At 43.8% G+C, this 72,089-nt stretch overlaps 1 protein-coding gene across 4 annotated transcripts; it reads right to left on the bottom strand.

Annotated features, from left to right (window-relative positions):
- Positions 1-34,325: 34,325 nt before the first annotated feature.
- On the bottom strand, positions 34,326-71,588 carry aar2 (AAR2 splicing factor). 4 transcript variants are annotated; one of them, XR_009119798.1, is made up of 6 exons: positions 71,392-71,588; positions 70,535-71,324; positions 70,212-70,441; positions 69,223-69,396; positions 34,558-34,680; positions 34,326-34,482 (listed from the first exon to the last, which is right to left on the bottom strand). XR_009119798.1 is itself a non-coding variant. In XM_058051823.1 (5 exons), exons 2-4 carry the CDS (start codon positions 71,298-71,300, stop codon positions 69,229-69,231), a joined length of 1,164 nt encoding a protein of 387 aa, XP_057907806.1. In that variant the 5' UTR covers positions 71,301-71,324; positions 71,392-71,588; the 3' UTR covers positions 53,003-53,471; positions 69,223-69,228. The 4 variants fall into 4 exon arrangements, 3 of the variants coding, with proteins under 3 accessions (XP_057907806.1, XP_057907807.1, XP_057907805.1); XM_058051823.1 differs by lacking the exons at positions 34,326-34,482; positions 34,558-34,680 and adding an exon at positions 53,003-53,471; XM_058051824.1 differs by lacking the exons at positions 34,326-34,482; positions 34,558-34,680 and adding an exon at positions 56,279-56,444.
- Between the last annotated feature and the right edge of the window lie 501 nt (positions 71,589-72,089).

The raw sequence follows: 72,089 nt of genomic DNA, 5'->3' as shown, positions 1-72,089 counted from the left end.
TCTTGTGGGATTACATTTTGTTTCTTCAAATTCTTGCTGCTGCATCTGTCCAGATGTTAATGGTAATGCTTTCATTTATTTTGAGCATGCATACAATCACTGTAAAGAACAGTCATAATGAATAACAATAAATATTAGGGCTGTCAAAGTTAACGTGTTAGTGACAAGTTAACGGAAGTTTCCTTTAACAGTGGTAATTTTTTGGACACATGGTGAACGTGTGCGCCTCCTGTTTGACCCTCGGCCCCCACCGTAGTTTGAATGAAGCACAGGAACTCTGTAGCCACAAGCTGGAACAAATATTACCATGAACGTCTTTTCCGGTCGACAGGAAGCAACATTTTGGGGGAAGATAGGGATGAGAAGAGTAAAAGCTATGTCTTAAGCTATGTGTAGATCGCAATCCTCTAAGCCCCGTTGATCCTATAAGCAATATATATTTTAAATAGATTTTAGCCTTTACTGATTCACAATCTAATCTTCTGGACAAGATGGCCGCCAATATGAGCATAAGGTGCTATAGAAGCAACCTTTCTAAATTGTTCTTGATGGATTCCCCACTTCAGCATGGTGGATCATGTGGTTAGCAGTCCACCTCATAGCCAAGCGTTTCTGGGTTGGAGTCTCAGCTCAGATCTCTGTCGAGTTTGCGTGTACTTCCCATTTTTTAGTGTTTCTTCACACAGTCCATAAACTTGCATGTTGGGCTAATTGGAGACTCAAAATTGTCAATAGGTGAGGTTGAGACTGTAAATGGTTTGTCAGGCCCATAAAAGGTTGGCATCGTCTGAAACTAATGGATGAAGACAGCCTAAGTTGATGTTGTTTTCGTGCAGCCTGTGTAAAGAGTAGGCTGTTGTTGTCAGGTACGTGCCACTGTTTACTGTGTCTGCTGCTTTTCAAACAGGAGCGTATGCAGGCAACCCCTCGCCTGGTCCTTGGCCTCAGCCACAGCTTTGCTATAATGTGACAACTGGTGCTGCTCAATGTGTGATGGAAATAATCAATCCACTTGTGAACATTTTTTGTTTTTCTCCAAGGACATCCAAACAAATCAATGCTATCAACTCCTTGGCCAAAATTAGGGGATGTAAGTCTTTTCACGGGTTACTCTTACTGATATCTTTGCAAAATACAAGGTCGAGGTGATATAATCAATGAATGGATTACGTGATACAGACACGCACGCACCAGTGGTATGCAGTCAGATCCAGCAAGGCCTTCTCTGCTGACCGAAACGTTATCAGAAGTAGTGACCTATGTTTACAGTTTAAATTCTACTATTGGTTCTATGAAATCGTATTCATTTATTCCCAACGGCCCATTGTTTTCATTTTACGGTCTTGTCTCTTGGTTGCACTGCTTCCAGTAGTGTGTGGGTGTTTTGTTATGTATTGCTACGTATATCAATGTAATCTGGGCCTTCAGAATCAAGAGTGCTGGCTTATGTATTCCACCCACGGCCACCTCCAGGCACGCCCACCCCCCTGTGGTTGGTCACACTTCCAAGTGCTCACAAGGACTTCTGGAGAGCTGCCAAACCCAGCTTTATGGGTGTTGATAACGGTATAAGAGTTAACAAAAAACGTAATTTCTGTTTTTAAAAAGTCAATTTGTAACATACAGCCATGTGTGTAGAGACTGGACAGTCCGAAGTTCCTCAAGAAAAGAGGTCTTTTCAAGATGTTTCTGAATGCTTACTAGCTTTGGCATTTTACTACTAGGGTTTAAAAAGCTTGGTTAGACCCACTGATTCTGGTGGGTGATGGCTAATAGCAACTGCAGGAAAGGCGGTGTTTGCCTCGTTAGGAATGGTAAAACAATTGGCTTTCCCTTACCCCAGAAGAAACACTTCTTGGGAGACATTGCTAACACGGTAAACAGAGAAGCAGAGTTTGGAGGGGGCCTACAGTGCATGCCCATATAAGGAAGCCCAGCACTCTGTGATGTCACAGAGAGTCAATGTTAGAAAAACCTCTCTGAAACCGAGCGTTCAGAGCCATCCCAACCTACTTTCAGGGCTAACTTCCAAATGTGCAAACATCATTAGCTGATATTTTGGCATCGTTTAACATGAGAATACAACATTCTAACAATATTTATAGGTCAGAAAAGTGGGAAAGCAAAAGAGGTCCTAAACTTGCATGTCACTAAATTCTGTGAGAGGCATCGTTTTTTTAAATAAAGTTTCAGGCACCTCTTAAGCACAGACACTGCTTCAAAAGCACAGATTTGGAACTGGTTAATACCAAACCCTGACATATAGCTGACAATAATTGCTGACAATAATTGATGATGGATCACACATCAGCCATGCTAAGAGACAGAGGCTGGCATTCCAGATCCAGATTCACGTTGTGTAAGAAACATAAATAAACCGTTTGGAAAAGTGGCCTTCCTCATTGTTTTCTGGAAACAGTAGAAATCGATAATGCTGCTTTGTTCAGCAAATGAATCAAGTTCAGTGGTACATGCATGTCTTCTGAATCAGGTGGATTAATCAACCATTAAACTTAAAACACTAAAGCAATTGTATCTAGGAAACTTCTGGCCTCTGACCTGAGCTGCAGCGTGAGAGAGAGGCGCTGTGAAGGAAGGAACTGGTTTCCTCACTGAGGTTGCCTGCAGCTCCTCATCTCTCAGCGACTGAACACGATTCTTCCATTGCTCCCTGCTATATTTCACACTGATTGCCAGTCAAAGGTTTTCTGTATGTTTAATGAACAATGGCCTTCTATGTTACACTTACTGACAGTTTGAATATGGTGTTTCCTGATAATATGTCATAGTACAGGACAACTGTAATTTGGCTTGGATATGCAGCTGCAGTGGTGGAGAGAGTTTTTATGTCTTGGTTCTTAAAATGGCAACACATAACACAACTTCCCCGGTAATTACAACCCTTGAGCAGAATTACATACAGTCCTTGCTTATGTCATGTGTAATATATATTCATAATTCATTCATTTTCTACCGCTTATCCTCACGAGGGTCGCAAGGGTTGCTGGAGGCTATCCCAGCTGTCTTCGGGCGAGAGACGGGGTACACCCTGGACTGGTGGCCAGCCAATCACAGGGCACATATAGACAAACAACCATTCACATTCATACCTATGGACAATTTGGAGTGGCCAATTAACCTAGCATGATTTCGGAATGGGGGAGGAAACCAGAGTACCAGGAGAACATGGGGAGAACTTGAAAACTCCACACAGAGATGGCCGAGGGTGGAATTGAACCCTGGTCTCCTAGCTGTGATGTTTGCGAGCTAACCACTCGACCACCGTGCAGCCCTATAGTCATAACAATAATTGAAAAGGAATAGTATTTTTGCATTGTGACTGTAGCATACTTTCTGATGAAATACATCTGTTTGGTCACATGTTCCCACACACGTGCATCTGTTTTTCTCTCTCTCTACGAGTGCGCCTGTGTTTCTACTTGGTGGTGTTGTAAGCATGCCCATCAGGGTGATGGGCAAACCTGCAGCATTGCGTCACTGGCAGAGAACACAGCTCTGCTGGCCAGTAAACTTGCCTTTAATTGGTCTGCAACTGAAAACACATTGCAGAGGAAACAAAGACTCATTGTGAGCGTGCTCATTGTAGCACACCTCGTGTGTTCTGCCTGCGCTGCACCAGCATTACAATAAAACACAAAGCAAGTAATTTCATTTAACTAAGCGTTTGCATGCAATCCCCCCATGCAGAGCCTCTTTACACGTGCGTACACACTTCAATAGGCCATTAACTACAACCGGGTTGAGATAACTGAGAAGTGACACTGCTGCTGCTTGCTGGTGGTTGAAAGTACAAAATTGCGCTTCTGTGTTTTCTTTTGTGCAGGATACGACTCGATCACATTTTAAGAAACCCTGTACAAACCCTGTAAACTTGTACAGGTGATACACTGTGTGTGTGTGGGTCAGTGGCGGGCAGTTCATTTGGACCGGGACCTTCCTTTTTTCAGCAGACAATGCAACAGCCATAACCATAAATGAATAAAAATATGTATTTAAAAATTGGCCGTGGTGAGTTTTACCGCTGTGCAATGCTCGCGATTTACACCAGGGGAACCCCAACACAATAACTGCAATACCAATTTTGCAACAGTAAAAATGAGCAGACAGATGGTTTGACAGAGGAGCGAGGGAAGCCACAAATGTTGAGTAACCATCTCTGAACAGAGGGGGAGGTCTGTGGCACCATTTTTCTCCCACATACGTATGTACAATGCTGTGGCTTGCTGTCCTTTCACCCCTTGCTTCATCCCGCCAACAAATAAACGAGCCCAGCCACAATGACCATGATTCCATCTGAAGGTGACGCCACTCAAACATCCACCAATGGCTGGAAGAGGTTTCATTCCATCTTAACAACGATCATTTGACACCAGAAAACCGTTTCTGTCTGGACATGTCTCTCTTTAGAGGATAAATACAATGACTCTCGCACCACTTTCTCAGACTAGAGCTATCCTATCTAGTCAAACTAGTGTTTGTCCCAACTGGTCATCGAGCGTGAACCGATCAAGAAAATGTCTTCTACTGTAAATTGATCCAGTAATAAAGTCATGACCAACTGACCAGCATGATCATTTCAATCAATAGCCTTTGCAAAAAGGTTACATTAAAAATAGATTTCCTGTTCTTTGTATAATTTTGTATGTCAGTATTTGGACGTGGGACTGCAGAAGGAAGCTCATAGCGCCCCAACATACTGGAACTAATGGTAGTACCATAAGGTGTGTGAACGGGCATAAGTGCCTCCATGTGTGAAGAAGCGGTCTTCACCCTTATTTTACTCTGCCTGGAACCTTTCCAGCAACAGTAAAAAGACGCATATGATGAAGGATTATTGTTATTTGGACTGACTTGAAAGGGGATTCCACAGTATTGGGCCTGCTTGGGGTCAACGGGTTTAAGGCTTTTTCACGTGGCTTCATGTGCATGATGGGAGAACACTTGGCAGTTGCATGAATTTTCTCTGAGGAGTTACTTCCGTTTCCCGATGTTGTTTCAGTTGAAGTTATCACACTCAGAAGGGAACAAATCAGCCAAAGGATCAGTCAGGGATTCTAGATAGCAGCTCATGTTGTCCTATCTTATCTGTAGCTGAAATTGCAACACACCATCCTTGTGTGCTTGTGTTTGTTTTCTTTCCTGCCACTGTGCTGCACACAATGGGAGTTGGCCAATCACTCAACTTACAACTGTGGCAACTTACATGTGTCCTTATTTGTGCAAATGTGTTATTCCCACTCGCTCTGGGAGGTCGTTGATGGTTCACGTGAGGTCAACAGTATAAGGCCATGATACAAAAAACATAATTGCCTAATAATTTTTTCAAGCGTCTTAAAAATCACCAATCTTCATGCCTCATATTTCATTGCTTGATTCACTATGACAGTAATCTTTCCATTTCTCTTCTGCCCATTTCTCTTTCATCATCCTACTGACATGAAAGAATGTAAGTGTGTAGAAACTTGGCATGCTTAACTCATACCACGTTATATCACTCATACCCATGTGTTAATGGCCATGGTCGCCACTTTTTGAAGAAAAAAAACTTGGCCATGGACTAAATGCCTCCTTTAACTTCTAAAGCATCACCGCGGCAGTGACCGGTGCCAACTGGTTTCTTCTCACTTTGTAAAGTGAAAAGCTCAGTCAACAACAATACAATGCCACCTAGGAAGCTAGGAAGCTAATTGCTTCCAGTCATTGTGGCGAAATAATTCATTGGCACATTTGACAGCTGGGATAGGCTCCAGCATACCTCCGCTACTTTAGTGAGGGTAAGTGGTATAGAAAATGGATGGATGGTGTATGTATTATGCTTTTGAACGCATATTGTTTTGAGAAGCCAAACTCTTAACTTAACTGTCCCCAGCAACTAGCTACTTTCCTCAGTATTGAAATCCGACCAGAACTCGGCTCAGGACACAGAGTGGGGAGTGAGTCACTGTTGATGGACTTCACTGCTTAAGGGGGTGTCATACACATTCATGTCAAAAAATGCTAACGATCCCTTTAAGTTATTTTTCTTTGTTTCAGGTCAATGGACAGCTTTGTGAGCAACGCTTTGACAGAGCAGCACCTGACATACCTTGTAGAAAGATTGAAAAGTAAGAAATTAGAGCTGTCATAGTTAACGTGTTAATGACGCGTTAACTGGAGTTTCCATTAATGGTGGTCATTTTTTTGACGTGCACTCTTCTTGTCTGACCCTCGGCCCCCCACCGTAATTTTGAGTGAAGCATGGCTGTAGCCACAAGCTGGAAGAAATCTCTCTGGGAAGACAGAGAAAGAAAAGAGTATTTAGATTGGTAAAGTTAGCATCAAAGCCCTGGCAGATGGCTCTTGTAGCAAGAGCAAAGACTTATCACGGATTCCATGGCCTGCCAGAGAATGGAGCAGTGCAGGTATTGTTTTTATTGTCATATACAGTGCTACCTTGGCATAAGAGTGGCCCAACTAACCAGTGCTTTTCACATTTTTACATCTCTCTGATGATTTTGGCATTGAACTGCCAGCTAAATTGGACTTCCAGCTGCTATTGATGGGCTGTCAATGTGATGACTGTAGCTGAAGTCCAGTGTTTTGCTAGTGTTAGCCATTTAGCATGGAACTACCACAATGATGCACATTAGCACATCAAATCTTACCTTCCCACATAGTATCAGCATTTGGGAACAAATAGGAGGTGGAAGAAAAAGGGGAAAAATACATCCAAATACATCCACACAGCCCTCTTTGCATTGGACAAGGTAGATGCTGCGTTCAATGACCATCAAAAAAGTAGGACAAATTACAGCTCACATTAAACATTCAAAAACTGTCGGATTTTGAAATAATAATTAAAGTATAAGTAATAAAATTGTATTTACTGTAATATAATTATGAATTTGTATATACATTTATGTGTTTTAAAAGAGAAATTATGTTACATTGTGTTTGCAATTTGGCTGAAATGTTTTATGATTATTCCCCTGTTTTCAGTATTTTCATTTGTTTGTTGCTTTTTACTCACTAACATTTAGAATTTAAAACCAGTATCATAAATGTTATTTTCAGCTGACACTGAAAAAACATGTTTGTGTCAGAGTGAGAGGTCTCACTCGCTCACCTTTGCTGAATGTTTGTGGGCGAGTTTAAGAGCTAATATGCTAATAATAAAGAAAAATAATCATACAAAAATATGCTTACTGATCGTATTGTTTTAAATAATGGCCAATAGTTCCCAAATTGATATCCCTTTTCATAAAATTTGATGTAATTATCGTTGTAGTTGCACATTGAATCGTTTACCAAAAAGAGATTTCCTCTACGTATTATAGCTAAAAACTATTTCTACCCGTGATTAAATGAGATTAATTCTAAGTTAACTGTGGAGGAGTGGAGCATCAGATGAAGCATGACTTATTGTGTCATTTGCGTGCATTATTGTGTTTCTTTTAACTGATACAGTGCTGGGCGTCTGTGTCAAGCATACTTTCTCAGAAGCCATTTGGAAAGCAGGTCAAACAGCAATAAAAAGGCCAGATTCAAGGCTGGCTATAATATGCTGAGCTCTAAGTCAATTTGTCTTCCATTTGAGCATGCTAAAACCACGATTGGTTGAGTTGTCACCCCATGAAAGACAAACATATGGACGAGTATAGGAGTAGTCATGTTCTGTTTTCTCTAGCAACATCCATGAGCAAGATACTGAACACGTAGCTACGAAGAATCTATTTATTTTTGACAAGCTGTCTATGACCCACCAGGTGAGTATCACTGGTTTAAGGCGGCATGTCCCAACCTTTTTTGTCTTGTTTACCCCCAGAGCCGTTTTGTCACATGATGAGTTTGACATCCATCACTCAGATCTCACTCATACTGTCGGTGTTGGTAATTCACCAAAAGTAGAATTGATTGCTGTGCTTCAGGTTATTCATCTTAACATGAAATGATTGAGAATATTTACTTAGCATTTTGGAAATCATTTCCAATAATTCCGAATAATTTAAATAGTTAGTTTCCATGTCCTCCCTGCAATTTGCTCACGTACCACTAAGGGTACATGTACCCCTGGTTGGAAATCCCTGGTTCAGGGTATGTGTATTATGTACAAGTCAGCCGAGGGCAGCAGTGGGCAAACTTTTTGACTCGTGGGCCGCGTTGAGTTAATGAAATTGTCTGGGGAACCAGAATATACACTTAACACACACACACACTATTTTACGCTTAGAATTCCAACAGTCCGCCTTGAATGATTTGTCTAATTTATTTGTGAAAGTGTCATACTATCAGCTGTATGTTCTCATGTCCATTTTTTCAGGAGCACTTTAACCGTCAGACCACATCAAACTACAAAATGCCATTTTATAGTTTTTGTTTTTTTGTTTTTACTGAATTAGACATCCGACTTGCAAGTCTCGTTGCCAGCTTGTATGTTAAAAGTTGAAATACTCTCAACTTTTTTTCAATTCAACGCTTGGTGGGCCGCATGTGGCCCCCGGGCCGTAGTTTGCCCACCCCTGGCCTAGGGCATGGTTTGCTAACCCCTTCCACGGAAAGTTTTCCGGAGCAGTGTTCACAAGTGAATGGTGAGTATTTTTGTTATTTTTCTCATGTTGGACAAATATCGATTCAGAACGTCCCCAGATGTTGTAGTGTATAGGCTTGGAATTGTTTAGTGATCATGTAATCGAAGGGTTAACTGGGTTTCCTGCTTTGGTCAAAATGGTTTTCATGCTAATTATGCAATGCCATGCATTGTTATATTGACACAGTGGTGGTAGTCAGAGGTGGGCCGGGTCGTTTAATTCTTCTCTGAAGGCCCGGGTGCCGAATGCTGTGCCTGCCACGAGTGGAAGCCCTTCAAAAAGCAGAGTGACATTATTCTCCCCATCACAGGACAACCCGCTACTACACCCACCTGTAATATCCCATACTTACTGGCTCACATGTGTTGCTACAGTCACTCTAAACTGCCTGGGGCCTGCTGTAGTAAAAAGGTTTCTATAAATAAGGCCAAACGTTTGTCTGCACCACCTACATCTTAGAGCGCTGTCTCTCTTTCTTTTGCTCTCTGCTGTGGCAACTGGCACGTGGTTATGTGTGGCTGCACTCAACAGCAACCTTTGTCATTATAAACTATTGCTGCATTACAAGCATTATTAAGAGGTTTTATTGGAATAGGAAAACAAAAAAGTTTAAAGACGCATTATTGCTTTCATGGTGAAGATTTTAACAAGCATTTCATGTCAAACTGTCGAAAGGGAGTCTTATCTGAAACTTCATATCAGCACTGATGGACAAAATAAAACCTACTACAATAGAACCTAACTCGAACCGGGACTTAGTTCTTCATCAGTTCTTCAGTAACTACTCTAAATAAATGTGCCTGAGTTTCATGGTTACTGCCGTACTCTACTGATAATTCCTCATTAGTTCTTCAGTAGTACAGACTAAGCCACTGCTGTTATCTGCTGGAGTACCTATGTTGTTATCTAATTTCCTCTAAAGTATGTAGGATGATTGCAAAACAATGATGAACTATTGTAAGCACATCAATCTCAATGATCTTATGTCAGATAGCAAAGAATCCTACGGTTTCTCATCGGAAGAATCCTTCTGAATTCCTTCAGGCAGGAAACAGAGGGTCAGTTTTCTCTTCGCTGATAGTGGAATGCCAGTCAGAAAGGCTTGCATGCTCTGCATGCAACACCAAGTTCTCCCGACATCAATGCGATCCAGACTTCCTTATATAGGCTGCAGATTTCCTGCACTCGGTAAACACAGGGCTAAGTGTCCGGAAGTCCTTTGGAGCGCCTTGGAATGGGACCAATCACAATGGGGTGGGTGTGCCCAGAGGCGGGCCGTGGCTGGAGTTTAATTTGGGTCAGAAGCAGACAGTTTGGGTCAGAAGCAGGAAGTCAATGGAAATACTACAGAAAGAGGTGCAGAATCTGGAAGATCTAGAAAGCTTTCTGTGCTGGTTATTACGTGTAGCTGCTCTGTAGGAGTTTTTCAATTCAAAAGTGTTGAAAATGTGTGCAATAGGTCTCCTTTAATGGATATAAATTAGACCAAACACAAAGCAGCTTCTGTTGCTACAATGAAACATACCCTTCTCTGTTCCCAACACACATCTGCAAAATCATTAACAGATGTCTTATGAGTTTCCTATCGCCGGCAGACCACAAGAGGCAGCTCAGTCTCACAGTATTATTCAATTCTCAGCAACCGTGTCGGACTCTATTCCGTCCTCCCTCAATTCTTACCCCTCCTCCACTCACATCCTGATGCTGCCAGGCCACAAGCGCATATACTCACAAAGAAAAATGCAAGATGTGCAGAACCAGCCTCACACATAGTCACCTCTGCTGTGAGAGTCATTATTTTCCCCCAATGCCATGATCATCACAATAACATAACCTTGTATTTGTGTCACATCTTTCTCATCTCCTCTCCTTTCCCTTGTCTTCCTGCTTTGCTTCTATGTCTCGTTTAGTTTAGTTTAGTTTAGTTAAGAGCCTCTCTCTGCAGCGCTCTTTAAATCTAAATCATGGAATTGATCGACTGGTCTCTCTGCACAATTGACAAGATCTTCTCGACGAGAAGCTCCGGTCCGGGGGAACCTCTCTGCCCTGACAGAACATGAATGGGTACATGATGGACATTTACCTATTTGGAACCATGACAACAGGTCTGGTGCTGTTTGGATTATGCACTGCCCTGGTGTATCGCAGAGTTTGTAAGATGGAAGCAGCGCTTCATCGTGCCCCAGCACCAAGGAAAACATCTTGGAGAAGCTTTCAGCTTTGCAAAGGCAGATTCATTCATTTTTTAACAGTCTCATATGACGCTCCTTGATTGGAAGTTCCATCCATCCATTTTCTATACTGCTTGTCCTCATGAGGGTCGTGGGCATGATGGAGCCCATCCCAGCAGTCTTCAGGCGAGAGGCGGGGTACACCCTGGATTAGTTTTCCCCTTCCCATCTCTTCTTCTTCCTTCATCGCCCAATCATCCTGTCCTGTCTACCCCTTGTCTCACTGTGTATGTGTGTGTATGTATGGGCGGATGGAAAGCAAATCTGAAGTCTCACTGATTATGATTATCTTATTAAGTGGCATACCTTTTGAGGAAAACAAACTGCAAAGGGACCCTACATATATGCCCACCCAGCCAGTGTCTCCATCCACAAAATAATTATCACCTCATAATTAGCGCTCCATGTTTCATGAGCGAAAAAACAGAGAGTGTAAAGTGTCTGCCAGGGCAAGCAGTTAAATTGATAGAAAACTACAACAGGGACACAACATGCTGCGGAATTTATTGTTGGTCTCATAAAGACAATGAAAAGCAGGACTTGTCTGTTATTACACTTGATTGATATTCCAGCACATGGTTGACTACTGCGGCTTGTGGTTGGCTCTTCATGGTGAGAAGCACTGTAGCGAGCTTAATTTGTGTGGTTACCAAGTAAAGTGATTGGGACATAACAAATAATGTTCAATGTAAAGTGATAACAGAAGTCAATGAGTACAATTCCAGGAGGCTCAGATCCTGTCCATTATGTGAACTAGGCTCATTTGGTGCCAAACCTCATGAACGTCCTAACCAGGACATGGTGTGGTTATACTTATACTGGCACTAGGTAAGTGTAGTGTGTGTGTGTGTTTTGGTGTTCAAACATTAACCACCAAACAGCTCTGCTCGCGGAATCACACATTTATCGTCCCTTTACATAGCAGCATAGTTACGTACATAGGTATACACTCTGGATTTGTAGGGGACACAAAGCATCGGAGTGAGAGAGAAAGCTGGTCATTACTGACAAAGTATACTGCATGGAGGTCTTTGCTTATTTGACCTGTGTTTTTTTGTCTTGTGTTTATTCTCAGCACATACATATGTTCAACATCCACCCACAGCCTGTTTGAGTCCCTCACCCAACACACAACAGTGGCAGGAGTCTGCTTGTCGCACAGACAAGTCTTTGCCATGCCAAACTTGGCAGAGTCCCTTTTTCCACACCTACTGCTTGTTTTGGATCTTTACAATGTTCTCTTAGTCCATAGGTTGGCGCCCAGGTGGGGTTTGCGTATTTTTAATGGTTTAATTTATTCCGAACATGCATTCAGGTTTTATAGTTTTTTATTGGTTTCATTGAGTAGCTTCTGACACGCACGAGCTACATAGCACGAAGCTAGTTATAGGGCCAAATTACTCCTACACAGAAAGTAACCTCATATTCAAATGAATGATATACTGACATCTAGATGGGCCACATGGTGGCCGAGTGGTTAGCACGTAGTCAGGTGATTGGGATATTTTTTCCATGGGGCCCAAAATTCCTGGTTCCCTGCCACTGGTTATATGATATGAAAATTGCAACCATAAAATCACCTTCACTCACACAAAAAAATATTTACCTTACTTTTTCTATGAACATAGTATATCAACTCATGCAACCTTCTGAGGATTAGCCATGTTTTAGGAGACTTTGATGTTTGAATGCAATTATTTTGGGGGGTTATTTGCTTTAGCGTTCTGACTGTCACGCACATGTGGGTGTGTCCAGTGTCCAGTGTTTTGGCTACATTAGCTTCCGTTTCACTGATGATCACACCGTGAGACTCGAAAATTCGCCATACTTTGTCAAGTGTTTTTCTTCAAATGCTGTATTAAATTGAAGCCTTTTAATGTGCTACCTCAGCAAGATATTTTCTGTTGCATGTTTTACATGGTGCAAAATGTATAGCACTCACACAAATGGCAGGTAAGTTCCACATGGCAGGAATGTGAGTGGGTTTTCTCACCCAAAGGCAGAATTGGCAGGCACTACACGAGGTAGGGTTGGTGAGGGTCGGTACACAGGAAGTCAGTCCAATAAGGCAAAGGTATCCAAGAACGGCAGGCAAAAGAAGGGGTCGATAAGCAGACGAGGGTCAGAAACCTGGCGAGGTATGAATGTACAATTAACTTGCAGCTAACAGGTGGAACCAGAGGAACTAAATAGGGACCGGGAAATCAGGTGATGAGGGACACCTGAGCACAATAAGGCAGGAGACGGGATCTCCAAGGTGAAGGTGGGGTAGGAGATGACAGGCATGACAAGGTTAGGTTAATTGACGACAGCTTGGATAGGCTCCAGCATACCCGCGACCCTAGTGAGGGTCTTTTATCCCAATGTTAGTATCCAGTGATCCTAATTTAGCAGTACAACCCTTTAATGTGGTGGAAGAAGTAGTGGGCAAGTGGGGAAGAAAGCAACCATGGCATACGCAACACATGAGTAGAATTGTTTCAGTGCCAGTGAAAATTGCTACCGTAAGTCCATGTTAAAATTGTTAAAAACCCTCACATTGGAACAGTGCGGATGGGAAAGAGGACAACCTCCCTGGCTGCTGAGCAGGTAACCACCAACTTGTTTGCACCCATGCTGGTGCCCAGTTTGCAGGGCAAAGTGTGTCCACGATGAGTTGCCTCAACTACCAGAAGGCATCATCATCCAACGAGGGCTTGTCACTGTTGGACAGGGAAGAGCAGCATACATCCCAGTGTCAATTGCCAACAGCAACAGGCAGGATGTCACTTTCAACCCTTGCACCAACTTGGGACATCTGGTGGAAATCAAAGCTGCTTACCCCATCACTGCAGAGCCTCTCGGTGGACAGACAGAGAAACGGCCACAAGTCGCTTCAAGAAATCCTATTCATCTCAATGAGGTAACGAGCAACACACAACACAGCCACAAGCCACCTCATTGGGGGGAGCCCCCCCCACATCAAATTACATTATCTCAGGAAAGACCAGCAGCAAATAGTGAGACAGCTATTAGGTGAGGAATGCCATGCTTTTGCTTATGATGAAAGACCTACATATATGTGCCAAAACCCCTGCATCAAGAGGTGAAAGACACAAGACCTGTTGAACCAGGGGTGGATATTCAAATCAAGGTAATCATATTTGCCTCCAATTGTGTGTGTCAGGAAAGGTCCACCTATTGCTGGCTGACCAGATTTTGCAGAGCTGTTCATCCTCCACTGTGATGGCTGACAAGAAGGCCTGGGGGCTGTGTTGAATCAGCGACAAGCGGGCAAGTTGAAGGTAATCACATATGTTTCACGCTCATTAACACCCCCCGGGGAAGAATTACTACATGCATTCTGGAAAGCTGGAATTTCTAGCTTTAAAGTGGTCAATCAGTGAACGCTTCAGGGATTATCTCTATTATGCCCCGCATTTTGTAGTCTATACAGACAATAACCCCCTCACTTACTACATATGTTGTCACTACAGCAAAGTTAAACCAAACCGGCCATCGCTAGGTCAGTAAACTGGCTGACTTTAATTTCACAATCAAATATCGACTAGGCAAGAAAAATGCAGATGCTGACGGCCTGTCCAGATTATCAGTCAACACATTTATAGGACAGTGCACAGCAGCAGCTCAGCAAGATGTCGTCAGGGCTGTTGTGTACAATGCAACATTTCAGAAGGCCAATACCATTCAGGTGACGACTGTAGTTTGCCAAAATGCACCCAGTTTACTACAAGATGCCAAAACACTCTCCGGAGAAAAATCTCTTTCTCATCTAAGGACATCAGAGAGAGTCAGGAGAATGATGATGTGATGGGACGTCTCAGACCAAGCCAGAAATCATTTGCCAAAAGGTTGCACCCTGACAGCAGAACCACCCACTGTCAAAATCTTGTTGCAAGAGAGGAACCAGAAAGCAAGTTGTATACCACATTGTATAGATTACACAACAGTTGCTGTGAGCCAAGTTGCAACCATTCCTGTTGTTATGTTTACATCATGGTGACATAATTTATAGGCAGAGAACATGAGGGGTGGGTGATGTCGGGCATCTAGGTGAAGCTCTGGGATGGGCGGGAGTGTGCTGTGGCCTCGTAAAGTGGACCCTGCCTTGTCTGGCGTTGTCTGGGCTACTGGGGGTGTGAGTCTGGGTCTCGGGTGCTTCAGCACACTTATGTGGCTTGCTGCTCTCTGGCTGGGCTGGGGCCTCGATAGCCGCAGATGGCGCTTGGGGCGCCCGGGCTTGGTGGGTGCTTCTTATGGGAGCATTCCGTGTGGCCTCGCAAGAATGAGGTAAAGTGATGGTTGGACATTGGGTGTCATGTTGACTACATGCTGGTGACATGTCGGTGGCACGAGGAAGAGGTCTGTTGGATAACAGAACAAACAATACATCCAAATGTAGGCCCGCCCAGGGATCACACATACTTGTGGGTCCAGACAAAATGGCGTCTTATTGGAGGGCAGCGGGGACTGCTGGGGTGCTGGGCACTCGGTGGGTGTACTCAGGGGCTAGGGGGGTCGGGGCCAGGTGGGTTGGCTGGCGGGGTTGGTGGTGTGCTTTGGCAATGTCCTGGGGTTTTGCTGGGGTGTCCGATGTTCCCACTCTTCTTTTGTTGTTTTGTCTTATGTAAGATTCTGTGATTATATGTGTGGAAAAAATCCCATATTGAATTGGTAACTGCTATGGCGTGGAGAAGGGGTAGGATTTAATAAGCTTTGCTTCTTCCTGCTCCTTTTCAGACATGTGTAGTAATGAGGTGTTGTGTGTGTGCATGTATGTATGTGTATATGTAGTATGTGTATATGTGAATATATGTGTGTATATATATATATATATATGTGTGTGTGTATGTATATGTATATATATATGTGTGTGTGTATGTATGTGTATATTATATATATACATATATATATATATATATATATATATATATATATATATTGTAAGTGTATTGTATTGTAAGTGTATATGTGAGAAAGAATAATGTAACATAGTCTGCATGTCTGAAATAAATTAAGAAGAAGAAGAAGAACTGATTGCACGTAACAATGATGGAATCCTCTTAAGGATTGGCCTCGTCATAATGGACCTAGGAGGACAAGGGGTGGAGTAAATTAAACAGACCACTTGGCATCGGAAGCAGGAAGTCCATGGAAACACTGCAGAAAGAGGTGCAGAATCTGTAAACCGTTCTATGCGGGTTATCGCGTATACCTGCTATATAGGAGTTCGCTATAAGAGTTCACAAGCAACGCAACACAATGCATTCATCTAAGGACCTCCAAGGACACATGCCACAAGTTGAATATGTTTGTCGCAAATTGATATCATCCAGACACTATAATCATGTTTACAACTAAACCTTTTGTACTGGATAAAGTGACAAATATTGCATATTACTCTTTCTACAGTGACACTGTATCATTACACTCGTTCAATATTTGCATTCACGAAACTAATCCTTACCTATAACAACGCATGTATGAATTGTTAACTGCAGTGCAACTGAGTCCCGGCTGAAATTGAGTAGCATTGTTGTTGTATCCTGAAGTATGTCATTCCAGACACACACTGTATTCAGAATGCAATGTTCAGAATGCTTGATGCTGCACAAAGGCGGCATCAAGCATTCTGCATTCATGGCTGGCATAAAATATTACTCCCCTCTCAATACGTTGCAGTATGCACCATGCAATCTTAAACTTGTTCCATAAAAGACACAGTGTTTATAACAGGACAGCAGGCACGACCGGGCATCGGTCACTGACGCTGTTTTTTTTCTTGTCTGCTTGTTTCGGGTGGTGGCTGGTCTAAAGTCAGTTGGAAAACTGCTTGTAATACTGAACGCGGTGCTTTTGAGAAAAATACAGTCAGCTGACACATTATTGTTAAGTTTATTAGAATGTTTGCAACTTCACACAGCTCATATATATGAAATAGTTATATATAAATAATTAAATAAATAATCTGATCAAAAGTTTAAGACCGCAAGCTATAAATGCCAAAAGCTGCTCTAAAATTCTAATTTTCTTTCAAGCATTCACACAGTCATGCCTTTCTGATGGCTAAAACTAAGAAGCTTTCTCTTCATGAGTGTTCAACAAGAACGGTGGAGCTACTCATTACTGAGTCTGACTGAGAATTTTTTTTGTTTGTTTTTTGTTCGGACAGTTTTTTGTAATTTAGAAAGCGTGAGCCAGTTTGTATCTTCCTTAACCATTCACAATGTCTTCTCCCCACTACAAGATAAAATTTGACAGAAGTGTACTCTCGTAGTAAAAGATCATTTGCTTCAAGTAAGGTCATGAATCCACAACTTGTTTTGGAAACTCTTGTATTGTTACTCTGAGCTCTGCATTCAGTCAGATTGACCATCTGTGCAAAGCCGTGCAAATCAAGCCCCACCAATGAATGTTCACATCTGCCAACCAGATACACTTCAAAGAAAACACAACAGAGGCAGGGTGACACATTAAATATCCAGAGCAATTATGTTTCTGCACACATAAACCTGAAGTGGGACATGTGAAAACTTAATCTTATGAAGGACCCTGTAGGGTTTCATTATTCTGATTTTGCATCATATGTTGGAACAAAACCTGACAATAAACAAGAGCTGCAATCAGCTACAAACAATCCCATTGTGCAATGCTTGGTTTAGTTAATTAGAAAAAGACATCACTGTCGGTAACGTCTTTAAAGACTTTAAAGTACACAGGTGTTTTTATTTCTCTGTTTCAAATAATGTGGGCTAGCTCAGTAAAAAACAGGTTACTTTGTCAGTCAGCCTCTCAGACAGTAAAAAGGTCAGTATTTTTTAGGGCACTTTGCATACATCAGCTGAAAAATCTTAGCAGATGACTAACAAATTCATAAACTCATCTCTCAAAGTCAGTCAACCTCTCAAGCTATTTTTGAGAAGTTAGCATGTGTCCATTAATATGGAAGGACAGCGAGGAAGTTGAGGACGGAAACAATAAGACATCAAAGAAATGACGGAAAGTCCTTGACACTGATGGACATCCTGTATTTTGGTGCCTGCTTTCCAGGAACGTGCCAGGAACTTTCCATAGCAGCAGTAATACTCATCAGCCCAAAGGGGACACAAAAAGATTTCATGTCAATTAAATAAAACACACCTCCACACCGGCTCAGACTTTCCGGTAAAACGCACCACTTCCTCTTACTGCCACTGCCTTCAAAATAAAACACTCCTAATCAAATGATATAATCACACATTCACCGTACTACACAGTACTTTTTAACCTGTTAAACTTTTTATGAACCAATTTTTAACCTTATTTATTCTACTTAAATAGTTTTAAACATTAACTTTAACACTTCTAACCGTGTCCTCAACAGACTTAATGAACAATTTATACAATGTGGGGAATGTATATCAAATAGCTAGCTCTAGCCTTTGCCAATCTTTATGGCAACATCTCTGTGTACTATTGTCAGAGGTTGGTCTCTAGCCTTGCCTAGCTCATCATCAACAAGTTTCACAATTGGTTTTATTGCTCTTTTAGGCCTAGCTGGTTGTGGAGTCACTCTTCTGTTAGGACTTCTAGGCTGTTGTCTGCCATCTTTGCTTGAAACAGACTCAGGCTCTGAACCCGTCTCAGGAGCACTATCCGGATCATCCTCTTCTTGAGGAGAGTTCTCTCCCTCAGAGAAACTGTCATTGGACAGAACTCCAGGTCCAGTTTGTTCTGGTCTGTTTGTATTTGTCGCATCCTTTCTCTGCATTATTTTCTCCAGATATGTTCTGTATGGCCGACGAGGGTAGTCATACTCGAGGTCAGAAGACTCTGTTGACATCTCACACTCCATTTGAACTGACTGGTTGGTTGTGCTTTTGTTATGCCTCTTGTGCATCTGTGCTTGAGGCTTCAGCCTGCTCCGCACATCGGTATTATCCAGTACTGGGATTTTTGCTTTCCTTTGCCACTCTGAGGTTTCACCTTATAAACAGGTAAGTTTGGCATCTTCTCAACTATGACATAGGGAACATCACACAAGCGGTTGCCAAGCTTATGCTTCCCTTTGAGTCCTACATTTTTCAGCAACACTGTCACCTGGCTCTAGGTTTTGAAACTCTAGTCTCTGGTCGTATGCCTTCTTGTTGCGCAGATGAGTTTTGGTGGAAGCTTCCGCAGCCATCTGGTAGGCCTTCTGCAGGTCTTTCTTTAGTCTTGTGACATAAGAGGAGTGCTGACTTTCTCCTTTTCCATCTGGGCGGGTCCCAAAACATACATGAGGAAGTATGGAAAGTATCCTGTAGAGTCACATTTGGTATTGTTGTACGCATGTACAAGATGTATAACATGCTGGCTCCATTGTCTCTTCTCTTGGTTGAAGGTGCCCAGCATGGACATTAAAGTTCGATTAAATCATTCAGGCTGAAGTCACCTTGTGGGTGATAAGGGGTAGTATGTGACTTTCGTATTGCCAGTATCTTCAGCAGTTCTTTGATGAGCCGCGACTCAAAGTCTCTCCCTTGATCGGAATGGATCCGTGTTGATCCATAATGGATGAAATACTTCTTCACTAATATCTTGGCAACCGTAAGGGCCTTTTGGTTCTTAGCTGGAAAAGCTTGTGCATACCTTGTAAAATGGTCGTTAACCACCAACATATTACTTATTCCTCTTGAATCAGGCTCCATCGAGAGAAAATCGATGCATACAAGGTCCATTGGCCCAGTGCTGACTATTTGGTGTAAGGGGGCAGCTCTTTGGCAAGGACTCTTCCCCAGAACGCACTCTCCGCAGTTTCTGACATGTTGGTCCACATGGTTAGCCATCTTGGGCCAAAAGAATCGGCTTCTATTCATATCCGTGGTCCTTTCTACTCCTAAATGACACAAGTCATCGTTCATAGCTTTCAGTACTACTGCCTTGGACCTGCTAACTCAGCAGGTAGCACAAGCTGGTGAGTTTTCTCTCCTGCATGACTTGTACTCACGCGGTGGAGTAGCCTGTTTTTCATGAGCAACTTTCCTCTTTCTCTTTTCATATGCAGCATCTCTGGATTTGACTTTATGTCGTCTGGCCAACGACCACACTTTAGGGCCTGGATCGTTGGTCCTATCAGGGGATATTGCCCTTGAGCCTTCATCAGTTCCAGCACACACATTTGTCCCAGGGTGTTAAGCTGCATGCGTGTGGGATATGCATACACATCTGGAATACAGTCAGGAGAAGCTCCAATTTGTTCTGCGTATCTAGGCGAGTCTCCAGCTACGCCCCGGACCCCAACTCACTGGCATATAGACTTAACTCCAGCCTGGGAGATGCTCTGCCACTCGGCCTCCTCTTCTTGTGGCTCCATTCTTGACAACAAATCAGCATCAATATTATTCCTGCCAGGTCGATAGATAATGTCAAAGTCATACACTGACAGATCCGACAGCCAACGATGTCCCGTAGCGTTAAGCTTCGCTGTGGTAAGGACATACGTTAAAGGATTGTTGTCCGTGCGTACTGTAAAACGGGCTCCATATAGATAGTCATGGATTTTTTCTACAACTGCCCACTTTAGAGAGAGGAACTCCAACTGATGAATGGGATAGTTCTTTTCTGAAAAGCTTAGTTTTCTGCTCGCGAATGCCACTGGCCTCAGTCCCTCTGCGTGTTCTTGATAAAGAACGCTGCCGAGTCCAGACAAGCTGGCATCCACATGCACCACATATGGTTTGCTGGAGTCGGCAAATGCCAGAACTGGGGAATTGGTGAGGCAATGTTTTATTTTCTCAAATGCCTCGATGCACTCTTGGTCCCACCAGGCTCCAAATGGGTCCTGCTCATCAAAGTAGACATCACTTGGTCCTTTTTTGGGTTTCCTCCCACGCTGGGTGGGGGCATATCATTTATTGAGGTCAGTCAGGGGACGGACGATAGACGAATAGTTTTGGATAAAATGCCGATAATACCCACAAAACCCCAAAAAAGATCGCAAGGTCTTAAGGTTGGTGGGTTTGGGCCACGTAGTGACAGCTTCAACCTTTGCAGGATCGGCTGTGACACCCTCTGCTGACACTATGTGCCCCACATACTTGACCTCTGTTTGGCAGAACTGGCATTTGTCCAGTGAGACTTTGAGTCCTACTTCCTTGATTCCTTGAGTCCAGAACTTTCAACAGTTTCTCCTCATGTTCCTCCAGGGTCTTTCCAAACACGATTAGGTCATCAAGATAGACGAGAACTTGGAGCAAGTTCATGTCTCCTACTGCTTTTTCCATCAGTCGATGGAAAGTCGCGGGTGCCCCGGTGATGCCCTGTGGCATCCGCTCGAACTGGTAGAACCCTAAAGGGCAGATGAAAGCAGTCTTCTCCTTATCTTCTTCACTCATGGCTATCTGATAACCGCTCCTTAGATCCAAGTCAGAAAACCATTGACTGCCTGAGAGGCAGTCCAAAGCCTCATTGATGTGTGGTGTATTGATCAGGAATAGTGCGGCTATTGAGTGTACGGTAGTCAATGCACATCCGTACCTCTCCATTCTTCTTCCTGACAATGAGTATTGGAGACACATATGGACTTTTGGACTCTTTGATGATGCCTGCGGCTAACAACTTCTGGATGTGGCACCGCACATCATCAATATCTGCAGGAGCAATGCGTGTGAAGCGTTCACGAAAAGGTTGTGGGTCTGACAGACGAATAGTGTGCTCCACCCATTTTGCGAGTCCCACATCCAGTTCATGCAGCAAGAAGACATCTGTTCTTTCACACAATTTCTGACGAAGTAGAACGGGTGACTCACCAAAGTTGATGAAGCTGGCATCAAACGCCTGAGAGTCTGACTGCTGTTTTGGAACTGTTGTAACAACATCTGCAATACACAGACCCAGGTTCCAACTGGTATAGTGGCATCTTTGGGTGTCTCATTCTGGACAAGTATCATGAACAGGTTCGTGTTCACTGCATTACTTGGTATCACTCCTGGCTGTAACAGCACACCTGCAGGAAGAGGGTTGATGGGAGAGGCTTCAACCATTAAGATTTCATTGGGAAGTGACTGCTTTAACGTGGCTTTGCAGATGACTTTACATCTGCTTCCTGCAGTGAGCAGCAGGGAACCAGGACCCTTCCACTTCACACGCCCTACTTCATCATCATCCTCCCTCAGCAACCCAGAAGTCTTCTTGTCTCTTTCCATTTCAGGGCAAGTGCTGTGTATCCCCAGTGTGTTGGCCACAGACAAATCAGATGCATCGTCACGCAGTTGAGCCAACCGTTTGGAGAGGCTGGTGTTAGCGTTGGTCCCTACAATCACAGGTGTCTGGTCTGGACCGGGTGGGTCAGGACAAATCAACGCTAAAACTGGCAAGGCGGTTGGTGTTCCTGCCACCTTCTTTGGAAACTCCATATCGACCACCACATAGCCACGGTAGGGGTAACTAGAAGCACTCAAACCCCAAATGGCAAGCTGGCTCACAGGATGAATAGGGATGTCTGCCAGATATCTCTCGTACCAGGATTAAAAGATTATTGTAACCCTTGAACCGCTGTCCAGTAGTGCATCACACAGGTGCCCGTTCACTTTCAGTGGCTCCACCGATGGCAGTCCAATTAAGCCATCGGGTATCCCCAAAGGCTCAAGCATGCTCACGGCACTCTTCCTGACTGTGCAAGCGGTTTCCTCTGGTGTGGTTTCAGTAGACTGGGGGTTGCTGGTTTTTACTTTCTTTAGGGCTTGGATAAGTCTCTGGATCACTTTGTTTTGGTTCTCAGGATTTTTACATCTTCCTGCAATGTGTCCACTTTCACCACAGCAGTAGCAGATTTAGTCTCCGGAACCATCTGGAGGTCTGTTCGAAGTGTTTACCGCCATTACTGTTGGTGACATGTCAACCTGACGTGTAAACGTGGAGTTCACCTTTTGCTGTAGCTGTTTTACTTGTTTCTTTAGGGCTACTACTACATGTTCCAGACTCGGTGTTAGCTGGTAGTTTTTCAGGTCTCTCCCCAGCAGGTTGCAGATGTGTGGTGAGTGCTGCAAACATGAATTTTACTTTCTTAAGTTCACCCTTCAGTGTTTGCATCTCTGACTTTTTGTTTTCAGTCTGAAGCGTAGCATGGACTGTGCGCACTGACTGATTGAGCTTTGCTCTGGAAGCTTCATACTCCTCCTCGGCTCAAATTTCACATAGGAGTTCAAGGAAGGTTGGAGGGCTTCCTTTCTCTCAGTCGAAGTTGAGAGTAAGAGTAACATCAGGTCAGCATCTACTGCACCTTTGAGTAATTGGTCAACACAGGCTCTGTCCATACTGTTGGCTGGGAGACCTTCTCTTTGTACGACTTTGGACAGGCAGCGCTCCAACCGCCTCAAGAAATCAGCTTTTCCCCAGGCTGTTGCTGCTGTAGTCTGAAAGTGAAATACAAGTCATCCCTTGACTCTGCTAAGCTAAATGCACTTTCAAGAGCTTCTAAGCACTTTTCTGGTGTAACCTCAGGGTCTGACAAACGCACAGCTTTGATCACCTCCAGGGCTGGTCCCTTTAAGCTCTCCATTATCCTCCTCTGTTTATCTTTTGGGAGACCATCACTTTCTTTGACCATCAGGTATGCTTGCTCCAACCAATGATCAATTGGTTCCTCCCCGGCTGGGGTGGATGTGATGCCTGGAAATATTCACAGTGGGCGATATCTTCCACTCTCCATGGTTTGGTTGTTTTGTCCAACAAGTCACCCACTGCACGAAGGATGGACTCTGTAGAGGAGGAGGGTGGCTGTGTCCCAGTGAATAAAGCCTGCACATCATTTATAGACTTCCCTCAGCCTTAAGCGGAGCACTCAGTTTAGTCGTGAAGTCATCCTCAGCTTGTCAACTTTCAGCTACAATGAAGATTGGCCAATGCGGGAACTCCTTTTGCTGGTAGCACCTCGGTTGGGACACTTTGATCAGTCACCTTTTCTTTGCACTCACATAGCACTAGTACTCCTCTTGGCGAATCACTCATCATTCTTCCTCTCCCTCGTACATGTCCCAGACACTTTACAGCCTGTAATGCATCTTCTATTTGCGCAATCTCTGTGTTTTCTGGGACAACTGTCAGTAAGGCATGGCTCTCATCTAGTGCCTCTCCTCGACACCAGTTCTTCAACTTGTTTATGAGCATAGAATGACTCTGCGTGGCTCCTGAATTCGGTTAAATACTGCAATCTTATTGATTCACACAATGTCATTTACTTGATGTCACAAATCTAGAAACCCAAGACACACAGCCCAGTAATCCCTCAAATAATAAGAGAAGGGCCCTGACTTCTTTAACCTGTTAAGTCTTTCAATGTGTCTCGAGTATTTTGCTCACTGTAAATAAACTGTTAATCTTAAGGTTGCACTCTTTTAAACCTCTATAATTTTAAACATTGCATACAAACACATCAACAGATGAAATAACCAAAAAACACACTGGAATCAGTGGTATGAAAAATAATCTCAATTATTTACTGCGCATTTGACAGGTATTCAACCACACCATGTAAACAAAACACAGTTGGTGGGCACACACACACACAAGCCGGCAAATACTACCAAAAACGTCCCTTTAGTTGCAGGCCTGATGCAACGCTTGTGTATGGTGAGGCCAAAAACTGTGCGGCCGCTTCACTCAAACTGAGCAAAATAAACTATGGTACCTTATTCCGACAGTGAAGTCAGTTAGGCGGGAGGAAGCCTCTCATACGAACTGGCGAAGGTGGTCTCTGGGTAGCTTATAGCGCAGTCTGTAACCCCTATGAATCTCTTCAAATCTCCTCTTCGGAAAAGATGAATTACAGCCTTGTTAGTAAGCTGAGTTAGCTGTACTGCGGCTCAAAGTTAATTCACTTAGCTAGTGATGCTAACAAATAATGATATGTAGATAATGTCCAGGCACAGACAGTCAGACAGACTGTCTCACAACAACGACTTCAAACTTTTACAGACTTTTACAGACTTTTACAGTCTGCTCACATCCCGACTCGACATAGTCGGACTCACCTCGACCCACAGTTTGGGTTCTGGAACCAAACTCCTCGAGAGGGGCTGGACCTTGTTCTACTCTGGAGTTGCTGCAGGGGAGAGTCGGCGAGCTGGTGTGGGCTTCTTGGAGTCCATCAGGGGGTGCTGGAGAGCACCCCAACAGGTGACTCCGTCGTTCTACTGGGAGACTTCAACGCCCATGTGGGCAATGACAGTGTGACCTGGAGGGGCGTGATTGGGAGGAACGGCCTCCCTGATCTGAACCTGTGCGGTGTGATGTTACTGGACTTCTGTGCAAACCACAGTTTGTCCATAACTAACTCCACGTTCAAACATAGGGATGTCCATAAGTGCACTGGGCACCAGGACACCCTAGGCCGCAGGTCTATGATCGACTTTGTAGTCGTATCATCAGACCTGTATCCGCATGTTCTGGACACACGGGTGAAGAGAGGGGCTGAGCTGTCAACTGATCACCACCTGGTGATGAGTTGGATTAGATGGCGGCGGAGGATGCTGGACAGACCTGGTATACCCAAACGAGTAGTGAGGGTTTGCTGGGAACGTCTGGCAGAGTCTTCAACTCTCACCTCCGGCAGAGCTTCTCCTGCATCCCGGGGGAGGACCGGGATATTGAGTCCGAATGAGCCATATTCCATGCCTCCATTGCTGAGGTGGCTGACCGGAGCTGCGGCCGCAAGGTGGTCGGTGCCAGTCGTGGCGGCAGGTCCCGAACCCGATGGTGGACACCTGAGGTCAGGGCCGAGCATTGAGTCCTATCGAGCATTGATGGCTTGTGGGACTCCAGAAGCAGCTGACAGGTACCGTCAGGCCAAACGGTTCGCGGCTTCGGCGGTTGTTGAGGCAAAAACTTGGGTGTGGGAGGAATTCGGTGAGACTTTCGGTCGGCCTCAAAAAGGTTCTGGCAAACCGTCCGGCGCCTCAGAAAAGGGAAGCAGTGCCTGGGCCACACTGTTTACAGTGGAGACGGGGGCCTGCTGACCTCGACTGGGGATGTAGTCGGACGGTGGAAGGAATACTTTGAGGCTCTTCTCAATCCCTTCCATAGAGGAAGCAGAGTCTGAGGACACATACGTGGACAACGCCATCACCGTGGCTGAGGTATCTGGGGTGGTTAAAACGCTCCTCACTGGCAAAGCTCCGGGGGTGGACGAGTTCCTCAATGGGTACTAAAAGTGTTGAGCTGGAGCCAGTGACGGAGCCGTCTGGTATGGAGTGATGTCCAGTCTACCAACTTATATAATTCACAGTGGTGAGTGGTGAAAGGGGCGCTAGTAGCAAAACGGATGGCAGAGTGGTGAAGAATATCCAGCTTCTTGAGAGTGGACTGAGATGCCATCCTATAGATGGTGTCACCATAATCAAAAATGTATGTTTTGCTGAACGGGTGAAAGAGGACTTATTGCGATAGAGGAAGCTCAAGCGAGCTTTGACTTTTGACTGTAAGTGCTTGATACGTGTATACGGGTATACGTGCCCTGATAAAAGATTAAAACTTGTTTCTAGTTGTGGCTGTGACATGTGAACTCATTGGTTGGCATCATACTTTCAGCTGCCTTCAGTTTGAGTTCCCATTATGCGTGACGTCTTTGATCTGACATCAGATGTGATGGGAAAATGAATACAAAAATCTGTCAGGAACTAGTGGACGGACCGGCACCCAAAATTCAGAGAGAGATGTTTGTACAAAAATGTTTATTAACACAGGATGTCCCCGTAGGGTAAAGTCCAAACAAGTACAATGAAAAATAAATGGGAAGAGAAATGGTTTTATTTCATTTGAACATGCATCAGAATACAATTGAGTGCATCACATAATCAGTTCACAGTTCCACATGTCCAAAAGGAGTAGGAAGAAGCAAAGCTTATTAAATCCTACCCCTCCATCTGGTACTTTTACAATCAGTAACTATTACATTTGTTCACTTCCTGCTTTCCCAATATATTTGAAGTTTTTGTAATTTTTTTTGGGGGGGTCACGTTCCGAAGTACGAGGTGATATGACCATACAGTGACATAATGGGGACCATAGTAACTGTCAATATAGTGATATGTATAGCACATCATGACTGGTTCAGAGAGTAATAAAGAGTGTGGAGTGATTTCTGATTGAGAACAAATTTTGCCTTGTTCAATACTGAAATATTTCTGGCCACCTTATGTTGTATATTTGTAATAAGAGGTTTCTAGCTCATATTTTCATCTATTGTGATCCCCAGAATTATATTTCCCTTCACCATTTCTGCTAGAGACAACAAGAGGTAAGACAGCTATACCTCCTGGCAGACTCGGTACTCTGGTGCCGGGATCCGGTGGCGATCTGCCATCCTGTGGTTCTGAGATGCGATCTGATTGAGCATGCACCTGGTCTCCCTCTACACACGGCGAGCCCTCCGGAGGTGCGTGTGGACGGCAGGGATCAGCACTTCCTTTTCCTGTGCTGGAAATAGTGGAGGCTGGTAGCCATAAGCTGCCTTGAATGGACATACCTGTAGCCACGCTCTCCAGGGAATTGTGAGCGTACTCAACCCAGGGAATGTGGGAGGCCCAAGGGTGTCACAGCACAGGGCCGCCTCTAAGTCGTGGTTCGCCTGCTCTGTCTGGCCATTAGTCTGGGGATGGTCTCCGGAAGACAAGCTCACCGATGCTCCCAGCCGCCTTCCATACTTGCGATGTGAACAGCGGTCCTCGATCCGACACTAGGTCCATGGGGATGCCGTGCAGGCGGAAGACTCACCAGTAATCGTGCCATTTCCAAGGATGACGAGACCTTGGGTAGGGCCACGAAGTGAGCCATCTTGGAAACACGGTCGATGATGTTCAGGATAACAGTGTTGCCCTGGAGGGGGAACGGTGGGATGGCTTGCTTCTGGCAGAGACAGAGCAGGCTGAGACAAAGTCCTTGATGTCTGTGGTCATGGTGGGCCACCACAACCTCTGGGCCAAGACGAACCGTGTGCTTCTGGCCCCCAGATGGCAGGAGAAGTTGGAGGACTGTCCCCATTGCAATGCGGTCAGGACAAACAGTTTGACTGGGGGACACCCTTCTGGTGGTGCTTGACCCTGCGTGGCATCGGGCACCCTCTAGCCAATGCCTCCACTCCCGCAGTGCCAAAATGATGGCCTGCAGCTGGCAGACATGGGTCAACACACATGGGTGGAGTCTCTGGTCGACGGGCCAGCACTGGGATAGGACCGCTCCCGCTCCTGTATCCGAGGCGTTCACCTCAACAACAAATTGCAAGTTAGGATGAGGGTGAGTTAGTACCAGGGCTGCTCAGAAACAAGACTTGAGATTAATAAATGCCTTCTCTGCCTCTGGGGTCCAATTAAAGGGAACTTTATAGGATGTGAGCCTTGTCTGAGGTCCTGCCTTACTACTGTAGTCACGGATGAAGCGTCTATAGAAGTTGGAAAACCCCAGTAACCACTGCAAATGCTTCTTTGATATCGGAGATGGCCACTCGACCACCGCCTTAATCTTGGCGGGATTGGCATGTTGTTGGCCAAGGAGCTAATTCCAAGCTAATTGGGCTCAGGTGTGCAGGAGATCATGACAGATCATGACAAAATCATGACAAAATCTACATACTAGTTCAGACCTTAAATTGTGGTTACTGTGAATTCTTATGCTATTGAAATGTGCCTGACACTCCTGAAAACCTGCCTGTGAGTTTTGGTGACATGTCTGCACTGTGCGTCTGTCAGCCAATTTACCACTGCGCAGGGTGCGCATCTTTCAGGGCACCGTTGCCGCTTTAGTTTGTCCCGAAATTTTCACTGCACCAAGCTGAAAATGTGAACACCTCCCCTGGTGCGCCGCCACACTCATCTCGGCGCAGCCCAGTCTACCAAAATACCAAATTGGCTGCACACAGAGGTTTGCTGGATGAAATTACCACTGTGTGGGGTGTGCCAAGAAATTAGAGCCCTGTAAACGTAAACGTATGTTTATTTTGCAGGACTACCAGTGTTTAAATTTAAGTAAAAAAAAGTAAAGGTAGGAAGGTGTTGGGCTTCCGCAACAGTTTGTTGGCTAGTCCAGCTGCCCATGATCACAACACAGTCCAGTGTGAAATGCTGTTGACTGATTAAAATCTTTTTCTTTTGCTAGTGCGAATCAGGAACTCCAACCACTTCTACCTGTTGTTGTAAACAAATTTAGCTTTCCCAGTCACCTGAACACTTCCTGGGAGCCATTGCTAACGCTGTAAACAGAGAAGCAGAGCTTTAATTTATATCATATCATGTATATAATTTATACACAATATAGCCACAATTCAATGGTAATCGGTTACAATATGAAAATCTAATTCTCTATTTGCAATCTATTTACAAAACTGTTTAAATTTACTCAAACAGTGTATTGCAGTGCATTTTTTGTCAGGAGATGTGCATATCTCACAAAAATAGAAAACAACGAGTCACATACAGTCTGTTGCACTGGTATGTAGCTATGCAGGCATACGCATGCACACACACACACGCACACACACACACAAGAACATAAACATGTTGGTGAAAACTGTTGCTGCTGTGTGTTTGTTTTAGTGCAGACATCCAATTCCAATGGGTGGACTTTCAAAGCCGTCTCTAATCCATTTGATTAGCTGAACCCAAGAACCTGGGCCACAGACAAAGAGCTCTTTCACACATGTAGCCGCTGCTTACAGCTACATGTGATCTCAGGAATCTGTACATCCCAAAACATTCCTCTGCATTCCTCCTTCCTTCTCTTCTTTCCTCACTGTGTTGAGCTGACACTCCCCAACACTGTTTACTACAGTGTCTTTTTACAAATATTCCTCAGTAACACATTAGATTACCCAATCTTTTCAGAGCATCAAATTGTCTGACAGAGTGAAACTTCAATGTAGTGCAGAAACTTCAATGGATTGGAAGTTCTGGTGGTGAGATTATATTACAAATTGAGGATGACAATTTGTGATAGGCATAGGGGTTGGCCTATTAACCAACAATAGTCAAGGTCCAAGACCCATGCCAAGGACGCTTCTCTTTCACATCGGGATAGAGACCTCCTGCTGACAGTGGACAGAGGAAGGGGCAGTTCGGAATGGAATTATTGTCACACTTAAAGGTTTTTTTTACGGTCATCCCACAGCATCTCAATGGGATTCAGGTCAGGACTTTAACTAGGCCACTCCAAAGTCTTCATTTTGTTTTTCTTCAGCCATTGGGGATGCTAGTGTGTTCTGGATCATTGCCAAGTTGGTTTCAGCTTGAGGTCACAAACAGATGCCTGGACATTCTCCTTCAGGACAGAGGAATTCATGGTTCCATTTGTCAAGGCAAGTCTTCCAGGCCCTGAAGCAGCAAAGCACCCCCCAGACCATTACACCACCACCGCCATTTTTATACTTTTGCTATGATGTTCTTTTTCTGAAATGGAGCATTACTTGAAGTAATGGCACACACACCTTCCAAAAAGTTAAACAAACGCTTTTTTGGAGGGATCATCAAGATGTTTTCTGGCATCATTTTGACACAGGGCGAGGTCTGTTTGGATTTTTTTTTCTCCATTAATAATCCAAAATGTAACAAATATGTACATTAGCACTCAATCAAATCCTTCCTTCTTGCAGATTATATAGTAAGACATAAATTAAACAGCAGGTCAATGCATTTAATGTAATGTGTATTAGGTGTCTTCCCAAAAGGCAATATAAAGGTGCGGTCCACAATTTGATAAATGATTCTAGGCGATGCCAGTGAGTACTTGTGTGTGCAGGTTGTGCAGCATACAGTAAGCAGCAGTTTTAATGTGACCATGATGAGAAGCAGGTCTGTTTTGGGTTAAGGGTGGAGTGGGCTCTGGGAGCAGCCGCTCTCTATCCTTGGGTTCATTTCTTTTCTCATTACTGGAGACACTATAGCTGCAAGAGCACACACTCTGCAAAAGATTGTTTGCGTCCTTCTCAAATTGAACGTTATTTGTGTATTTGTTTTGGAGAGAAGTAATAATTCATATAACAGTCGGAATAAATAATAGTATAAATAGATAATAGAACATAGTTGGAATAATGGGTGTGTACTGGCAATGCACGCACAAGAATGAAGTCAGTGTTATAGTGATTAGCATTTTGTACACAGTGATTCAAGACTGTTCTAACTTGTATTTTGCAAACATAAAGTGCTTATTTTGTTTCTTGAAATGTTTCTCTGTATTTTCCTCAAAAGCATCGCGTTCAGTACTACTTTATATCACCAACAAGCAAGTAGACAACAACAAAAAACTCTGTCAGTGACTGATGCACGATTGTGCCCGCTGTCTTGTTAAAAACATTGTGTATTTTATGAATCAGTTTAAGATTGCAAGGTGCACACTGCAACACATTGAGAGAGGTGTAATACTTTAGCCATATTTTATCTATTATGCAGAATGCTTGATGCTGCCCTACTGCACAACGCTGTTACAGTGTTGTGACGGAAGTTTACCAAGTACAATAACTTTGGATATAAACCAAGGCATTGTGACAAATGCTGAGCCGTTCCCAATTACACCTTGTTCGTGAATGAGGCACCGCTGAGGTCCTCTGTGGCTGCCGCTTGCAGAGTACGCAGTCACTATATGTGACTGTCTGAGCATGAAGAGTGAATACATCTTCAGCATTTTCTTTAACAAATTCTGATAACGACGAAATGTGCTCATGTCATATTGGTATCTGGCAAAAATGTGTAACGGATAATCGTTTATGACGAGTATCCGACTCATCCCTATCTACAATTTGCATTTTTTCTTAATTATTTTATGCTTATACTCACAATTTCCGATTCCGATATCAACCAATACTCATATGTGTAACATCACATATATTTGTATTGAGTAAAATTGTTGTATTGTAAAGCAGTTTCTCAGTTATTTTCTGTCGTGCCCCTCCCAAGGGACTGGTGGGGTCATTATGAGTTCTGATGTTGCTCTTGCTTGAGTAGGGCAATATCCTTCCCAGGAAGCATTTAAATGACCCAGTGTTAATTGTATTTTGCTGCAATCTCCGCAAATGCAATGTTAATGCTATGTGCTCTACTCGGTTCTCATAAGGGAGAGATCCCGATTCCGAAAAGGTAGAAAAAAGGCAAAGCAGAAGGCCCATTACACCTGTTGTGTATTGCACATATTTTGGTGTAAGGTTTTACCACCATCCCCATCTCCTGCCCTAGCTTATTCAGACAACACTGGAATGTGTGTGAAAACATTTTGGAACATTGGGCCTGGTCCAACATATCAGTCCAATCCGACTTTTCAACAGCTCAACATGTGGACCAAGTGAGGCCTGGACCAGTGTGCCTCAAGTTATGGGTGGAATTTAATGCAGCGAGACAGATGTGTTTGGTGGGGGAAAGAGGGAGTGTTGTTATTAATAAGGCTTGAGGCCTGAAGCCTACCTACCTACCTACCTACCCTGGTTGTTATGCTAGTTGGACATGTCATTACCTTCATAATTTCAGATGAGAAATAAAATGAGCGCAAAATACTTCTTTCCAGTCTTCTGTCAAATGTTCAGCAAACACGCCTGTACAACACGTGTGACCTCACGTGGACAATCTTTGAGGTTCCAAGTTAAGATGTTGGAGGTCAGAGCATGTAGTGCTGTGCTGTGGTGGTTGTAGGAGAAAAATATTTATTATCCCTGTCAGAGTTGAGGACCCACCCAGGGAACCGACTTGCACATTCCCACAGACAGACCCTCCCACACACATACACACACACACACACACACACATACACATAGCTGAACCTTGCCTCATGACATCTGACACATCCTTTCAACTGCTATTTGACATAAAATGTGCTCCATAAATCTAATTTGGAAAAATACCGATGCCCTGCTGATGCCCAGCACACAGGTCATAAGTGAAATAATGCTTAGCAACTCTGCATGTTCTTCCACAATGCTTTCAGAATTTATGACTCTTTTGTCTTTTAAGATGTCAGCCCTCCTGTTGGATTCTCTGTCATATCTGTCCAAAACAGCATTTATTCACATACTGTATCCACATGCTCTAAGTGTTAAGTTAGAAAGCATGGCCATGTATCAGCCCTTGAACCAGCCTCCTGTCTTCAGGACACACACTTACTGTGCTTTCACAGGGACAATAATAATAAAATGCAAAAGTACAGAAAGAGACTACACAGTAGTAATAAACAATTTCTTATCAGCAGAATCATATATTTATATATTGTTCCATGATTTGTTCCGGCTGCTGTGTGGTGGTTTTTGTGTTATGTGTGGTCGGTCTCAGCTTCCAGTTTTCCAGTTTGTCGCAAGCCAAAGTGCATTCATGTATCATGTTATCCTCGAAATTTAGTTTTACATGCTCACCATGTTTTTTGATAGCAAAACAATCTGTAAAAAAATGTTGTCAAATATGATGATTTATTGTGCATGTAAACAGCAGGCTGAAATAGTGTTATGTTCACATGCATCAAGGCATGTTCATGTGTTGAATTAATTTTGTGTGGGTCTGCAACATCATCTGATCAAATATGAGGTTGAAATCTCACCATTTGCATTTTCTTGCAGTGCTTGTGTGGGTTTCCTCTGGATACTACACAGTCACGCATCCAAAAGGTGTGAATGTGAGTGTGGCTGTTTGTCTTCATGTGTCCTGTGATTGACTATGGCAGTGGTTCCCTTTTTACAGTCACGCTGTCAAGAACTGTAGTACTGGTCCAGAATCCAAGATGCGAAAGCAGGTTGGAAACAAAAAAGTTTATTTATCAAAAAGAGAAAAGTACAGGCAGCAATGGCACTAAACACACTGATCAAACAAAGTATTAAAAACACACTGCAAAAATGCAGGAACCAAAAACACCACTGACAAAAGGTCAGCGGGCAAAAGAAAAAACAAGATGTGGAACAAAACACTGTGACCAAAAAAGACGGGCTATGGCGGAAGACGAGCAGCAGACAGGAACTAGAGGTAGCTTGAGGGACAATCTGGCGATTAGTACAACTGTGAGCAGAGCTTAAGTAGTCAGGAGGGTTATTGGAATCAGGTGTATGGAGGGGTGGCCGGTCTGCTACTGGTCAGGATGCACTGCAAGGAGAAAGCAGCAGGCGGCAGCAGAGTGACAAGACACAATCATGACAGTATCCCCCCCGCCCTCCTATAAGGCGCCACCTGGCGGCTTACCTGGCTTGTCATGATGGAAAGAGTGGAAATTGCAAATGTGCGTGGAGTCGAGGATACAGGAGCCATGAACGCTCCTCTGGTCCATATCCCCTCCAATCAACCAGGTACTGCACCCCCTGCCCCGTCTTCTCACATCCAAGATGGCCTTCACGGTAAAGGCTGGCTGACCATCGATTAAACGCGGGGGTGGTGGCAGCTCAGCCAGGGTGCATAGCGGGCTTGAGTAAAAAGGTTTAATGCAGGAGAAGTGGAATACTGGATGTACCTTGAGAGAGGGTGGAATCTTGTGCTGACGATAGAGTCTATGGGATAAGGTCAGACAAATCTGGGTGACAATTTACGGTTGGAACCCGCCAATGGTAAGTCCCATGAGGATAGCCATACTTCCTGGCCCACTTGGTAGTCCAGTGCCGGAATCCTGTGACGGTCCGGTACCCTCCGGTTCAGTGCGGCTGTCCGAGACAGTGCGGCCCTGGTCTCCCTCCAGATGTGGTGGGCCCTCCGGAGATGCGCCTGAACGGCGGGGATTGCCACCTCAACGCAACATCGGAGGCTGGTAGCCATAAGCAGCTTTAAATGCAGACATACCTGTAGCCGAGCTCTCCAGTGAATTGTGCGCATGTTCTACCCAGGGGAGACGGGAGGACCAGGCGAATGGGATCCGATGGCAGCCTCCAGGTCATGGTTGGCCCGCTCTGTCTGTCTGTCCCTCTGTCCCCAGTAAAAATGTCACCAATTTAAAAAAAAATCACTTGAGAGTTTTAAGTCTAAGGCACATACTACTTAGTTTGGTAATTAATTGCTGTTGTATTCACTCCACATAAACAATGGGACATGGATAATTAATATGGTAATTTATTCACGTGTAGCGACTTCAGCTGATAATACTTGTGTGTCAACTCGAAGTCGAGAGAGCGAGAGAAAGGGAGCGAGCGAGAGAGAGCGAGAGAAAGGGAGCGAGCGAGAGAGAGCGAGAGAGAGGGAGAGGCAGGCGATAAGAATCACTGCGTGAGGTAGGTAATGTTAGCCGACAACAACTTGTTAAATATACTATTTTGATTTTGATTTGACTCTTAACTGTAACTCCTAGCTAGATATCAGAAGGTTATTCGCCTGCAGCAGGGACAAAGCAGCAAGGAATGAGCGAAGTAACTGAAGTCCTAGCTAGACAGGCAACAGAAGTCTGTCTTAAGTTAATGCTAAGTTAGCTAACGTTATTCCTTTTATCAAGACAACTACATTAATTTGCTGACAACTACATTAATTTGCTGTACGAACTGTCGGGGGAACTTCCAGTGAGTTTCATGGTTCATGGTCTGTTCATGGTCTGCTGTTTCTGCTCAGGAACCAGCATCCTGAGCATCCTGAACTCTGCATCAATGATGATTTTGAGTAAGCTTGTGTTAGTTGACAAATATAGCCTATGGATGGTGCATTGGTTCTCAAATGGTCTATCTTCAGAAAGAAAAACATTTTCCCCTAAGATCAAGTCGTGAGCCACATTTTTAAACCATTCAAATATTAAGGATGACCGTGTTGCCATTGGATACCGGAAGTCTCAAGTCATCGTACGACGATGTGGGAACATAGGTGGGGGGAACCAGCAATGGTTGGAAGAGGCCTGCGGGGGTGAGGGGGACTGGCTTGCTTTTGGTGCAGACAGAGCAGGCTGAGACGAACTCCTTGATGTCAGATGTCTGGGGCACCAAAACCTCTGGGCCACCACAAAATGTGTGCATCTGGCCCCTGGGTGGCAAGCAAGTTTGGATGAGTGCCCCCACTGAAATACCTCTGACCTGAGTTCTGCTAGGACTAATAACTTGAACGGGGGGCACCCCTCTGAGTCTGGTTCTAACCCTTCTCCACAATGTACCCCAGAAAAGATAAGGCAGCATGGTGTGTAACTGGCACTTTTCTGCCTTGACGAAGAGCCGATTTTCTGAGAGGTGTTGGAGTATCTGGCGGACGTGGCGAGTATGTTCTTTGAGATCCTTGGAAAAAATTAGAATGTCATCAAGATAAACAAAACAAAACTTGTTAATCATGTCTCTGAGAACATCATTAATTAATGCTTGAAATACTGCAGGGGTGTTAGGCCGAAAGGCATGACCAGATACTCAAAGTGTCCCAAAGGGGTGTTAAACGCTGTCTTCCACTCATCCCCATCTGTGATGCGCACAAAATGATAGGCGTTATGGAGGTCCAACTTGGAAAATACCGTACTGGAGTGTACTGGTGCAAAAGAGGAGTCCATGAGAGGAAGAGGGTAACAATTACGTACCGTGATGGTGTTAAGGCCACGGCGTTAATCGTCCTTCTTCTCTTCGAAGAAGAACCCTACCCCGAGCACGGATGAGGAAGGCCGAATGAGCCCCGCCGCGAGTGAAGTAGAGATATAATCCCTTAGTGCTTGTTGCTCAGGAGCAACAGGGACGGGACACCTTCATTCGGCAGCGGTGCATCGGGTAACAGGAGGAGGAAGGCTCTGAGCCCTTGCTGAATACAGCCCAAAGGTCATGGTACTCCTCGGGTACCCCGATGAGATCAATGCTTTTAACCGGCTCGGGACTAAGCAGGGTACCAGATATGGCGGATCGCGAACAATTTGCATGGCAGAACGAGCTCCAACTAATGACTGAGGGATTGTGCAGCCTAAGCCACGTGACGACCAGAGCTGACTGAGACAGGGCTACAAAAAAAACTGTTGGACTCATGGTGGTTACCAGGAAGGTGCAACACCAATAGCGAGGTCGATGAGATTGACGAGTCACGACATGTCTTCACACACCGTGAACTCATATCTGACACAGGGACTGAGGGTTTTGCGGAATATGCCACAGAGGCGTAGTTCTTCATGCCCACTCTCGCTTCACTTGTTGTCCACTCAGGTTTAAGGTTTATGGTTTAAGTCTGCATATTCATTTCATTCCAAATGAATGTTTAAAAATTAGGATGAAGCAGTATCTGTCCAAACATTTGTTAACATTGATGTCTGTTCTATGTAGAATATTTTGTAACATTGTCTTATTGTTGTATGAGAAACAAGTGGATGGTTTTGTAAATACCACGTACTTTGAACTGCATGTTTGGGTGTGTTTACTGTGATTTACAAGTGTCCCTGAATACAGCAGCAATTTGTGTCCGAGGAGTAAGATGATGCCGCGCTGACAGCAGTTAGCAGTCAGCTCTTCTCCCTGTACACAAACAAAGTTGCACCTCCAGTCACCAGTCTGTCAAGCTCCTGAAGTTTGCGGACGACACCACCCTCATCGGACTCATCTCTGACGGCGACAAGTCCGCCTACAGGTGGGAGGTTGACCATCTGGCGACTTGGTGCAACCTAAACAACCTGGAGCTCAACGCCCTAAAAACAGTGGAGATGGTTGTGGACAACAGGAAGAATTCAGCCTCTCCTGTCCCCATCACCCTCTGTGACTCTACCATTGACATTGTGGAGTCCTTCCGCTTCCTGGGTACCATCATCTTCCAGGACCTCAAGTGGGAGCCGAACATCAGCTCCCTTATCAAGAAGGCACAGCAGAGGATGTACTTCCTACGGCAGCTGAAGAAATTCAGCCTGCCAAAGACAATGATGGTGCACTTCTACACCTCCATCATTGAGTCCATCCTCACCTCCTCCATCACCATCTGGTATGCTGCTGCCACTGTTAAGGACTCTTCACACCCCACCTCTGCCTCATCCTGCCACTTTGACACTTTCACTATATGCGTTACATTAACGCCCAGTTTGGACTCTTAGGAAAAACAATCAGACTGCACTTCCGGAATAACAAACAAAAAACAGTGTGCACATATATTTATACTGTTTATTCTGTATATTTTGTATTTTTCATTCTTTTTTAGTAGATGTGTCTGCACCTACTTCACCAAAACAAATTCCTAGTATGTGTTTGAAAAGTATGGGTTTAAACCCTTTTCTGATTCTGATTCTGATTCTAGTTTGGATCCTGGTTGTTGAGTATGAAGTGTCTGTAACCCAGATAGAAAATAAATAATATATAAATATTAATTTAAGATGGAAAATAAAGCTATATAAATATTAACTAAATTTACCGTGCGTACAATGTTTTGGGGTGCAACGTCATTAGGTCACGTGACGGTGTCTCACCAAGTCACGTGACGGTGCGCCGCCAATCAGTGACGTGTATATATAGTCCGGAAGGGACTACACACCTGTAGCCGTGAGGGACGCATGTGGAGAATCGCTGCAGGTATTTAAAAGTTTTGTTGTTGAAGTTTATACATGGAGAAAGTCTAAACATTTTACATGCATGATTCGGAATATAGGGGCCGTCCACCGGCGCAACCCTGAACTAAAAAGAGCAGTGTTCGATCACGACTATGGAATTGATGAGTGTTGGCATTTCATTGCTAAACGGCATTAGCACCGTTTATTAGTATCTTTGTATGTCAGCCTGTTCTCTCAATTGATTAATTGGATTATAAGATTAATACTAGTTTGATTATAATGAATAATAAGTGCAATTATTTATTATAAATGATAATATATTGTACAATTGAAGTTATGATACGACTTGTATTATATATGTAATTAGAATGTGTGCACATAAATTGATGTCTGCTGGTCCTATTTTACATAGGCCAGGTTTCGATGGCAAGCTAGGAACCCTGCATTGAGGCAACACGCCTGGAAGTTGGAAGCCCAGATTAACTGATGAGCTGTCATCCACCTGCTCTGCTCTGATCGGGCTGGTAGGAGGCTTTGCAGCCATCCTTTTCCTTTTGTCCCTCTTTGGCCTTCATAAAAAACTTCACTCCTTTCCTCCACTCCTAAACCTCTGGACACTCGATTACTGGGCCATTGGACTGTTGTATGTTTTGAGACTCTCAGTATATGAGATGAATGAGTTTTGTAAATTGAGCTCATTGAAATGTATTTGTAAATTAGTGTTGTGAATTTGTATTGTTCTGTTTTTTCACTTTATGGTACCACCACAACTTCAAATTGCCTCGCCTTTTTCCTTCTCACTCCCAGAGCCGAAGTCTGGATTTTCTGATTCTAGCCTGGATATTACAATTACAATTTAAAGTGTCTAAAGCTAAATGTTAAATGTACTTTAACATTGTACATGTCCATTATCTGACTACACCTACAGCGAATAAAAAATAATAAATCCTGACCAAAAAGAGACAAATAGCCGTATTCTTAAGTTAGGTGATGATTTATGAGGGGAGTTGGCAAGGTAGTTGTTGGATCGCCAGTGTACTGTGAGGTGAAGTCAGTTCTGCTGACTTTGCTCCAGTACACATTGTTGGCCAGCGGCCTTACCAGCAACTACATTTCTCAGTTGAGGGATTGTAATGTCGCTGTTTTCCACATGAAATATCTTGAAGGTATTTTACTGAGAGCACAATAGCCTACACAGAAGCTACATTTCACCAGGCATTTTTAAATTTTAAAGGTTTCTGGGGTGGTCAGAGCGGTAACCATGGTGATGATAGACTTTTAAAACATCACTTTTAAATCACTCACTTTTAAATCTGGTTGTTACCATTTCAACATTAACTACGCTTTTGTTTTATGTATTTTTTTTTAGATCAGGTTCAAGAATGTGATTGCGGACGAGGTGAACAGAGAGAAGGAAATGACCAAGAAGGCAAAGGTCATGAGAGAGAGACAGGTGACCCGAGAGGAAGACGGGGGAATTTTTAATTTTACTCGAATATAAATACTATACAAACTCGCTATACATTCACTTACACACAATCTCATTCTGGTAGCTTTCATGCCACAGCGGGGAGTCTTGAATTCAAGAATCCTAAATGCATTCCCTTTCAGTCATGGAAATATTTCCACCTCATTGTTTTTCAAACAACTCCTCTCTCACTTTTTCAGGTCACGGGTGTACTTTTTAGCCAATTTATGTATTTCATCATTGCTCCAATATGAACATTCCAGATGGAAACGTACACTGCAGAGGCGCTGTTAGGCTCACTGTCACACAGTTCACTGACTCACAAGCACCTCGTGACCCATGAAGTTACTTCTTTCCACCTGCCAGACACTTCTTTCTTTATCAGTGCAGCATTATGCACGCCTGCAAGTGTTACTGACTTATTTAGTAATGCACACTGACAGGTTTAAGTGCCCCACAAGTAAACACAAGCCCCCAAATCTGCCATATTGTTTCGTGGGAGAGCTTTATTAGATGTTTTTTTTCCAGACAGAAAAGACCAAATAAAGAGGCAGGAGTCATGTGCCTACGTGGCCTCTTGCCAGGTGGGATTCCAAATGAACCAGCTGGTGCTGGTGTCCACAATTGATGCGTGTGTGTGGGCACAGAGACCACATGTGCACGTGTGGCTACATGGAGAGGCTGTTGAGCATCATTAGAGTACAGGAACAGGAACACAGCCTGTAAATCATATGGTTTAAATGCACATTTGCAAAGTTAAATGGATAATAACATCAATACATCTGCTTAGCCCGGCCATTATGATGAAAGCAGGCACTATTCCAAAGTTGGTTTTGGCAGCAAATATCCAGCTTTATTACTTTATTACTTTTTTGGAACCCAATGAATCATTTTTGAAAGGCAGGAAAGAGTCTGACTTTTGTGTCAAAAAATAATCAGTCACAAAAGTGTGCTCTTTAAATAGACCCTGTGGACCTACTGGGAAAACCTAATGTATAATGATTTATATAATATAATGTATAATGCACTCCTGATCAAAATGTTAAGAGCAGTTACAGAATTGCAAGAATTTGCATTTTACACCGTTGGATCTTATGACAGTTCTAAGTAGAGCTTCAAAATGCAAAAAGAAGGGGAGGGATACAAAAAGTTATTGCAAACAAGCATTAAAGTGAACTAGTTCATCATCTGACCAAAAGTTTAAACCAAACCTCCCTAAAACAGAAATAAAATGTTCCAAAAAGGATTCACTGAGAGTAGCGCCATCATTCTTGTTCCCTCAAAAATTGGTTTGGCCATGCTTGATGCAAGTGTTTCCAGGAGGCTAGTGATCCCTTGACCTCCATCCCCAAATGTTTTCAGTAGGCTCATAGAACATGCAGGATTGCCCAAAAGAGTGAGGTCGTTCCTCTGGAAGAAGTCCTTTGTCATCAGGCATTGTGAACTACAGCATTGTCCTGTTGAAAAACCCTGCCATGACCACGCAGACAAGGACCGTCAGTCATGAGGGATGCCACCTGGAACATCTCCACGGAGCCAATTGTTGTTTCACGCCTCTGCACAACCTGACGTTTCTTTGAAGGAAAAAGCCTCCTGGACCATGATAGCTCCCTGTGCTGTGTGGGGAAACATCTCAGGTAGGATCTACTTAGCATGCCAGTAACGTTGGAAGGTTATATTTTTTTCTCATCAGAGAATAAAACTTTCTACCACGTTTGTGGAAAGTCTCATGCCAGTTCCATCCATCCATCCATTTTCTATCCCGCTTATCCTTACTAGGGTCGCAGGTATGCTGGAGCCTATCCCAGCAATTGACCTAACATGGTTTTTGGAATAGTGGGAGGAAACCAGAACCCGGAGAAAACCCACGCACGTGGAGAACATGCAAACTCCACACAGATGCCCAAGCGGAGAATCGAACCCAGGTCTTCCCGATCTCCTGACTGTGTGGCGAATCGTAAGGCTGTCCGTAAACCTAAACATAAAATGTATGGTAATGTTGACTGAGTGAATACAGGCCAGATTAGTGTTCTTGTTGGCAAAACTCTTGTGTATATGACACCAAAGCAATCCAACAAACAATCCAATTATAACAACATTGTTCACAACTGATCACTCATAAGCCTGCATGTTAGAATAAGATAAGAAGATATGCCTTTATTCGTCCCTCGGTGGGGACCTTTGCATTGCACAGCAACAAGAGAACAGAATCAGTTAAGCAGTACAAAATACACAATATAAAAAATAAACAATATGAACAACCCAAGTATTAACAAATTAACAATTTTCCCAGGGTTACATACAAATACAGTTTGCAAGATAATATGAAATATGAGATGAAATATATGACCGGTCTATACACTATGAGATCTTGCTAGTGAGTTAAATATGAGTCATTATAAAAATACTGCACTTGGAACTTAATATATTGCACTGAGAGCTTGATATTGCACGTGGCGCTTGATCAGGTATTGCATAGTGAATGGAGTCTGTAATAACTATACTGAATATACTTACAAAGTATTGCACAGATGTACATTGCGGTGTAGAAGTTTATTGGGAGCAGTGCTGGTTGTACAGCCTGACAGCTGCAGGAAGAAAGGACCTGCGATATCGCTCCTTCACACACTTTGAGTGAAGCAGTCTATCGCTGAAGGAGCTCTCTAGTGCTGTCAAAGTGTCCTGCAGGGGGTGGGAGTCGTTCTCCAACATGGATGACAGCTTAGCCAACATCCTCCTCTCTCCCACCACCTCCACTGGGTCAAGGGGGCAACCCAGGGCAGAGCTGGCCTTCTTGATGATATTATCCAGTCTCTTCCTGTCCGCAGCCGAAATAGACATAGACGTAGACATAGACATAGACATAGACATAGATATTCTTTATTGTCATTGCACAATAAAACGGCAGTGAAATTGCCAACGAAATGTCGTTGCCTGGCTCCCGTATAATAATAAATAATAATGTGGAGAATAAATAGATTACATCAAATATGAAAAATGTACAGCGTAAACAGTAATTTGTACAAATAATTTAAATAATTTAGAATAAATAACAATAATTTAAAGTTTTGGTTGTGCGTGTTGGCAGGTAGAGGGGCTTATTTGGCATTGAGCAGTCTGATGGCCAGGGGGAAGTAGCTGTCTCTGAACCTGGTCGTCCTACAGCGGATGCTGCGGAGCCTTCTCCCCGACGCCAGGCGAGAAAACAGTCCATGCTGGGGGTGTGTGGGGTCAGAGTAGATCCGACGGGCTCTTGATACGCAGCAGGTGTTTGCTATGTCCTTAATGGGGGAGAGTGGGGTCCCAATGATCTTCTCCGCTGTCCTCACCACTCTCTGCAGTAACATCCAGTCCGAGGCCTTGCAGCTCCCAGACCAGACAGAGATGCAGTTGGTCAGCAGGCTCTCGATGGTCCCTCTGTAGAAAGTGGTCAGGATAGGAGGGGAGAGGGAGGCTCTTCTCATCCTCCGCAGGAAGTGCAGTCGCTGCTGTGCCTTCTTTGCCAGAGAGGAGGCGTGGAGTGACCAGCCGAGGTTGTCTGTGATATGCACCCCCAAGTACTTGGTTGTGTTCACAACTTCTACGGCTGTGTCGTTGATGCTGAGTGGAGTGTGGCTGGGTCTGGATCTCCTGAAGTCGACAATGATCTTTTTTGTTTTGTCAACATTCAGGACCAGGTTGTTCGCCTTGCACCAATCCACGAGGTGTTTCACTTCCTCCCTGTAAGCCAGTTCGTTGTTGTCCTGAATGAGGCCCACAACTGTTGTGTCTTCCGCGACAGTCATGGGTCATCAGGGTAAACAACAGGGGGCTGAGAACACATCCCTGGGGGTGAGCAGGTGTTCAGGGAGATGACGCTGGATGTGTTGTTGCCCACTCTGACATACTGGGTTCTATTCGTGAGGAAGTCAAGCAGCCAGTTGCACAAGGAGGTCTTGAGGCCCAGCGGCTCCAACTTGCATACCAGGTCCTGGGGGATGATCGTGTTGAATGCTCAGCTGAAGTCCAGGAACAGCATCCGTACGTGAGTGTTTCTCTTCTCCAGATGCTCCAGGCTCAGGTGGAGAGCAGTGGAGATGGCGTCCTCAGTGGAGCGGTTTGGCTGGTATGCGAATTGGAATGGGTCGAGTGATGGGGGGAGTTTGGAGGTGATATGGTCCTTAACCACCCTCTCGAAGCATTTCATGATGGTGGACGTAAGTGCAATGGGCCGAAAGTCTTGGGCACTGCAATTGTTGTGGTAGACTTGAAACATGGGGGGACGACAGCCTGGGCCAGTGAGGTGTTGAAGATGTCCGTGAGCACATGGGCCAGCTTGTCTGCACATTCCTTGATCACCTGTCCTGGAATGGCGTCGGGGCCTGCAGCTTTCCGCACATCGACCTTCCTCAGGACTCTCCACACTGCAGCGGCATCCAAATGCTGCTGCCCCAGCAGACTGCTCCTTGGAAAATGGCTGTCATAGAACGTCTTAAGGAGTTCCCCTTGCCCTCCAAAAGACCTCAGTCTCCTGAGCAGATACAGTCTGCTCAGATCCTTCTTGTAAAGTGCGTTTGTGTGATGAGTCCAGTCCAGTCTATTGTTGAGGTGAACACCCAGGTACTTGTAAGATGTCCTCTGTACTCCCTGTCGTCCCCATCTGTGATGAGGCAGACGATTGCAGAGTTGTCAGAGAACTTCTGCAGGTGGCAGGTTGGTGTGTTGTATGAAAAGTCTGCGAACGACACAGGATGTTTTCCACAGCTGTGGCACCCTCCCCAGCTTCGGCTCAGGTTGAAGATGTGCTCGACAATCCCGCACAGCTCGTCTGCGCAGGACTTCAGGAGCCTGGAGCCTTCCTCGCCTTGGTCTTCCGAAGCTGGTTTCTCACCTGGGATGTTGTGAGGGTCAGGTTGGAGCGGGAGGTTAGAATTTCCATCTCTTTGCAAAAGCATAACTTCTTTCAGAGTATAAACTGAACATTTGATTTACAAGTTAGTTTGACTGTGCTTATTGAAATTGTCTGGAACCAAACTCCACAATTCCCCAAGAGTCATTACCAACTATAGGATAATGCCGAATAATGCATTTTTGCATTTTTACATTTTGTCATTATTGTTACTTTTGTTTAAAGAAAATGCTCATTCTATATTCACTTCATGCTCATTTTTCACTTACTATAGATAGATTGCACAAGTCTGTATTTCATTGTTGCAAAAGTATTCCACCCGAGGCATCAAGTCATAGTCAGCATTGGTTGCAGCTCCTTTGGCAGCGATACCAGCTTCCAATCACTTTGGATAGTGATTTATGTGCAAGAGTATGAATACTTTCGCAACAATGAAATACAGACTTCATTCATTCATTCATTTTCTACCGCTTATCCTTGCGGGTTGCGGGGGTGCTGGAGCCTATCCCAGTTGAAATACAGACTTGTGCAATCTATCAATAGTTCAGAAAGCTTCAGAACAAAACCAATGATACATTGTCATGTTTGTGCTATTTTCTTTCATGTCAAAAGGAGAAACACACCTTTCCTTTGTTCTGTGCCAAAAAACTGAGCGTTGCTCATGGGTATGAATACTTTTGCAACCCACTATATGGCAACGTCTCATCAATTAAAGTCAATTTCAGACTTAAAATAATGTCCAATAATGTTCATGGTGAAACCACGCTCACTTCAAGTTCATGCCACGCCTGCTCCGAGTATGGTTACAGATACAGATCATTTACATGCGTGACTCATCCAGCTTTTTTCTATGCCGCTTATCATCACTAACGTCACGGAGGTATGCTGGAGCCGGACTTATGATGTCTTTGGCAAGGGGCGGGGTACACCCTGGACACAGGGCACATAGACAAACAGCCATTCCCACTCACATTCAAACCTATGGACAATTTGGAGTGGCCAATTAACCTAGCATGTTTTTGGGATGTGGTCGGAAACCGGAGTACCCGGATAAAACCCAGGGTTTTCTATTAAGAACCGTTGAAAACTCACAATGTGCTGCTGTAAGTTTGTTTTTGTGTTGGCAGGCGATTGGGAGTCCACATTCCTTCCTATCGTGCTCTGTTGTATTAAAGACCAATTCAAAGAGAGCTCTGATCATAATAAAGCCCATTGAGCATCAAATACAAGAATCCTTTCCAGCTGAGTCTAAATCTATAAATCTTAACGTGGTTATATGTTGTTTTTGTTGGTCAGTTTGTAATCCCGAATGGTACCGCATGACCTGCATATTGAGCAGACTGTATTCGTATTAATTATCATATACATTTGGGGAAAGCAATCACAGGAAATAGCCACTTTATTCCCATGCCCTGAAGCTTAACAAACTTAAAACTGAAGGGACTCCAGTTATTCATTTTTCACTAATATGTGAAACTGTATAGATATTCGATAACACAATTACTGAACTGAACAACTGAACACAATTATTTGCCCAGGAAATCATTTATATTGTTCCAATGCTTAAAGTGCAAGCTAAATTGGGTTTGTATTAAGGTTGCTGTTCACCGATCAGGTTTGGCCCATGTCATGGAAAAAACACTGTATCAATATCAGACCATACTTGCTTTCAAACGGCATTAAGAACAACCAAGTCTGCTGTCTGTGGGACTTCCTGTCTTTGTGAGTATGTTTTGCACCCTGAAAAACATGCTTAAAAAAATGTCTCACGGGGGTGGCGCTTTGACAACATTTCGATTGGTGCAGCATTTGGGGCAGAGTGTGGGCCAAATTTGGGGATGAGTACCGCCTCAGCACAGATTTGGGAGCATGCAGACACTTTTAGTGCAGTGGGAATTTTCGTTGTGTGCGGGGCTGCTTTTGGGCTACAGATGAGGTGACATGCGCGTGTAACCTGTTTAACCACTTCTGACTCCGTGAGCACCTATGGGGTGATGGGTGCACGTCGGTCTTGGCACTTCCCTAGTTCGGACTGACCGATGAGCGCACAAAGCCCCCATGGACTGTGACAAGTGAGCGTTTGCACCACATTCACACTGATTTCAGCTGTGGTGCCAACCAAGCTTCCACGGTTCAGTACGGAAAACCATTAAGTGAATTTAACCCTGCATGACAGGGCAATAGAAATTTTTTTTTTTTTTTTAAATGCTCCCAGGTGCTGCTGTGCAGGGAGCTTCAGTTCACTTCAGTTCAACAGGAGAGCTGCAATAGAGCAGCACTTTATGCAGTAAACTTCTGCCTTCTGTGAGTGTCATCAGCTGAATCTAAACCACACCAACTCCCCAGTGCACTCATGATAGGAACAATGGCTCGCAAATAAGGGTGTGTTTGCGTGTGCTTTACGTATTACGACGATAGCTGCATAGATGAGAATATGGAGTCTGCAAATGTCCTTGTATTGCTGCTGTGCTCTGTTTTCTAGCTTCTTGTCTTGCCAGCTGTGATTAAATGATTGGCCCTGTCCAGTATTTGCTGTTTCCAAAGTTCCTTGTGTTTGGTCCCCAGACAACAAAACCTAATAGTATTCAAAAGATTAGCTTCCAAAGAAAAAACAGAATACTTTTTCAGACCAGGTCACAAGAAGATGAAGAGGTTTGAGGTCATGTTTGAGAACTGTATCAATACTACAGTTTTATAAGCTTCCAATTAGGGCAGGGCGATATGGACCAAAACTCATATCCCGGTATATTTAGGTTGGATATCAATATATCATATATATACCCTTATTTTTTCCACAAAGTGAGTTTACACAAAAGTCAAAGCCAAATATGCATGCAAAGTTTTATTAAAATGTAAACAATCTTATGGAACAATAGCCACAGAAAATAGTAAAATAGTATTCATTCATTTATTTTGGACCACTTATCCTCACGAGGGTCACGTCACGGGCATGCTGTAGCCTACCCCCGCTGTCTTGGGGTCCACCCTGGACTGGTGGCCAGCCAATCCCTGGGCAAAACCATTCCCACTCACATTCATACCTATGGACAATTTGGAGTCACCTAGCATGTTTTTGGAATGTGGGAGGAAACCGGAGTACCCGGAGAAAACCCACGCATGCACGGGGAGAACATGCAAACTCCACACAGAGATGCCTGAGCAGGACTGATTGAAGATTGTTCAATGACAGTACAAAGAATCCATCCAAATGTAGACCCGCCCAGGGATCACGCATACTTGTGGGTCCGGCCATAATGGCTTCTTATTGGAGGGCAACAGTGTGTGCGGGGACTGCTGGAGTGCTGGGCACTCGGGGTCTGGGGGGGTTGGGGCAGGTGGGTTGGCTGGCGGGGTTGGCGGTGTGCTACGGCAATGTCCTGGGGTGTTGCTGGGGTGTCCAATGTTCCCACTCTTCTGTTTATGTGTGTGGAAAATTCACTCACTAAATTGGTAACTGCTCTGGCGTGGAGAAGGAGTAGGATTTAATAAGCTTTGCTTCTTCCTGCTCGTTTTCAGACATGTGTCGCAATTAAATGTGTATTGTATATGTGTATATGTGATGTAACATTGTATGCATGTCTGAAATAAATTAAGAAAGAAGAAGAGGGAGAGGCAGGGAATTAAACCCTAGTCTCCTATAACATAGTTTATTATCTTTAAATAAATACAGAAAAAAAGTTCAATATTCTGTTCAATCTTCAGCACAGTGATGCTGCACTCACGATAGTCTCTCTGTTCGCGCTTGAAAGGATATAGTGCAGCGTATAGTGCAGTGTAGTATACAGCTGCTAACATGCTAATGATGGAGATAACATGGGTATGCTAAATAGTGTATGTACGTATATGAGTGTAATATGGATCATGTGTAATATAGCATACATGTATCTTCCTGAAAGCCTTCATGTTTGCATCCACTTCAAGGGAAGGAATTGATGAAATAATAAAATCGGGTTTGTTAATGACCAACTTTCACAATTCTCTATCAAGACAGATCTTTGTAGGAAAGGCTTTCAGTAGACACATAGTATCTGACAACGTCAATATCTATTAGTATAGGTAAACTTGATATATTGTAGACTGTTTTATTTTAGGATAATTAGCCCAAATGGTTGCAAGTTGAAAGTCTATCTCACTTCAGGTACTCATTACACTAGAGTGCTAATTAAAGATAGACACCACAGAGTTAACACGACGAGAGGGAAGCTTTACAGAATACATCACACTCAGGATGGAATCACGATGCAATACACTTTCCCATGAGGAAGCAGACCACATGGAGATGCGAACAGGACGGACTCCCATGGGAAAGCGGACCAGATGGAAACAAGGTAGGATGTTCTTTCACCAGAACCAAGCCAGTAGAAGAAAACCAAAGAGGACCCCTGTTGATCAAAGTTTCACAAAGACTAGATAAGGGTTTTCTTAATAAATACCCCAAAGGTTGGGGGGGGACAGACCTCCTTGAGCTGAGCAACGACTCGGTTGTTAAGATTGTCTCCATTCTCGAGAATGTTCTTTGTCTGTTGTTTCAGTCAATCACATTGCTAGAATAAATCTAAGACGCTGTATCTGATATTCATAACTGCCTGGTGCGTCTTAATGGAGAAAATACCGCTGGAGAAAAGAGAAAATTATTTTTTTTCAATTTTTTTTTGAGCGTGTTCCCATGACGACAGACGGTAAACATGGTTGATACCATCTTCATCCAGCAACCTTTATACCGTCTTTTTTGCTGTTCACTCCCGCTATGCAGCCTCCCTTCCTTCATATCGCTGCAGGGCTCTACAATCGCTATGATTAGCAAAAGGGTGCTCAAAGCAACAGCTGCTAATAATGGAGCAAACGGCAAACTCCAAACATAACAAAATTAACATCCATAGCTGCACACTTGCTTAAAGGGTCAGCATGACACAAAAACAACATGAAAGTAGTAAATAAAGCTGTCACGATGCAGGAGTTAGCCCCCCTGACAGTTCACTTAGTTTCCTTTCGTGCCTTAGTTCCTGGCTTATGCTCTTATTTCGGTATCCACTTCCTGTCTTGACTAGTTTCTGTTTTCCTGCTTTTGTATCTTCCACACCTGCTTCTAATTTTCACCTCGTCTATTTAGTTCAGGTGTGTGCTCTTTCCGTTGTCGGATCATTGTCTTTTGTGTTCATGCAAGTGAGTTGTTCTGCTGCATAGCATCTTCATTAAAACACATTTTACCTGCATTTGGGTCCTCATCTCTGCATCCTAGTGTCGCAACACTCCACGACCATGCCGAAACGTGACAGAGTGATCCGACTAGACGACGAACTCGCAGAGATGGACTTTTGGACCCTGCAGAAGGAGGGCTATGGAGGAGGAGTGCGCACAATTCACTCCAGAGGGGTTGGAGGACATGGTGTGGGGCCAGGACGGCACGCTGATCCCAATGGCGTGGGTGTACCCCAGAGCTCCTCACCCTATCTCTTAGGGTGAGTCCAGCTACCCTATGGAGATAACTCATTTCAGCCGCCCGTATGCGCGATCTCATTCATAGGTGGGGGTGGGAACATAGATCGACCGGTAAATTGAGAGCTTTGCCTTCCGGCTGTATGTATGTTTCATGTATTTATGATTAAATTGACCAGAGAGTGCTCCGGCGTCTGTACAGCTGGCACAGCTCCGACAGAGTTGGTGTGAGCCTACAACAGGCATTTCAATCTTACGAAATGCTTCCATAAGATCCAGTGTGAGCCCTGGGTAAGGCAGAGTAGTCGATCGCAGAAACACTGAGCTTTCAGCACAGAGCGGCGTCAGAAGTTCATAAAATAAATATAAACCTGTGTATTGTTCGATACACATATATAAGGGCTGTCAAAAATAACACGTTAACGGCGTAACTAATGTATTCCATGAATTACATTACATTATTTGTGTAATTAAGGCATGCACATGAGAGCAAGCTGATGTCAGACGTCATACATACAGTGCAGCACATACTATGAAGCACAGTGGAGCATCCTCACATAGTCACACAGAAGCTGACACTGTTTGAGAACTTGGAGCTTGGACCCGAACACACACAGCAGTACCGTACCAACACCGTATACTGTATGTACCTCCAACCCACACCTTTCCAGTTCCTTCATCCTGGCCTTCTCATTCTTATTACAAGATCTTGGGATGCGTTCAGCAAAACCCCAAACATCACAAAAGTAATGGCAATGGTAATCCCATAATCAGTTCACAGTTCCACATGTCCAAAAGGAGTAGGAAAAAGCAAAGCTTATTAAATCCTACCCCTCCATCTGGTACTTTTACAATCAGGAACTGTTACATTTGTTCACTTCCTGCCTTTCTAATATGATTTAATTTATTTTTTTATTTTGTAATTATTTGGTATTGTTTTTTTTGTCACATACCGAAGTACGAGGTGATATGACCATACAATGACATAATGGGTACCATAGTAACTGTATCAATATAGTGATATGTATAGCACATCATGACTGGTTCAAGACTCTTCATCCTTGTATTTAGCAAACATCAACTGCTTGTATTGTTTCTTGAATTGGCTCATCGTTGTGCATTGTTTGAGGTCCTTACTCAATCCATTCCATAGTTTGATTCCACATACTGAAATGCTATGGCTTTTTAACGTAGTCCTAGTATATAGTAAGTGTTTCAAATTTAGTTCTGCCCCGAGATCATATTTCTCCTCTCTTGTAGAGAAGTATTGGATGACATTTTTAGGTAATTTTAGCCTCATGCATTATTTTAGCTGTTTGTGTTTCTATTTGTATTTGATTTGCTTGTACGTGTCCTTTCTGCTGTTACCAAACAGCATGATTTTAGTTTTACTTAGGTTCAAGGACAAAGTGGCTTAATAATGTGTGTGTGTGTGTGTGTGTGTGTATGTGTATCTGTATGTGTGTGTAGAAATAAACAGGAAGGTAAAGAAAAACATCAACTGAACTGAACATTATCCCCTCACCCACTTGGACATTTTTTTGTGTACTTTCATGCCTGCTTGAAATTTCATTCGTTTGTTTCAAAAAATTCATTACTCATTACTTCGTAACTTCGTATTTCATTACTTTGTCAATGTTGACAGCATTTTATAACTACAGCATTTTATAACATCAGGGGGCCGCACTGCGCATGAGTGGTTAGCATGTTGGCCACACAGTCAGGAGATCGGAAAGACCTGGGTTTGATGCTTCACTTTTGGGCATCTCTGTGTGGAGTTTGCATGTTCTCCCCGTGCATGCATGGGTTTTCTCCGGGTACTCTGGTTTCATCCCCCATTCCAAAAACATGCTAGGTTAATTGGTGATTGTAAAGTATCCTTTACAATCCTAAACTATCCTATTATAAAGTATGTGAATGATTGTTTGTCGATATGTTGGTGACCCTGGTGACCAGTCCAGAGTGTACCCCGCCTCTCACCTCAGCTGGGATAGGCTCCAGCATACACCTGCGACCATAGCAACCCATAAGCAGGATAGAAAATGGGTGGATGTACAAAAACATCACAGTAGGAATAAATTGACCAATGTTTGTTTCATAATATAATAATAATATCAGCCATAAAATATCAGTCACTCATTACATTGGCCGATCCAGGCTCACAAAGAATATTGTGATAGGACGTTTTCATTGTTCCAAAAATGCAAATAATTGTATTTATTTATTATTTATAAAGTATTTGTTCACATTAATTATTAGTTAAAAAGTCATTATTCGTGCCGTTCCGAATACCTTATTGTAGTTCGGCCCCACCCCTATTACAGACAGGGTGTTGCTGAAGTTCGTAATTCATAATTACATTACTTTGACTTCTGGTCTGAATCTGGCACCCTTATTAAGAACGGTTGTGAGTTTCGTGCTGCAGGATATATAATATTAATTTAAAATCAAAATGGTTGTTAAACCGGAAGAATCTACAGTGGAATTTACAGTGGAATCGTGAACTCAAGATTCCACTGTAAATGATGACGACAATGGCTGTGTTTGCGTAGGAGGCAAAGTAGAGTATGACAAGTGGATAAAACATGTTGCTAAAAGCAAAAATTCAAATTTTCTTTCAGGCATTCAGATGATGTCCTCCTGATGGCTAAATCTAAGAAGTTTTCTCTACTTGTCGACCTGCATATGCAAGGTTTCTAGCAGCGTGCCATGACTGCTCGGAGGTTGGGCGCAGTAAGACTGTCATTCAAAATTGTTTTTTAAAATCCTGAGCTTTACAGAACAAAAAAAGTTAAGTGGTAGACCCACAAAAAGGACACCTTTGCTGAGCCGGAGGATCTTGTCCATCAAGGCGGTCCTTGACCCAAATGAAGACCCTTAGTGGTGCCGACTGCATCAGCGTGAAACAGGTTTCAAAAACACAAAACAAATTCAAGGACCTCGTCTCCTTCAACACCACAAAACCGCGCGTTTAGACTTTGCCAGGGAGCATCAAACATGGGACATTGAAAGGTGGAAAAAGTTTTATTCCCTGTTGAGAAAACAGCTATCTTCACCACTTGGAATAAAGTTCCCACAAGCCTCCTGGTAATAGCATCAAGCATGCCCAAACCAATTTTTGATGTGATTAACAAGAGCGGTGGCGCTAATCAAAATGAGTCAAACTGGGAAATTGTGTTGTTGGTCAGGAGGTCATTCCTTCCATCACCGGGAAGCCAGTCAAGAGCCGAGGCAAGATCTTCAACTGCAGTATTAGGGACACAACAGCTATCCAAACAACCATCATGGAATTGAACACGTGGCTGTCGGTGGTAGAGAAGCCTGGTCAGGAAATTTAAGCCATGGATCTACCAGCATGGCTTCCTTCCCCTGGTACTCTAGCCTTTGCTGGTGTATGAGGTGGCCTCCCTGAGCTCCCACCTTGTGGTGGTGGAGGAGTTTGCGTGTCCCAATGATCCTAGGAGCTTTTATGCCCCTGGTATGGTCATCCATGACAGGTCCTAGGTGAGGGATCAGACAAAGTGGAGTTCAAGGGTCAGATTGAGTTCCCATTATGCGTGACGTCTTTGAGCTGACATCAGATGTGGAGATGGTGTAAATGATGCCTTGATCACCTACCTCCATGTCTGACTCAATAATCTTTTTTTCAGACCACAGAATAAGAGTTTCCTGTAGGAATGATGTGGCAGAAGTCAAAGCAGCAATGTACAAGGTCAAGGTTATAATAGGGGAGTCTGCTTGTCTCCCCTCCTGTTCCATCTTGCATGTACAGGACGGACAGCAGATTAACATCTTGTATCCTTTTCAAATTGAATGCAAAATGAGGCACTAAGGTAAAAAATCCAGACGGTAAGGAAACCTAATATCAGCTAGCCTCTTGCTTCATCACCTTCCGGTACACATTTTTCTATTGTTTTGCTTTTTAAAAAACAATGTTGTGCTTGTATTAGCTCAAGAGGAAAATGACAATGACAGCAACAGGAAGGAAGTTGATTCTCCTCATCACGTTGCTACACAAGACTATACTATCCTCACTAGTAAGGTATTGTTGACATCATCTGTTGTCTCTCTGCTGCTGCCTGCTGCCTCTTCTCTTTTAATGCACTCTGAGTGGCAGCAGGCGGTCTCCTCCTGCTCACCTGGACCCGATGAGCCCTCCTGCACACCTGGGCCAGATTAGCCCTCCTGCTCACCTGGACCCGATTAGCTTGGGATTACATAAACTCCCTTGCTTCCCCCTGCAAACCACCAGCCTCCATGTCCCCTGCTTTTATCTGCATTGTTGTGAGTATTTGCCCGCTGGTTTCTGCCTCTGTGTTTTTTGTTCCTGAGTCTGACGCTTTTACAGTAGCCTTTCTATGACTGTGTTTTTGTTTTCCTTGGACTGCTTGCTTAGTTCGACTCTCGTCTAGTTTTGTGTTTTGTTGTACTTCACTTGCAATCTGCAAGGAAGGGAAGGCAAGTCTACAGCTTGTACCCGGGCACACCCATATTAGGACGTCCAGCTCACTTTGACGTCAAACTCTCTGAAACCAAGCGTTCAGACTCATCACAAGCTTTTTTCAGGGCTCATTATCTGAAACTTGGCCATGGTTTAACATGAGAATACAACATTCTAACTACATTTATAGGTCAGAAAAGTGGAAAAGGCGTCGTAGGTCACCTTTAAAACCTCATCCAGGAATCTCAAAAACAAACAAATCTTTGCTCAGTGCTGGACAAGATATGGAATATTGAATTAAATTTGATAATCACACATGTGGTGAGCAGTAACGTACGTGAAAGAGAGAGAGATAAAGAACGCCTGACATTCCAGTCTGCTCTCAGGTTTTCTCACGCTATTGCTTGTTGAAATAAGGATATGTGCATTCAAGGCTGAGATGTTGAACTTGAGGCCCAGTTTATTCACTCAGCATGACCCCTGAAATGCCTCTGATGGATTAGCTTTGAATTTGCTTGAAGCATGTTTGCAGTAGTTTATCCAAAGGGAGAAGAAGCTTAAATAGTTTTTGTAGCAGACAGTATACTTTTGAAAGATGGATTATCTGTATACTGTACATTCCATTCATTCTCTGTTGACTGACACATCTTCAACCCCCTTATACACATATAAGGCATTCAGAAGACTTAATCCAAGGCTGTGAATGTAAATGAGATGTTGTATTCTACAGTACACGTTACTGTAATGTGCAGTGCAATACACAAACGTCAGACTTGATTGCCAGAACAAAAGGCTTTTATTGCAGGTCTGAGTTATCTCACAAGGCACAATAATCCCGAATAAAAACATGGGCTACTGTTCCTGCACTAATTCGCGCCAAGCTAAAATTCAACTCTGAAACCCCAACAACACTTCCTTTAGGTAATACACTGACAGTAATAGCCCGGGTCTAATATATCGAGTAGAGATTAGCCAAATACTCGTTATAAACGAGATAATGCATAACAGATAATGCATTTTTGCCGGATACAAGTATGAAACGAGTACATTTGGTTACATTATCCGTATTTGAGTTTAAAGAAAACGGCCATTATGTATTCACTCTTTGCGCTTTGTGATTGGCCAGTCACACACAGCGACTGCCTCTCCCGAGACTGACCCGGCAGCTGCAATAGGAGCTCAGCGGTACAATTGGGATGTTGAAAATGGCTTGCCATTTGTCACAATGCCTACACTTAATTGGGTTTTCTTCAGCTGGACTCTATTTTGGTTTCTATCTGAAGGTACTTGGTAAACCTGTTCCGTAACATGCACAGTGCTGTATAAACTTTCATTGACTGGCCGCAACATTAGGGCGGCATCAAGTAACCTGCATGTATGGCTGACATAAGCATGCTAAAATAGTACATCCCTCTCGATATGTTGCAATATGCACCTTGTAATCTTACACTTGTTTTACATAGATGGCGGGCACGACTGTGCATCTGTCACTGGTGGTGCTTTTTTTTTTTTTTTACATCTGCTTGCTGGTGATATAAAGTCAGTTGGAAAACTGCTCATAGTACTGAGCGCTGCCTTTGAGAAAAATAGTCAGCAAGGCTGACAGATTACTTCCCTTTTTGCCATGTTTGCATGAATCACCACATAGCTCATTGACAATAATAAAAGAATACAATTTCAAGGATCGCTTACGCACATACACAGTACACATACGTATATGTGAAGAATAAACGATACATATAGCAACTTCAATGTAAAATTTTAGCCCTGCTCATTTCAGGTTAAACCACACCCACTTGTGGTTTGTGCCCCACCCACTCCAAGTATGGATACAGGTACAGATAGATAGATATATAGATGTAGATATGGATATATATATGACAGACCCCTCCGTGAATCAGCACCTTATCGTGGTGGAGGGGTTTGAGTGTCCGGGTGATCCAAGGAGCTATGTTGTCTGGGGCTATATGCCCCTGGTAGTGTCTTCCAAGGTCCGAGGTGACGGGACAGACCAAGAGTGATTCAGAAGACCCTTATGATGACAACAAAGGTACGGAATAAGAGGATTAGTTGTGAACTGGGTCAAAAGCTACACTGTAACAAATCTTTGTGATTTCCACAGTATGGTACTGTATTATTGACAGTGCATTACTGTCAATAAAGTAGTGTGATTCTATTCTGGACTATTGTAGTATTGACACTAATTTACTGTAAATGTTTTCACATTAGAGTACTGTAAACTACACACACTTTCACAGTAAAACCAGTCCATAAATAATGGACATAAATGTTCATTGTCTTTTATAATTCAGGGGAAAGGCGGATCTGAAAGAAATACTACTTTCTTCACTGTCTTCTCACAAAGCTTACAGCTTTTTGGTAAGTCAAAGAAGAAAATATATGTGACCATAGTCTGTACGTAACTGACTGCTAATATTAACTTTCATCAATAGGGCCTTCAGCTATATTTCAGCTTTCAGCTTTCAAAGTCAACTTACAAGACAGATGTCAAGACAGTCCTGAAAGACATCAGTAGGTGGGCAACAGCAACCATAGTGTTGCATCTCTACTTGTCACAATGGCCTAATTCAAAGAAAAAGAGGATTCACTCTTTCTTCTGGCTGATGTAAGTACATGGAACATGTGAACATGGATGCTTTTTAAACATATTTGTCAACTGAATATTTATTGCACTTAATGATCAACTATGGCCTACTTTTCTCTCTCTACTGTAATCAGTAACAGTTTTCACATTGTTCTTTCATAAACACTTGCCATTAGCTGTTCAGGTCAATACAAGACAAACCATGGTTTTATTGAATAACTGATGAGAAAGACATTATTGTGTTAAATACTATAAAATTATGTTGTCTGATCTTTTGTGTTATTTAGGTGACAACCACCTCAGCAGATGCAGAAGCCAGTCTCTCCCAAGCACACCAAAATTGCTGGCACTTAGTAAGTGTAACTCTCTCTTCCAATGTCAGGTGGAAGAACAAGTGTTAATGTGATAAAATGAAAACATCTCCATTTTATGTAATAGATTCACACAACTGAACACATTGTATTCTCATTGAGGAATCTGATGCAATTCTAGGATTGGTCCATTTGGAAGGACATTACACGTACATAGGTCAAGTAAAAACCTGGATTACCATAACATGACAGCATGTTAATCTCTACACATGTATTTTAATTATAGATATAATTATTTGTCTACTTTTTCATATGCTAAACCATACAGTATAACAATAATTGTTCTACCTGCTGTGTGTGTAATAGGGGACTCTGTTCTGGAGGCGCAGAAATGGATGCTGGTCATGGAGGGAGCCGTACATATTCAGCCAGAGGACCTTCCTGACTTTTCCTCAGCAGCAGCTGTCCTAATGGCCTGCTACTATGTTTTCAACATAGAGTACCAGGAAGAGGCAGCGAATACTTTGGAGTTCATTCAGAGGTTAGTCCACAATTTGCTTCTAAAGACTTGTTGGATTGTAGAATAGTTCACTCCCAAAATGTTTTTTTCTTTTTTTCTAATAATTACCCATGTCATGATGGCTTGAGGACACTCGGTCCCCATCCAGAATCAAGAGTCATGAATGTCTTCTTTCCATATTTTTTCATAAGAATGCACACTGGTCCAGAATCACGAAAAAGTCGATCAAAACTGATCTCTCCGATTTTCGAAAAAAGGGGTATTTTTCCTTTTTTTAGTTCATGAGGAACTGGGGTGTGCTTTTACTTAGGTCCTCGAGCCCGCTGATTAGGAGCAGTGCGCGTTCAAAAGTAAGGTTTTCAGTTTCCTCTTTGTACCGCTTCCCAGCAAGTGAAATGTTGGGCACTTGTGCTCACTAGTGAACGTGCGTGTTTCCAAGTTTTTGTGGTACCTCCAGTCACCCAAGGATGGCAACTGCCCAACCAGGTGGTCGTTTCTCCTTTTGAGCCAATACTGGGAGAATTCCCTTTGGTTGTCGAGCAGTCATTTAGTGTTTGTTCAATGGGTCATATAATACAGAAGAAGGGCCAAGCACAGACTCAAATCAACATCATGTGATACGTACGACATCACTCTTTACTTGGTTGGAAAAGGTTTTGCCACTTTTTGCAACTTTAGGAGTAAACTGGCCCGGCGCCGCAGCGTGTCCCAGCTCCTCGACCAAGGATTTACCGGCGAGCAGCTGGCGTACGCGTCTCAGACGACTCTGAGGAAGGAGGGGAGGCACACCGAAGCTGACATCATCAAGAAAGTGATGGCAGCAGATGGCCCGGACCCTACAGTGGTGCAGGCATCGTACCGCGCACCCCCTCCATCGCTTCCGAAAATGCTGTCGGCCGACGAAGCTCTCGTGTTGCTCTTCAACACCAACATGACGCGAGCTGCGTACCAAGTGGTCCGTGAGACATCGAAGGACCACGTCGCCGACATCTTCCCGCCGTACAACTTCGTATTGGATGCCAAGAAACGATGCCATCCGGCTGGAGTTGCTGTCGACGACCGTGGCGCTTCTGTCCCCGTGCAGCAGTTGGTTGACCACACGGCGTCAAGGCTGTGCACGCTCCAGGCGTTGGTCATCCAATCGTCGGCAGCTCAAGGCTCCTTGATCCTGACCTCTAAGTACGGGTTTGACGGTGCTACCGGTCAACAAGTCTACCGCCATCGACAGTCAACGGACGTCGACGACTCTACCATGTTCCTGGCGAGTATGGTCCCTCTGCGGCTCCGGACCGAGGATGGCCGAGTGATCTGGGCAAACCCGAAGCCAAACTCCACTTTCTTCTGTCGTCCGATCAGCTTCATCTTCGAAAAGGAGTCCAGGGAGTTGACCACCTCCACCTACGTCCAACTCAAGCAGGAGGTGGAGTCACTCACGCCGTCAACCGTCCAACTCACCAACGACGCCACCATCTCCGTCCGCCACGACATGGCATTAACCATGATTGACGGCAAGGTCCACAACGCCATCCAGGACATCCGGTCGCAACAGGTCTGCAGCATCTGCCTGGCCAAGCCTACCGAGATGAACGATATCGACGGAGTTCTGGCCCGGCCCACTGGAGACCGGACCCAGCACGGAATCTCCACCCTCCACTGCTGGATCCGGTCGATGGAGATGCTCCTTCACATCGCGTACAGACTCCCGTTCTGCGAGTGGCAGGCCCGTGGAGAGGAGAAGCAGCGGATTGTCAAGGAACAGAAGCAGCGGATCAAGACCGAGTTTCGTCAGCGTTTGGGGCTCCTAATCGACCAACCCCTTCCTGGCGGATCTGGAACAACCAACGATGGGAACTCTGCCCGCCGCTTCTTCTTGGAGCACGAAACGTCTGCGGACATTCTGGGCCTTGATTCCACCCTGATCCGCCGCTTCAGCCACCTCCTCCGCGCTGCGTCCTCCAACTTCAACCTCGACGAGGAGCGGTTCGGCGTGTACGCGGTTGAGACGGCCAGGATGTTGGTCAGCCTATATGGGTGGTTCAGGATGCCACAGTCGGTCCACAAGCTCCTGATCCATGCTCCCGCTGTCTCCGCCGGCATGCTCCTTCCCCTGGGGGCGATGTCAGAGGAAGCCCAAGAAGCAAGAAACAAGGACTTCAAGGCCATCCGGGAGCACCATTCGCGCCAGATGTCCCGGGTTCAGTCGAACACCGACCTGTTCCACCGTCTTCTTGAGAGTTCTGACCCCTTGATCAGCCCCCTCCGGATGCGGAAGCTGAAGACTCAGACGAACAAGGCCACGGACCAGTTTCCGCCAGAGGTCCTGGCCCTCCTTCGAGCTCCATCGGTAGAGCTGTAGACCCTGGGTGATGGTGGTGGTTGTCTTTCAGGTCGCGGGGGATAAACTTTTAGTGTGTGATATGATGTGAAGTGGAAGGCGTTAAGTTACCAACTTTCAGTGTGTTTTATGATGTGACTTATAAAGTTTTGGTACAAGTCAGTGTTTTTGTGAAAGTTGGCCAACTAAAGTCATTCGTTATTTTCGGTTTTTGAGGTAAAATGAAGAGATACGGTCATGTTTTTGCTTATAGATCATTTTCATGCTGATTTACAATGAATTCACTCAAAAATTAGTTTTGATCGACTTTTTCGTGAATCTGGACCAGTGTGGAATGCAACAAATACAAGTACTGTAAAACTTGGGTCTCCATGGCATGACTAATCCAAACAAAAAAAACATTTGGGGGTGAACTACTCCTTTAAATGTTTCAGCACAGACAATCCATTTTGTCATTTACTAAAGCCTTAGGAGAAATACAAGGATGGACATCTTGTATAGATCATATTAATAAGCCCACACCAGCTTGCCACCTCTCCCCTGCAGCAACTCCAGAGTAGAACAAGGTCCAGCCCCTCTCGAGGAGTTTGGTTCCGGAACCCAAACTGTGGGTTGAGGTGAGTCCAACTATGTCTAGTCGGAATATCTCAACCTCTCGCACAAGTTCAGGTTCCTTCCCCACCAGCGAAGTGACATTCCATGTCCCAAGAACCAGATTTGGCCGCTGAAGACCAGGTCGCCCATGCACCCACCCTTGACCGCCACCCAACACACAATGCACCGGACCCTTATGCTTGCCCCTGTAGGTGGTGGGTCTACGAGGGGGAGATCCCGTGTGGCATCTTCGGGCGGGGCTCGGCCGGGCTCCACGGGTGAAGGCCCGACCACCAGGCGCTCGCCTGCGAGCCCCTCCCCCGGGCCTGGCTCCAGGGTGAGGCCCCGGTATCCCACATCCGGGCGAGGTACGGTTCCTCTTCTTGTTTTTGTTCATATGGGTCTTCTGATTCACTCTTGGTCTGTCCCGTCACCTCGGACATGTTTGCCTTGGGAGACCCTGCCAGGGGCATATAGCCCCAGACAACATAGCTCCTCGGATCACTCGGGCACTCAAACCCCTCCACCACGATAAGGTGGTGATTCACGGAGACTTATTCTGACTTATTGTGTGGAAATATGAGGTAATAACTATAAAAGCAATCTTTACTTGTTAAATGTACTGCAAAAAAGGGTAGTAAGGATAATTCATAATGTCGCCTACAGAGAACACACTAACTCCTTATTTCTAAAATCACAAATACTTAAACTTGCTGATATAGTTAATTTCCAAACAGCTAAAATAATGCATAAGGCTAAAAACAACCAATTACCTAAAAATGTCATCCAATATTTCTCTACAAGAGAGGAGAAATATGATCTCAGGGAAGAACTAAATTTGAAATACTTATATGCTGGATTGAGTAAGGACCTCAAACAATGCACAGCGATGAGCCAATTCAAGAAACAATACAAGCAGTTGATGTTTGCTAAATACAAGGATGAAGAGTCTTGAACCAGTCATGATGTGCTATACATATCACTATATTGACAGTTACTATGGTACCCATTATGTCACTGTATGGTCATATCACCTCGTACTTCGGTACAAGGTGCATTATTAAAAAATGAAAATAAAAAAACCTTAAACTGTATTATGGAAAGCAGGAAGTGAACAAATGTAACAGTTACTGATTGTAAAAGTACCAGGTGGAGGGGTAGGATTTAATAAGCTTTGCTTCTTCCTACTCCTTTTGGACATGTGGAACTGTGGACTGATTATGTGATGCACTCAATTGTATTCTGATGCATGTTCAAATGAAATAAAACCATTACCATTACCTTACCTGGATTTATATCAGGCCATCATTGTCTGACCAACTTAACATCGGACAGTCTCATAACACTGACATCTGTGTCCGCGTTATGAGACTGTGGAGCAGTGAGTTAGCACAACAAATCAGAGACCTTTTCTACAAAAATAACAGGTGGACGAGAGCTTGGATGACTCTGACCTACAAAGTAAAAGACTTCTTTTGGAAGTAAAATGGTATTGGAAGTATCCAATACTCTTATTTGGTATTATTTGTTAATTTTTTAATTAAAATAAATTATAATTTAATTATTAAAATTCAATTCATGTATTCAAATGATACTCTTTGAATAAAATGTAATAGTTATTACATTTGCAGGAAATTCAGTATTACGTTTGCAGTAGGCAAATTGTATTACGTTTGTGGGAAATGTATTACATTTGCGGGCTTATTACATTCAAAGCTGCAGATTTGTATTACATTTGTGTTTGTGTGACAGATCAGTTACAGATACAGATACATCCATTACAAATAATCCCTAATATATGCAAAGGTGTCTATAGGATTAATTGCAGCAGGGATACCCAAGCTTACTTTACAATACAAACATATGATTTTAAACAAAACAGGAATACAGTCTACACAATTTTTAAAAAGACTGGGGTGTTGACCTATCAAATGCTTTTACATTTTTCACTTATATTAATACTACAATTCTAATATGAGCAACAATTACCTATGGTATGTGTATCATGTATCATTTTTAATACAGAACATCAGTACTGGAGGTATTCATTCATGGATGTTCTACTGCGTATCTAAAGCAAGAATGCAATTTGTCTTCCTGTGTGTAAATTCAACATATGGTTGAGACCTTCCTTCTGTGAGGGTAGCTCCCAATGAACAAGAGCTTTTGGATCATGTTTTAAATCCCTTAACGTCGAGAGCTAATATACATTTGGCCCTTTTGGGAGTGGGAGCATGATGGAAAAGAGACGGAAAAGTCTCTAAAAGGCCAATAACTCAGCATGAGACATCATCTGTCAGCCTTGTTCACTGTATTTTTTGTCAGGACACAACGTTCAGTACTTGAAGCAAAGTTTTCCAAGTGACTTTATCTCACAATCCAAATTAGACGAGAGCAGATCCGTCTCAGAGAGGCAGTGGCTGTGTGACTGGCCAAGCACAGAGCATGAAGGGGGATACATAATGAGCATTTTCCTTAAACTCAAATACGGATAATGAACAAATATACTCCTTCCATACTCTTATCCGGCAAAATTGCATTATCCGTTATGGATTCTCGTTTATAATGAGTATCCAGCTCATCCCTACAAGATATCCAAGTGCCTCTTGTTCTAGTTTAGACACGTTATCGAGCTTAGCGTTGGGTAATGGAGCGCCCGAAATTAACTTGAGTCTTGCCCCAATTAGTGGAGGGATTGTGTGGTTTAAGCCAGGTGAGAGCCAGCACCACAGCAACCAATTTCAATGGAATGATAAAGAAATGTATATTAAAGAAGGAAACGTCAAATTTATAACATTAATGTTTTAACATGAGTTCGAGGTGGCATGGATTCCAGTCAGTTTCAGCAGATTGTTGCCAACAGTCTTCAAGAATCAGTGGATATTTCCAACAAGACAATGACCCTAAACACTCCTCCAATTCTACTAAGGCATTCATGCAGAGGAACAAGTAAGACATTGTGGAACGGCCATCTCAGTCCCCAGACCTAAATATGATTGAAAATCTGTGGTGTGATTTAAAGCGGGCTGTCCATGCTTGGAAACCATCAAACCTGACTCAACTGAAGATGTTTTGGAAAAAGGAATGGTCCAAAATACCTTCAACCAGAATCCAGACCCTCATTGGAAGCTATAGGTAGCATTTATTTCTGCAACAGGAGGCTCTACTAAATATTGATGTCATTTTTTTTTGTTGGGGTGCCCAAATGTATTATGCACCTGCCTACTTTTGTTGAAATAATAATTGCAGACTTTCTGTAAATCCTATAAAGTTCATTTTACTTCTCATGTATCCCTATGTTGGTCTGCTATATGATATATTTACCGGGAATGGATGATCCCAACAACTAGTGAAAATCCTGAAAATCATCAGCGGTGCCCAAACTTTTCCAAACACAAAATCACATTAAACAAAAAGAGTATGTATGAGGGGGAAATAATCCAAATGATTCATCAGTATGTGTGAAATATTTAAAGCACGAGTATATATGAGAATAGTAATAAATATGGGATGATCCTGGATGAGGTCCCTGGATTCCTGGATTATTATACAGGACTTTGGGGTTGGCAATAACAAAGACTTTTGGATGACTATTTTCATCATACTCACTTAAAACTCACTTTATCTATGGAGCATTCAGCGGGTAATGCTCCAGGGGGGCCGTGGGAGAAGAGTGCTTTCAAAGCAACCCCTTGACATTCGCACAAAATGCTGAAGAAAATAAAAGGATGAAAAATAATAGTTGATTTCGACGTGTTGGGGGGGTGTTGGGTATTCACATCCTGTCTGTTGCAACAGTGTCTGCCAGAGTTCAGCTCCAGGTGTCACTGCCAAAGACAACAGTCACTAAAAAGGGAAGTTCGAGATCAGTTATGTGATGGGCAGGTGGGAGGCGGGAGGAGAGTGACAGCTATCTGATGGACTGTGGGCCAGGATCATTTCAGACCTGCGGCGTGTCTAAAACCTACTGATTAAATACTCGCCCAATGTTTAGTTAAGCTCTCATGGAAGAATGACCTCATGGGCGCAGACACATTTATTAGTGCAGTAAAACATGGCCTGGCATGTTATTCGAGTATTTGTTGTGCCACTGACATGGTTTCACCTGGGCCCCGTTTCACGAAGCAGGTTTAGTGAAAATGTTAACCCTGAAATGAGGGAAACTCTGAGTTTTCCGTTTCACAAAGGGAGGTAAGTCAAACCAGAGACAGAGGAGTAACTCCAGCCTGTTTCACAGAGAGAGGTAACTTAACCTCGGTGTCAGTTACTATGGCAACAGACTCTGTGAACATAACCTGGTCGGGACCGGGTTTTCTTCAATGAACCTCGAGTTTCTTTCTGTCTCCGCCCTCTTACGCTACACACGGTGTGATTCATTCATTGTCGCGCGTGTTTAAAGCCAGTTTGGTCGTTTTTCATAATGACCATCACCAACAGCAGTAAAATAAACAGAAAGACAAAATTTTTTTTATTTGGTCTTCTTTATTTCCTACAAATAAGAAAAAAAAAAAGGTTTCTTACGTTTTAATTGTTACAATCATCAACACAATTCACCTATGACCATGCACCCACCTCTAACTTGTGTTTTAATAATTCAATTTCCAGATCCGTTTTAGTTATCTGGCGGTCCAGCAGCAGCATTTCTTTTTCTGTTTTTGTACTGTTTTTAATAAATGCACTTTGTAGATTTCTTTTAGTGGTAGCTGGGAACACATAAGGATGACATTATTTGAGGGACCCTCTTCCTGCTGCCCAGCCATGCTCTGTTAAAATGGATAAGAATCCGTTAATACTTCAGTGTAGGCTAAAAGTCACTATAATCCACAAAAGCATGTAAAGACATGTGAATGGAGAGGAAATCAGTAACATCAAGATTTTACCTCTGTAGGCCTCTCAGGCTCCCTCTCAGACGCCACAGAGAAGGCAGCAGACATTGTGGTCCCATCATCTTCATCATCCTGTTCAGAGTGTTGTGTTTCACTATGCTATACTTCAAATATGGCAAAATCTCTGGACTATTGGCTACTTACAGTTAAAGTGGCACGTGGATCCACTAGATCAAGTACGCCTTCAGAATCTGTTGAGACAAAAGAAAAACACATGAAAGGGAAATTAACATTGAACTATAGGTCCAAAAGAAGTTTGAGGCCTAGGCCTATTGCATCTTATCAAGGCTGGTGGCTCCTGTGTAATCATGTCCGAGGATGAGGTTCCTCCAGGGATCCCCTCTGCAACTGGCCTCCCGACAGTCTGACTCATGGCCAGCTCCTCTGCCTCGGTCAGACGTGGTGGGGGTGGTCCTCTGCCAGTTTTGCGGGCAGATGCCCGCTTTCTGTTGGCTGAGTAGAAGTTAGATGTTGCTTTTCATATGTCTGATTTAACTGTATACAGGCGAGGACATTTATGTGTGTGAAAACAATATTATGTTGGAGATAATGCACACTGAAACAGCCGCTGAATGATATTTAGTGGTAAACATGATTAAAAAGAGGCACCCTGACTGTTATGCTGAGGGCTTACCTGTTTGAACAATGTTTTTATATTTAATCTTCAGCTGCTTCCACGTTCTTTTTTCGCCGGTGGGATTACATCTAAGTGACATAAATTGTAGCTGTAACACCATTCTACTTGTTTGCATCTGTAGCCTAATATTATTGTGATTGCATAAATGTATATAATAAATTTAAACTTACGCATTGACTCGAGCAGTAATCTTGTCCCACGCCGACTCGCGTTCTTTTGCTGCTGCAGCCGTGTTGCTTTTCTTTTTTAAAACGCTTTCAATGTTGCTTTTCTTTTTAAAAACGCTTTCAAATTCGCCGTATGACCGCATTAATATATCCAGTTCCAGAGGACTGAAATATGACGATCTTTTCTTATCACTCGTTGCCATGGTGAATCGAGGGAACGGGGCTCTATTGATGAGGGCTTTTTAAAGTCGTGGTGCACGCGCTTAACTCAGAGTGAACAAACTCTGTGTTGATTGAACCAAATGAAATCACGTGTTCTGAAACCCGTAACTCAGAGTTTCCTGTCTCAGAGTAGATCAACTCAGAGTTCAGGGTTAGACTCAGAGTTGGTTGAACCTGCTTTGTGAAACGGGGCCCTGGTCAGTCAGTCTGCATGGGAACATGAGGCAGATAAACAAACACAGCCAAAGCCTCAAAAGAAGTGTACTGCTTTTGCTTTGAGCGTCTGTCTGCAATCCCTTTGAGTGCACCCCCAACTGCCCTGTCTGTATGTCTGGACACCAAACTTCCAAATATGATTGAGCCCAAACTGCACCAAAGTGTCCCGGATCGGCAGGCCATATTTGGAGGGTCTGATAATAACAGCTTTCAGAATGAGATCGGGCCGATCTGTTTGCCGTATAACCTTTGTAAAGTTGGGCCACACTCCGACATGGTATAAAAATGGCATTGTAAAACAAGTTAATTTGGGGAAAAATGAAGCTGATTTCATAGGCCCCTAAGAGAGTTGGAGAGAGTGTTAAAAAAATAAAGTAATATTTCTAAATCCCACCACAAATTGATCTATAACCATGTCAAATGACCCTAAAAGTATTTTGCATCCCCATTGTTTACAATTGTATCCTTAATTGGATGGACATTTATTGGTTTAGGATTGGATTACTTTCTGTCATGCCCCCCTTCGGCGACAGAAATGTTTTGCACACACCCGATTTCAAATAGTATTGAGGAACTGATATCTATTTATTTATCTGTGCTGTACAGACTTAACTTGAAACTGAAATCAGGAAATTCCAACAAAATTGAGAACTTGGAAGAATACAAGCATATCCAAGAGTCAAACTGCAGAGTTGCCCCCACCATTTGAGAAGCACTGGATTAGGTACCTGACTGACAGAGATTCGTTACAAAATCCCAACAATACTGTTGGTCAGGTTGTGTGATAAAAAAAAACGTCAATTCAGCAATACTTTGGCTGCATTATTAGTAATGCTTTGAAGACCTATAAAAAATACAATTGAATCAGAATGGAAGCCAAAAATGTAAATTGGGCCTATTACTATTTTTTGAGCATATCCTGTCTTGTTTGAAAGTAGGGCCCCTGGAAATCTGGGGGGCCTACGAAAATGCCTGTGTTTGCCAAATGGTAGGTCCGCCCCCTTGTGCAACTATTATAATAAGTTCCATCATGGCAGACAAATAGAACGGCATGCTCCAGCTCCCAGTCAGGTGAATGCAAATGTAGCGTTGCCCTTCAGTAGAGAGATAGACGTAATTATACGTGGCCTAATTGTGCCATCTTGCTGTTTACTGTCATTCACTAAAGGAGGGCCTGGCACACCAAACACATCCCACTGGGGTCATTCTGGAGACCGTACTCATCCGATTTCAACCTCAGACTGGAAAAAGCTCATTACTGTTTACTATGTCTTCTATCATGTGATCCAAACTGGTTACTTGCATCCTGGAAAATAAGCCACATTCAGAACCTGTGGTCTGATACTGGACCACAATCTGCATTATAACCCCATGTGTACTCGTGGATGCAATTTGCCCAACATTCATTTTATTTCCATTCCGATAATTACATTATGGTTGTACTTTCGCAGGTAATTTAAGCAATTAAATACAGCAGAAGAAACAAAAACCTGGGGGGAGTAGAGATGACACTACTATTGAATGGCCGGCTCTAGTGATATGACAAAACATGTTTCCACGTATCCATGCTGTTCAGCATCAAAACCCAACAGCAACTACATAGTCTGATTCCATGCAGATTAGCATTATCGCTATTACCTACAGTACATACTGTCCTAAAATGTTCCTCTTTGGCCTTTGACCCAGCATATAATTTCATTTACTGAAACACTTTCATTGTATTGATCTGCTACTTGTTTTCTGTCATTTGGAGTTTTGAGACCCGATGCGTTCTTTATAGCCTACTGTGGCCGATTCGCGACATTGCAGATTTTTTAAATGACATGACAGAAGTATAGTACACCAGTTTTTAAACACAGACATCACCAACGTGGACGTGTCTGCGTGCTGTAGTACATCTCGTCAGATAATTTAGTCAAAATAATTCACTGTAATAGCTTAGATTATGCATTCTAAAAGGGAGAACCATTTGAATGAGTGGTAGCGTTAAAGACAATGCACTGTATGCGGTGTAACCAAACTACATATGTTTCAGCACTAGTTATCATACATGTATTATTTATTATGAATGTTGCATCATTTATCAATACATTACAACCCTTAAATCCTATGCGAACATGTTATTTAGAAAAATGCTTAACAGGGTTACTACCACCCACCAGCAGGGGGCATAGTTGGTGTGTACAGCTAAGCAACAGAACAGGACACGTAGGTCAGGTTTCCTCAATGTGTGGCATGTAGACAAGTGGTGTCGCATCTGGTGAGGGCTAACATCTAGTGTTGAATGATCTTTCCCAGTCCTAATCATTATCAATACCTGAACTCAGTCCATAGTAACACCCTCAGGTGGCTCCACCACGACGGGGGCGCAGTCATCCAAGTCTGCATCAAAATCCCAGGAAAACTTCCTGGTCAGATGGGCTTTGAATTTCTCCGCTCGCTTGCGGAGCGCACCATCAACTCCAGAACCGCTGGCGAACTGGAAAAAGTCCTGGCAGAAGAAGTCAAAGTTAGTTTTTCATTTGTATGTATAGAAGCAGTAGTCCAGTGAAACAATGAGTTGGTAAAATAACACCTGGCTAAAAGACATTCATTTAGGAGCTTTTGTCGCCACTATTCTTTAGTCATGAGCTTTGGGTTGAAGGAGATGGCGGATTCAAGCAGCTGAAATGAGTTTCCTCCGTAGGGATGCTGGACTAAGAGATAGGGTGAGGAGCTCAGAGCACAGCCGCTTCTCCTTCACATGGAGGAGAGCCAGGAGAGGTGGCTCGGGCAGAAGGGCCCGGGCAGACCGAGGACACACTGGAGGGATTATGTGTCACAGCTGGCCTGGGGACGCCTTGGTGTCCTCCCGGTGGAGCTGGAGGAGGAGGCCGGGATGTCTGGGCTTCCCTACTGAGACTGCTGCCCCAGCGACCCGGAACCGGATAAGCGGTGGGGAATGGAATTGTTCAAACTTGAAAAAGTGAACCAGACCACAAACAAGCAACAAGCCCAATGCTGTACAATCCTCAGCCAGCACTAATACTGCAGAGCAGGTTATTGGAAAGAAGAGTACAGCAAGTGTAACGTGCATGAGTCTCACACCAACAGCTGGGGAGCACAACCAACATTTACAGATAATAGAGCATTATTCTTCAAATGCCGCTACCCTGGAGTTCATCTGGAGGTTGACTACAGTTACAGCGTTTGTGACCAGGCACAAATTAGAGACCCCCGGAGGTGATTTATTTTGGACCACGCACACAGCAACGATAGGAGGCTTAGCTATTCCGCCATATTAAAGCTGATGAGGTAGGTATGCACCTGCAGTGTGGTGGTGAGGAAGTTGTTCTGAGAAACAATGTCAACAAAAAAGTCGGGGGGGATTTCTCCCAGCTGGTGGTACAGCACAGCAATGAGCGCCAGGTAGAGTTCCTTGTGCTTCTGCATGGCCAACTCCGATCGACACAGCAATGTCAGAAGACGCTTCCAGTGCTCAAAGCCCTCATACACATTTCCAATAAGGAAGCACACGAAGGCAAATTGGAGCTCACCTGAGGAAGGAAATGGGTTTTATTCAGGTTAGAGCATGTCTTTTCAAAAGGTGGGGGGTGCGGGGGGTAATAAAAAAGAGTCAAGGCACTCACCCAGCAAGTTCAGGGGCTTCTGCTGGTGGCTCTTCTCAAGCACAGTCTCCAGGGCATAGGTGAGGTCCATGCTGCACTGGGTGATCTGGGCTGGCGTGGCCCCAGGAGGGTAAGTCTTCTCTGGGAGGACAGAGAACCGCAGCCGTGTCCCCTCTCTCTCCTTCATCTTGGGGAGCCTTTCGAGACCCTCCCTCATGGTCTGGCAGGCTGTGTCGTTCCTCGGTTGGTCAACACGGTCCTTGGTATGTCTAAAATGAGTCTCAGGAACAACATCGCTGTAGGCACACACTCGACCTGAGAGGGGTTGCAGGTTGATGGCCATTTCTTCACTCAGGCGGTCTGTGAGGGACACCCACTTCCTCATGACCTCATATGGATAGGGTCCAAGGTATGGGTCTAGATCTTGGAGATTCGCTCTGATTCGGCTGAGTTCCTCCTCGTTCTGGGAGGCCGAGAAATCCAGATCCTCTTCTTTGGGGTCCCAGTTAGCCAGCAGTAAGTCTCTGGGTTTGAGACTGAGGAACATGCCTGTCTTGGGACCAACTTCTCCTCCACAGCTCGGTGGATTGACAGAGCAATAGTTGAGGAAGTGCAGCCCCGGAGGGATCATCTTAACTCCCCGGAAGCGGGGACCAACCTGCCAACTCTTGCAGTCAATGCCAATCTCTGTACCCTGAGGAACCCCGAGCAACACCAGGGTAGCTCCCTCCTCGAACAGCCTCCGAGCAACATCAGGGTCCATGTCTACGCTGCTGCTGCTAGCCATGTCTGTCACCTAAATCTGTGAACACTGTTTAAAAACGACTAGAATAAGCGATCTCCACTTCCCAGTACGAACCGACAGCGTTCATACTCACAGTTTTTGAAGGCCCTCGTCAATAGTCGTCACAGAACCATGCGGATTGAATGCTAGCTTTAAAGATAAATGTAATATGTAAGGGATACTTGTAGCAGTAATTCCTATTTACCACACCCTAAACCATGTTGATGTTGCCAATCGGAAAGAAACCGCGTCCTGCTGAAATTTGGCTCCGGGTAGGAACCAACGTTTTAACAATTAGTTCCTTCCACCATTATGACAGTACGGTGCGGACAAACACTCCAAAATTACCAGGGTGTTTATTCTTTTTTACATTTCATCAGAAATATTTATTGTACAACAGGGGTGCCGGTAGTGACAATGACACTGTTTTGTCTACACAAAACAAATAAATTAAAGTTTTTAAATATGGTTTTATTCACACAACTAATCAAAGAACAATTTGCATCCTTAATATGTGTGATGTTCACATACAACACAACAGAGGGAATGTGCACTTTCAAAAAAATATTGTGGTAATTTCAGCATATTTATGTCCCTGTCCGAAAAAAGCAATGATGAAAACATACAAAACCACTTTTAGCATATTTTATATATTTCAGCACATTTGTGGCATCCCCCAAAACGTTTTGCACTTCCAAAGACAATGTAGTGAAAGATCGTAAACATCCATGATGTTACATTTTGACCATACTTACTGTTAATTTGTTGTACATACATTTCTTAACATGTCGG

This window comes from Doryrhamphus excisus, chromosome 16, assembly GCF_030265055.1.
Source record: "Doryrhamphus excisus isolate RoL2022-K1 chromosome 16, RoL_Dexc_1.0, whole genome shotgun sequence".
Lineage (NCBI taxonomy): Eukaryota > Metazoa > Chordata > Actinopteri > Syngnathiformes > Syngnathidae > Doryrhamphus > Doryrhamphus excisus.
This window is presented reverse-complemented; position numbering and strand designations above follow the sequence as displayed.

Excerpts from the sequence above, each read along its gene's own strand:
- aar2 (XM_058051823.1), bottom strand. The coding sequence starts at position 71,300 with ATGGCTAGCAGCAGCAGCGTAGACATGGACCCTGATGTTGCTCGGAGG. Across the intron at positions 70,442-70,534 it reads GAAGCCCCTGAACTTGCTGG|GTGAGCTCCAATTTGCCTTC; the intron begins GTGAGTGCCTTG and ends TTCCTTCCTCAG. Across the intron at positions 69,397-70,211 it reads TCCTCACCACCACACTGCAG|GACTTTTTCCAGTTCGCCAG; the intron begins GTGCATACCTAC and ends TTCTTCTGCCAG.